Source organism: Conger conger, chromosome 3 (assembly GCF_963514075.1).
Source record: "Conger conger chromosome 3, fConCon1.1, whole genome shotgun sequence".
NCBI lineage: Eukaryota > Metazoa > Chordata > Actinopteri > Anguilliformes > Congridae > Conger > Conger conger.
This window is the reverse complement of record NC_083762.1, coordinates 18,335,490-18,407,578: the sequence shown is the minus strand read 5'-3', so window position 1 is coordinate 18,407,578 and position 72,089 is coordinate 18,335,490. Positions and strand designations below refer to the sequence as shown.

Below are 72,089 nucleotides of genomic sequence, written 5' to 3'. Positions count from 1 at the left end.
AATTATATGATTTAAGCAATGATTTTATTGAAACATTGACTTAATTTTAAAACATTGCGTGTGTTCTCCACTTATTGTCTTTTACTACTCAGAGTAGGACAGCATTTTTAAATATAAAAAAGAAATGGCTTGCAGACATAGGCTATTTCGGGAAGCCAGCTCGCGAGCGATAGTTCCTACAAAATAACTAAATGTCTGTCTGTCAGTGAATAATCGTAGGCTACTTAGATTTCTGGAGGATAGAGAATCAAAATAAATAGGCCTATAGCAATTGCACAAACTATCAGGACTAGGTTGCGACGTCTTCTTATGTTTGCCATTGAAGAAACTAAAAGAACGACAGTATAATATGAAGGCCATTAGTCAACTGTCAACAGGTTTGAAACCTTGCGAACATTATTTCCGGGAAACTGAAACCGACTGAAAGTCACTCAGATCTAGCCTAATTGTTATTTTAAAACTCTCACACAGATTAGGCTATCTATTCTAATATCAGGATTTACATTAAAAAACGAAACTCATTTTTTGAACAGGTGTGTGCCTCTATTTGTGAGGAGAGTTAATTTGTGTGTACATTTATTTACAAAGGTTCTATGTCAACACAGTACAGTACATATCCGTTTGAATAATATTTGAATAGGTTTCAGTTAGAGGAACCATCAACATTGTTACGTTCTCAGGCATCCAGGGGTAGGAGGGAGTACGCAACAAAATTATAATTAAATAAAATGACCGGGAGGATATATTTGAGCGTTATGGGAGTGAAAATGATCGAACAAACCATATTTGAGGTGCAATAAAGTGTATTTACAAAATAATTCCTTACAAAAGAATTTCAAACAAATATTCACAAGACAAAGACACATGGGGTACGAGGCCAAGGGACCTGGGTGTTGCCAAATCAATGAAATTAACAAAACCAAAGAGAGCTAAAAACAAAATACATACTAATAGTTCCCTGAACAAAATAATATCTCTCTACTCTATAATCGAAACTACATAGGTGGCAATCACCCCTTTCCTAAGGTGTCTAAACAATTGTTCACCCTACGTGCAGCAAGTGTATAGAGGCCTCTGTCTTACCTGCCCCAGGGCCTACACACGGACAACCACATTCACACAAGTAAGAGAACACACACACACACACACACACACACACACACACACACACACACACACACACACACACACACACACACACCAGGGTTCTCAATAAAATGAGCAGCCTAGCATAGCCCCCAATAGGGCAGCCAACACACAGTTTATATAAGCAGAGGAGGGACGTGATTGGTGGAGGCGGGACCAGGGCAATGATGATTGACAGCAGGGACAGCGAATGGAAAGGGTTGATGGCTTCATCTGCAGAGTTTAAGGGGGGAAACAGACAGACATACATACGAACGTAACACGCCCACCAACAAGAACACATTTACCCCGTAAATTTGTTCATATAAATACCGAAGAACAATTTTTTATTATTATTATTATTATTATTATTATTATTATTATTATTTATTTATTTTCCTAGGCCTACCCTATGTACGAGATAAGGCATCTGCCAACACATTGTCCTTACCTTTTTTATATTTTATTTCTAGGTTGTAACTTTGTATTATTAGTGACCAACACATTAATCTCTGGTTTTGATTATACATTCTGGACAGAAAAACTAAGAGATTAACACATAACAAACATATCTGCTGAAAGTCAATGCAGAAGTTGGGCCATTTTAACTGAAGTAAATGGCCCATTTTATCTAAGACATGAAGTTAAAATGGGGCAGTAACTAAAACTGCATATAATTTTTTAGAAATTTTTTTTTTTCCTGAAAGAGACACTGATCATAAAACTTTACTTCATTCGTTCCTTATTCATATATCAACCTTATCACTGAAAGCTCAAACTTAGCATGCCATGCCACTTTCTTCACCAGTCTCCGTATTAAACGTTGCTCCGCCATCTTTAGCAACGTGAGACCAATCAAATCAGTTTCTACATGTCAAATACTATTGTGGCTACAGATAGAGATTATTTTCTGTGATTGCCTATTAAATCTTAAAGTGTTATGACGCCCCAACATTATCTGCTCCGTTTTAACTGATGGCTCAATTTACCCGACTTCACCCTATGTATTTAGAATTATGGGATACCGAGTCCAAAATATTCACTATTCAATGGAATAGCTACATGGCAAAATAAAATAACAAATGGTATTGTTTTGAATACAGTTGCCATTTTGGAGGACTTTGCAATCATAGGTCCGGTCCTTTGTCTCTATTGGTCAGTTTGCGTTCGAGTCGTGCCAATATCCACGATATACGCACGGCTAAATGGAATGTTCACACATCTTTTAATATTACTCCGGTTTCGTAGATCACCATTATCTGATTTGCAGGTGCGTCACCAAGGTTTGAATACATTTGGGCCTGAGCCAGTGTACAGGTTAAATTGCTGTTATAAATCAGTAAATGAACAATGAGCCTGATGAACACAGTAGATCTTTTGGAGGTAAACTGGGGTCGACCACTTAACTGCAATGTATTGAATTTGATGTAAGCTATGACAGGCAGACAGTGGAGAGAAGTAAGCAGGTGGGTGACATGAGAGTGTTGGGGAAGGTTGAAGACCAGACAAGCTGCTGCATTCTGGATAAGTTGGGGGGGTCTGATGGCGGATGCTGGGAGGCCAGCCAAGATGGAATTGCAGTAGTCCAGGCAGGACAAAACCATCACTTGGACCAGGAGCTGGGTTGAGTAGGGGGTGACCAAGGGGCGGATTCTCCGGATGTTGTATAGGAGGAACCTGCATGATCGGGTCACCGCCACAGGTGTCATTAATTGTCCTTTATTAAGGAAGAAGGGAAGCAAATGTTTCAAACATTGTTATAAAATATATCCATCCATCCATTATCTGAACCCGCTTATCCTGAACAGGGTCACAGGGGGGCTGGAGCCTATCCCAGCATACATTGGGCGAAAGGCAGGAATACACCCTGGAGAGGTCACCAGTCCATCACAGAGCACACACACCCTTGACTCACACACTCATACCCACGGGCAATTTAGACTCTCCAATCAGCCTAACCTGCATGTCTTTGGACTGTGGGAGGAAACCCACACAAACACGGGGAGAACATGCAAACTCCACACAGAGATGCCCCAGCCGACCGGGATTCGAACCTAGGACCTCCTTGCAGTGAGGCGGCAGTGCTGCCCTCTGCACCATCCGTGTCTTGTTATAAAATATAGCTCCTTCTGAATTGCTAAGTAAAATGGGCCGTTCCAAACGGAGGAACAGCATCATTTGATTATAAAGTTAATTGGAGAGGGGAAAACGTATAAAAAAGTGCGGCAAATTATAGGATGCTCAGCTAAAATTATCTCAAATGCTTTAAAGTGGCAACAAAAACCTGAAACAAGCAGAAGAAAACGAGCAACTACTGTTAAAACAGATCGAGGAATAGTCAGAATGGCAAAGATTCAGCCATTCATCTGCTCCAGAAAGATCAAAGATGATCTATAATTACCTGTAAGTGCTTTTCCAGTCAGAAGACGTTTAATCGAAACTAAGCTATCAGCAAGAAGCCCCCGTAATACACCATTGTTGAAAAAAGGGCATGTGCAGAATCAGTTCCAATTTGCCAAGGAACACATTGATTGGCCCAAAGAGAAATGGTGTAACATTCTGTGGACTGATGAGAGTAAAATTGTTATTTTTGGGTCTAGTCGTCGTCCACAGTATGTCAGACGACCCCCGGGTACTGAATTCAAGCCACAGTACATTGAAGACAGTGAAGCATGGTGGCACAAAAATCATAGTATGTGGATGTTTTTCATACTATGGTGTTGGGATCGTACACCAGGGATCATGGATCAGTTGGAATACACCAAAATACTTGAAGAGACTATGCTGCCGTATGCCGAAGAGGAAGTGCCCCTGAAATGGGGGTTTCAACAAGACAACAACCGCAAACACACGAGTAAGCGAGCAACATCTTGGTTCCAGACAAAAAGGATTGAGGAAGTGGCCAGCTAGGTGCCAGAAGTTGGTTGACTTAAAGTTTGACGTTTGAAGAGAAAAATGTTCACACTGCCATTTTTTAAAACAGATTAATATTCATTTTCTTTGCTTCCTGTAAAAGAATAACACAGACTTGATAAAATTTGCTAATGCTTTGTTTTGGAATTGAATGTGTAATGTTTTCACTACATTTGAAATATTGAACTAAAAGCTATTAAAACATATTTGCACTTTATTCTTTTTTTTTTAACACACTGGTATTTATTCCAACACAACTGTGTATCAATGAACTACCACGCCTGAGCCAACATTTTGGCAAAGCCTTTCTCAAAATGGCTGGAGAAAGGCTTGCCAAAACTTCAGGTCTGGTGTGGTAGGTAATTGATATATCAATAAGATAAAATAAATAACCATTCTATTTTTTAAGAACTCTGTGTGACTCATGTGACATAATGTAAGCATTACCATGGGCTGAAATATAAGATGATGGTCAATAACAAAATAGGGGCCGGTTAGATGAACACAGATTAAACTTAATCCTGGACTAAATGTAGCGTTGTATGAATAATCTCCAATTAAACATAATTCACTGCAAAAAACCTGTGACCATACTGAAAAGTTTTTACATTCCATTAAAGGCATTTGGTAGACGCTCTTATCCAGAGCGACGTACAAAGTGCAAAGTGCAGACCCATAACCAGGGATAAGTGCGCTGAAAGACGAGGGGGACTAGATAAGGACCAGGGCCTATTTGATCATCTTTTTTTTTCTTTTTTCTTTTTTAAAATCGTAATACCGCAACACGCGAATGTATGAATAGTGCATTCAAGGGTTGCACAAGGGAATAGTGCAACCCTTGCTCAGGCTCCAGATCAAAATCTCATTACATGGCCGTTTTACTGAGAACGCAGCTGATTGTGTGAACAACGTTGACAATAAAAATGTACGGGGCTTTTCAAGCCAACCAAAAGAAGTTTGTTCGAACTTTACTGTAACGTTACGTTTGTGGTTCTCCTGCTTTCATAGCTTTTCAAGATCAACCATTTGAAATGCAAGCGAACATCGGTACAACTTGACAGCTAACAGAAAAAAAATGGGCTTCTGGTATGCTGATTAAACGGTGACACCAACATTATACTTCCGTTAACGCAACAGTGAACAGCGGTGGTGTCAGCTCGGGTGCAAATGTCTGTTGAAATTTGACGCGGTTGCTCCGGCATCTTTTATTTTAATTCTCCACATTTTGCTAGTTGCAATCATTTTGTTTCATTTTGCAACCTGAAATATTTAAACTCAAAGGCCACAACATGTGGAAGTGTAATCATAGCGAGCTCAGCTGCGATAAATAGTAGGGTGTTGCCATGGTTGCAAAACGACGTAGGGTGTTAAAAGTTTTTTACAATCGCTTCCACACTTGTCTTAATACCATGTCCACTTTTTCAAAACACTTAACACATTCACCATATCAATAGACCATGTGAACTAAACTGTGGATATTTCTGAATTGCTTTCATAATAAAGGCATTCAATCACCACTTCTTCCAAAATTCATGAATACCTCTTGCAGTCAGTGTTCACTACCAACAAAAGTCTGTACAAATACAGCAAATTTTGCAGACATTTAGATACAAAACAGTTCAAAACAGTTAACTAAGTTCAAAACCCAACAAAATTCTGATCACTGTGGATGGAAATATGTTGCATTTTGACAGACAAATTAAACCATATGCTTGAAATACCTAAGATAGATCATTCTGATTTTAGCAGAAAGTTTATTCAGTTTATTTTTATTTTTTTAGTTTGCAGCCTTGTTACCATCTATTCAAAAGTGGTCATACTTGCATTGAAATGTGCATGTATGTAGGGAAAATATTACATTACATTACATGGCATTTGGCAGATGCTCTTATCGTACAGTTGATTAGACTACGCAGCCAGGAGGTAGTTGCAGTAATCCAGAGAGCAAAAGTGCCAGGACTAAGAGCCTGTGTACACCTCCACAATGTACGCCATGTCGACTGTTGACATTTTCAAGAAAAATCTATTTTCTAGGGGGCCAAAGTGGAAAGGGTTAAGAGGAGAGCACTGGTGCATGTTTGGGATCATTGGGGCTCATTTATCAATATTTTCGGAAATCCGTGTGCAAATGTATTTGTGATCGAAAGCAAACTAACAACTACTATCATATTTATGAAACAGGTTTAGACATTTTTTCATATTCACATCAGAATTTACTCTGTAACTGCTATAAGCATTATCAATGGAGCATTATTAAAAATTATCAATGAAAGTGAGACGGGTGCATGGGGGGTTGGACTTGACAACGGAGATGTAATAAAGTCCCGTCAGGGCTATATTCAGGGAATGTCCAGTGAGCGTAGTCGAAGTTCATATGCGTGAAATCCAGCCAAAACCAAAGTACAGTACCGAGGGAGAAGGCAGTCTCGTAATCGGTACACCAGACAAAAAGTCCAGTAACCAGGAAAGCCGTCAGCATGGCAGTAGTGCAGATGGACGGTAGGCAGGCTCGGGGTCAACGACGACGCAGGAGTCAAGACCGAAGTCTGCTCCACGGGGCAATAGACAACAGGCAAAAGTTTGTGGCACAGGCAGGCAAGTGGTCAACCAAACAGAAGTCAATTATCTTTGGTCAATAAACAGGCTTGGATCTTAACAGGTAGACAATGGCTCGGAAACGCACTGAAAAACAGAAGGCAACAATTTCACAAAGACATAACATGGAACTGAGCTTATATGCAGGTGTAGACAGGTGCAGACAATTAGGTTGAGAGCAGCATGCGAATGGAAATCAGGTGTGGAGGATTGACAGGTTAACAAGATAATTAGTAATCATTAGTAATAAACCTATCCTGCCCTAGCCTTAGTAAATTAGGAAATGACATTCACAAGAAACGTAAGGTAAACATGAACACATGGTTAGAATGTTAGTATTACCCAATTCTGATCTAAAGTTAGTAGATTAGTAAGAAGACCAGGGAAACTGAAACAATTAGGGAAGCGTGAGTGAGAAAGCATGAATGCAAGGTTTGCGGAAAGACACGAAAAAGTGTATGCTAATCAATGAACAGAACAACATAACATGAAACAAACATAAATCGTGACATAAGTGAGACGGGTACGTGGGGGTTGGACCCAAAATGCATGACTCAGAAACAATCGTAAATAAAGTCCTGTCAGGGCTTTATTCGGGACGAATCCCAGGAGCGTAGTCAAAACAAGCAAAGTCCATACACGTAGATCCAGCAAATAAAACAAGAAATAATCAGAAAACACGGTGCCGAGGGAAGAGGCAAACTCGTAGTCGGTCGACGTGCAGGGAGGTCCGGTAGCAGGAGAGCTGTCAGCAGGGCAGAAGTACAGGCGGGCAGCAGGCAGGGTCGTAGTCGAGGGCGATGCGGAAGTCAAAACCATAAAACAAACAGCGAGGCAAAGGTACAAAAACAGTAGGCGAGGACGTGGTCAAAAACAAGCGATCAACAAAACAGAAACCAAGCCTGTTTAACAGTGGTCGAAAAACAGGCTTGGATCTAAACGTGAAATCAATGGTAATAATGCTCACGCGTTGCTTTGACGGACAAGAGGCAGACAATTTCGCAAAGAACAGAAGTGCGACTGGGCTATAAATGCGGGTGTAGACAGGTGTAGACAATTAGTTAGAGAGCAGCAAGGGAATGGAAAACAGGTGCGATGGATGACAAGTTAACAAGGTAATTAGTAATCGTTAGTAATAAACCTATCCTGCCCTAGCATTAGTAAATTAGTAAATGACATGCACGAGAAACGTAAGGTAACATGAACACATGATTAGTCTGTTAGTATTACCCAATCCTGATCTAGCATTAGTAGTTTTAGTAAATAGACAAATAGAAACAATTAGGGCGTGAGTGACAGAAAGGGAGAGAGAGAAAGCCGGAATGCAAGGTTTGCGGAAAGACATGTAAGTGTATGTATAAACAACGACCAGTTTACGTAACAATAAACATAAATCAAAACATAACACTAAACGAACTAAGACGATAACCACTCAACATAACAAGGTAAAAGTCATCGTAACAAAAACATAACTAGACATCACAAGACAATTAATCGTAACAAGAAATAAACTAAACAACATGACGAACCTAGACTAACATAATACATAAGACAATACGTGACTAAGACAAATGATTAACATAAAACAAGGCAAGACAGACCTGAAACGTGACAATAAGTTTGCTAAACTGTGACAGGAATAAACAATATAACGAGACATGACAAGACTAGAAAATACATCGAAACAAGAACTGAACATGAAATGTAACACAACATGAAAATGAAACGTAACAAGAAATAAAACATAAAAACGTGGCGAGACTAGACTAACATAATACGTGACATGACAATAAAATCACTAATGTTTCACAGATGAGGGGGGGCAGGCTCTTGCAGTAACCAAAACAACTCTGAGCAACCTTGTGGTCAAATTTGTGATACTTCCATTTATATTGGCTTAAAATAGCTCATTTTTATATTGACTGGCAAGACCCTTTTCTACTGTATAATGGCATCACTGACACTTCCCAACGTGCAGCTGTAGCACTCCCTGGCTGTGCATGTGTAGCAGCTTCAAGAATTCTTCAGGCATTTGGTGCACCCCTTGTTTGGCTGCAACATTGTCATAGTAGTGATTGGACACTGGCTGCTGAGACAGGTCCATAGGAAAGGGCCAGAAACCATAGATGTCCACCTTCTCACAAAGCTCCAGGGCCACACTCACCAGCATGAACCCAGAGGAGAGGCGCAAACCTGTTTGTCCATTTTTCCGCCAGTAGCGACTCAGCATTAATAAATAGTCTGGGTGTATGTACAATACCCCTTGTTGGGGTCTCATTTCCTTCATGGTGTAGAAGACACGGAAGGAAAGGTCAGTGCTGATTACATAAGAGAATGGAGAAATGGCCAAGTAGGCATTTCCATATGCAGCTGCTTTGTCCACAAAAGGTTTTCGTGAATTACACAGGCCCATGAAGCTGGAGAGAGAGCGAGAGAAAGAAAGAGAGAATATCAGTTATTATTAATACTGGTTATTATTTCACACAGACAAGAATCCTCAATACTTATTAGTGGAAAATCATACACCAAAGATAATACATAAATAAAAATGACGTAATATATCTATATATATATATATATATATATATATATATATATATATATATATGTATTAAAGGAAACATGTACCCTCCGCCTAACCCCACCCCTTCATCATTGTGTAGCTTATTGCAATTTTCTGCCATTATACCTTTTGCCACAAGGCTGCTCAACCCAGATCTAAGGCTGAAGTTGCAGCACAGTGTATGGTGTATTTGATCATTTTGGGGTTTTCCAAAGACATAATTATTCAACTATAAATTACATCTATGTATAAATGACCAATTTATGGGAGCCACAATTGTTGAAATTTGGCACCAGCTACCAGTTGCAGTAGCCAAAGAACGTTCGACCATTAAACTGTACTAAATTAAAATTCAGAGGGGCATGCTGATGCATCTAGGCCTGCAGGTTTCATCATAGAATGGGCTTGAACCCGGGGAGGGATGGGGATTAAGTCTGCAAACTCAGGGCAGAGGGAAGGGGTTGAACTCCCACACAGTTAGTGGTTGCCTAATTTTCTTTGTTGTTCTTGTAAATTCCTAAGCCATGCCCAATCTAGCAACCTCAGTGAAAACACTGCTTTAAGAACTGGAAGTAATGCAAAGTGAAATGCCATCTTGTCTTCCAGGTGAAAACTGAGCTATATCCTGCTGATAAGTACAGCTATGCCAGCTTGACAAACTTGCTCAACAAGTAACTCGAAACTCAAAAAGCCTTTTACAATTACTATCCAAGTCAACAGAAGAGAACCTGACCTATAAATGGTATAACGTTAAACATCCATCCATCCATCCATTATCTGAACCCGCTTATCCTGAACAGGGTCACGGGGGGGCTGGAGCCTATCCCAGCATACATTGGGCGAAAGGCAGGAATACACCCTGGACGGGTCGCCAGTCCATCGCAGGGCACACACACCATTCATTCACACACTCATACCTTTGGGCAATTTAGACTCTCCAATCAGCCTAACGTGCATGTCTTTGGACTGTGGGAGGAAACCGGAGTACCCGGAGGAAACCCACGCAGACACGGGGAGAACATGCAAACTCCGCACAGAGAGGCCCCGGCCGACGGGGATTCGAACCCAGGACCTCGTTGCTGTGAGGCGGCAGTGCTACCCACTGCACCATCCGTGCCGCCACGTTAAACATGACACATTTATTAAAATTTTAAAGCAAGATTCCTTTTTATTTAAAATTTTTCCAGTTTCAAAATACTAAAGGAAAAAGGCCCTGTGCAAAAGTGTGGGAGCCCTGTCAGTTAATATGTGCTTGTTGAAGCCTCATGTACACAGTTGATCAAAAGTGGAGCTCCTGGGAGTTCCTTTTTTCTGCTAAGTAACATGCATACAATTGCCTCTCAAATAATTAAAATCTTGTTACCTCTCAGTAACCTGGGAAGGATTGATTGTAACCAGGCTGGACTTGACACCAACATCAGAGGTGTAGTTCATTGGAGGGAAGTTAAGTCTGAAAAGAAAATGCAAAGTCATTGCCTATTTAGTATGAGAGAATATTGAAGTTGGTGCATTCATCAAAGCTTCTGGGAATATTGCCATTATTTGTTCTCAACAGTACATACTGTGAAAGTACATATAGTAGTTGCACATATAGTACATATAGTGGAGGCGGAGGCAGTTGAATTTCCAATTATTGTGCCAAAGTATACAGAAGCACATTTCCTGCATAGTGGCAGGCTGCAGGAGTCTGACCAATCAATCTTTATTTGCATGGCTCATTTCCAAAAACTGAATGTGTTTTACATTTGGAAAAATCAATAAAAGTCAATAATAAATAAAATCAATAATCTAAATAAATAAAAACAATAAAATAAAATCATCAGAAAAACAATAAAATACAAATAAAATATAATAAAATAACGTCTATAAATATGGATATTCATATGGATTGTGTGGATTTCTTTGGGGACGATCCGTTTTGATACTTTCACAGAGTTTTTATATTACCTACAACTCCTTTATAATACACATAGCCAGGGAATATGGGTTCTTTACAGCAAATTTGTTGCCAATGCCATGCAATCGCATAGTCCACAGACGCTGAGTAGATTTCTACTCAGTTTTGAATGGATCTAGGTCTGGTGTTGATCGCCTTAGGGTTGCCCTCATGTCTGTGCTGGTCCCTTGCCTCTTGTTCCTTAGTTATGTTGCTATAGTGCTATTCTGCTGGGATTTTGCTTATTGCACACAGGCACGCCTGTTCCCCCTCTTCTGCTGTCCTGTTTCTCTTCTCCAATTCTAACACTTTTACTGTCCACTAATCATTGTTTTGTTTCTGCTTTCCTCTGCCTCCCTGGAGCTGTAGCTCAAGCACCACAACCTGACCATCATCATCATCTGCAGAAGGTAAAATCTTTTTCTTTTTACATTTGTGTGAATTATCTGTACAGAAGTATGAGGTAAATCCACTATGAGACATTTCATACCTGATGACAAAATCTGCTGTGTTAATCTTCTCCCCACAGGTGCTATTCTTGAGAATCCCTCCGTTCCCCACCACTGCACAGCGCCCGAACTGACGTGAGGTCCCCCAGGGAGCAGTCTAATGAGGAAAGAGACAAGCCAAAGGGAGTAGTTAGAAGCACTGATAGGTTTAATTTGCATTGGCTTTCTAGTGCAGCTGAGGTCACGGTCACAATAACTACAGCATTATGTGTCAGATTCAGAACAATGGACCCAGTCGCGAACTTGCAGAATTTCCAATAAAAGTCTTTATTGGTAAAACAGATGCATGCCCTTTACAGGCACAGTAAAGGAAATCCAAAATGTAGTGGCACTCAAGGCAAAAGTTTGATAACAAGTAGGCAGTCCAAACAGGCATTCATTCATTCCTTCATTATCCAAACCTGCTGAACAGGGTCGCAGGGGGGCTGGAGCCTATCCCAGCATACATTGGGCGAAAGGCAGGAATACACCCTGGACAGGTTGCCAGTCCATCGCAGGGCACACACCATTCACTCATACACTCATACCTACGGGCAATTTAGACTCTCCAATCAGCCTAACCTGAATGTCTTTGGACTGTGGGAGGAAACCGGATTACCCGGAGGAAACCCACACAAACACGGGGAGAACATGCAAACTCCACACAGAGAGGCTGTGGCCGACGGGGATTTGAACCCAGGACCTCCTTGCTGTGAGGCGGCAGTGCTACCCACTGCATATCATCATAAACCATTCATTTGCGTCATGATCCGTATTTTCTGTTTCCGTTTTCTGTCCCCAGCGTTTCACCTATTAATTCCCTTTGTGACCACCATAGTTCTGTTTTCTGTTCATTAATTTCATTAATTTGTTTCACCTGTCTCCCAATTACTGATTATCGTGCACACCTGATTCTTGTCTCCCTCGTTGTATGTTCTCATTAAACCCGTCTGTTCTGTCTGTTCTTTGTTGGATTGTAATGTGCTCCTGCTATTCTCTCCAGCCTTTTGAATTCTCCTTCTGTTCATGTTTGACCTGCTGTGTTTGGACTTGGTTTGGATTCTCGATTTGTGTCTTTGGATTTAGTTTCTGTCTGCCTAGTTTTAGATCAACTCAGTTGCTATTTTCCCATCCAGTGCCCATGTTGTTTACAGTGCCGTGAAAAAGTGTTTGCCCCCAACCTGATTTCCTCTATTATTGCATAGTTGTCATACTGAATGGTTTCAGATCATTAGACAATATCCACCCTGTGAAAAGGTAATTGCCCTCTTTCATGTAATCACCACAGTAAAACTGCAGCCAAAACTCCACCAAACACCTCCTATAATTTGATAACAATCAGTCACATCTCTGTTGAAGAATTCTAACCCACTCTTGTGTTAATGTAAATGGAAGACAGAACTTTGACTTGACCACTCTAGTCAAAACAAACTATGCATTGTGTAGCAATTAATCGTATTATGAATATGAATATAATATGACATGATGTACCTGTAAAAACATTCACGCTACAGAACAGTGTTGAATACTGAATTCAAATTCATTGCCTGACTGAAGGCTGTCACGTCATCATGACACAGAAATCTAAGGCAACACCACACGCACACATCGGGGTAGAGCAGTGTCGGAGTCATGGGGGGGTATTCACGGGCCATGCCCCCCCAGATCAGTTCCAACATTAGCTGTGGAAAACAACCCATAGATGACTGTGGAATTGAGCAGCCCAACCAAATTATTTTACCACAGTACCCTACCCGCATTTTCAGTGGTAGGAGGCATTAATTTGTCTCCACTTGGTATCGCAACCGAGACTGGCTTGAATACAGTGTCAAGGTCGATGCCGTATTTTGTTATTCCTGTCTGCATTTTACTAACTCCACCCGGACACTGGACATATTTGTGACTGTTGGCTTCCGTAACTGGAAAAATGCTCTGGAGAGAGATCGGGGATTTCATAAAAATTAATCTTCAAAGGAGCATCTCTCTTGCTATACATTGGGGAAGGAGCGAGAGAGGAGTGTCAATACTGGAACAGAGATTACTTGTTAACGCAGACCAAATATGAAAGAACAGGTATTATGTTTCCTCTCTTATAGATGTTCCTGGATTTCTGGTGGAAAACCAGTTGCCTTTTACGAGGGAAGATAGAGGCCTTTGACAGCATGTCGGAGGGGGGGAGTGGGATTTTTCTTTCTCTACTGGACTACACGATTAAAAAGGACCCTGAATTGGCTGCCGTGCTGAAGCCGATTCCTCGAAACCCCACTTACACCTGTCACGACAAACAAAATGAACTCATAAGTACACTCAGCAATGTGTTGACTGAGGCTATAGTGGAGGAAGTAGGCAACTCCTATTACACATTAAAAGCAGATGGAACCCGTCACACCACTGGTTTCGAATAATATATCAATTGTCATTCGATTTGTAAATGAGGCATATGAGGTCACAGAACGCTTGTTAACCATACCGAAAGCTGACAAAGGTGATGCACGGACATTAACAGACAACATTCTGTTCTATTCTATTCATGTACAGCAGTCGAATCAATTCAGTAATTTTTATTTATTTTGTGTGCATGTTTATGTTCTGTATTACAGAGTATAAAAATAAATAAATTACTTGTGCAAGTTAAAAATGTGTGTGCCTCCTTCAGACAAACAAAAATGTGTTTTTTGTTTGCCCACCCAGACCAGCCTGAAGAATTTCCTGTGGGAACCATTACACTTTCATTGCAACTGGCCCAGTGGGATGATGTTCTCGTTTTGGTACTCGCCTTGGGTGAGCAGTGAAGCTTCATTTCCAGCCCTGTGCATTTTATCTATTACTTATTACTTTAAGAGAGAGAGGAGAATGTAACCTTTCTAAGGATACCAAAGTTCTCTCTCTACTCTCTATTGTTCTTTCCCCCCCCTAATTTGGTTTAGGAAACACTACTACAACCCTGCTCCCCAGCAGCCTGAAAGAGATGGAAGCGCCTTCCTCAAGCCATATCATCTCGAGCCCCGGACCGGGATTCTGGGGCAATCAGGGGCGGTGTATGCAGTGGACCTCCCCTCCAAGTCCCCCCCCACCCACCCTTGGAGTGGCAGCCCACTTATGCTGCTCCCTCATGCGCCAGCCATACTCTGATTTGGCAGAACTGGTCCTCGGAGTGCAACTGCATCAAACTAAAGTCCAGTGCCAATGCCACCACAGCGTAATTCATAATTATTTTATTTATTTAATGAATTAAGTTATCAAATACCCATCAGAGAAAGGTGTTTTATTGGGTTAAGATCTGGTGACTGGGGAGACCATTTGAGTACAATGAACTGATTGTCATGTTCATGGAACCAGCTTGAGATGATGTATGCTTTGTCACATGGTGTGTTATCCTGCTGGAAGTAGCGATCAGAAGTTTGGTAGACTGGTCTGCAACAATACACAGGTAAGCTGCATGTGGCATTTAAACAATGCTCAATATGTATTAAGGGGCCTAATGTTCGGCAAGAAAACATTCCCCTCACTATTTCACCACCATTACCAGCCTGAACCATTGACACAAGGCAGGATGGATCCACGGATTCATGTTGCTTACACCACTGTCCAGTTTTGATGAGCCTGTGCCCACTGTAGATTCAGTTTCCTATTCATAGTGGACAGAGTGGAACCCAGTGTTGTCTTCTGCTGCTGTAACCCATCCACTTCAAGGCTTGACATGTTTTGTGTTCAGAGATGCTATTCTGCATTCCAGATACGTGGTGATTTCAGTCACCTCACAGAACGTTTTTTGCCCACTGTGAACCTTCGGTCACTGGTTGTTTTTTGTTTTTAACACCATACTCTGCAAATTAGAGACTGTTGTGTGTGAAAATCCCAGGAAATTTGCAGTTTCTGAGATACTCTAACCACTATGGCACCATCATTCCACAGTCACTTGGATCACAATTATTCCCCATTCGGATGTTTGGTCTGAACAACTGAAGTCTGACATAACCAAGAACAAAACCTTTTCCCATATATGGATTTCCAGATTAAAGCACAATTTATCAAAGGAAAAAATGTAAGGGATTTTCACATAACCATCTGGGTCACAGTCTGTGATTTAAGATAGCTTTTAATACTTAACGTTTTATCCAGACTCATTTCTATTAAGTGGCACTGGATCCACTGAATTCCGATGCCACTTTCCAAACAAAATTGCTTTTTGCTAGGAAAATAATAAACACCACCATATTGTTTCTGTGAGAAGGGTTTCCAGACTAGTCAAAGCTACTTTTTCTTAGCAAGCATAGACATTTAAAGCAACCACTTGAATAATTAAGGAACTAATGAGAACACTAACAATAAAGATATTTACAGTGATACACACAATGTCGGTCACTGAGGAAAAGAAAGGTTCAGTTAATGTTCACATCAACCATCAGAATAAGGAAAAAAATTGATCAAAGTGACTTTGACCATGGAATGATTGTTGTTGCCAGACAGAGTGGTTTCACACACAACAGTCTCTATAGTTTGCAGACAATGCTGCGGGAAAAAGCAGCAGAAACGGGCAGAAACGCCTTAACGAGAGCGGTCCAAGGAGAATGGCCAGACTGGTCAAAGCTGACAGTACAGACAGACAAAGCTGAATGTGACAGTAACGCAAATAACCATACATTACAACAGTGGTATGCAGAAGAGCATCTCTGAACACACAACGCGTCTAACCTCTAAGTGGATAGGCTACAGCAGCAGAAGACTTAAGTCGAAAAAAAGTGCTCACTGGGTGTATATTTCATAGAAAAAACTTCAAGGTCTCACCTCAGGCAGCATGTCGTACAGGATTTTGTCCACCAACTTGGTAGCTTTCCTTTCCACCTCATAGGTTAAACGTTGTCCCAACTTTGTGTTCTCCCGTGTTATGAACAGCATACTAGAATTACAGTGAGTGTGCAGATCCGTCCTAAAAGAGATATAGAGTTCAGATACCACATCTCAGCTTGCCTACAAGACGAGCTTGGATGGAAAACCACCACCTAAAGCTTTACTTTGATGCTGCAGTTCTCCCACCTGTTTGTTCCTTCATTCATCCACTCTTTCATTACAGCACTCACAGTGTCACCCAGGCTCAGCCATGTCACTCCCCTTCTCATCTCCATGCTTATCTACCAGTTATCTACCAGCCCCAATCAAATTTTAAAATATATATATATATATATATATATATATATATATATATATATATATATATATAAATATACCGTATATGTTCAAAAGATCCTATGCTACCTACATTCAGTTGAGGCCAAAAGTTTACAAACACCTAGAAGCCAAGTTTTAACTTTCTGGCTGATGTCTTGAGGTGTTGAATTTCTAGATAATTATAGGTTTCTAGGATAATGCTTCCTCACTCTTTTCTGAAGTGCACCAGCATTGGGTATTCAGTATTGCAACACATATTGGGGGTAGAATACGATGCTGTCACCCCCATGCTTCACAGTTGGGATGGTGTTCTTCAGATTAAAAGCCTCACCATTCTTCCTCCATATATAGTGCTAATGATTATGGCCAAACAGTAACATGTTTAATCTGACCAGAGAACACTCCCTAAGCACCTGCAAATTTCAGTCTGGCTTTTTTAGACTGGTCTTGGTGTAGAGGCTTCTTCCTTGCGTGGCAGCCTTCCAGGCCATGGCGATGAAGGACTAGTAGATGTAGTTACTTTGGTACCTGATCCCTCCACTCCTTCACCAATTCCTTTGTTGTCTTGGGGTTCAGTTTAACCTTTTGGACCAAAGTCTGTTCATTGTTCGAGGTACCTTCAATTGTTTGAAAATTGCTACTGAGGAGAAATCCGACTTGTGGAGGTCCACAATCTTTTTTCAGAAGTCTTGGTTGAGTTGCTTGGATTTCCCCATGGTATCAAGGGCAACAAAGCACTCTAAAGATAGGCCCTTAAATACACCTTCAGGTACACTCACAATAAGCAATTATGACAATTTGCCAAACAGAACCTTCTAAAAGTCCATTTCTGGAATCATCCAGACTGTTTAATGGACCATCAACTTGGTGTACAGTCCCTTCAAAAGGTATGGGAACAGCAAGGCCTTTGTTTTTGCAATACACTGAATACATTTGGGATTGAGATAAAAAGATGAACATGGTAAATGGTTGGCATTTATATAGCGCCTTTATCCAAAGCGCTGTACAATTGATGCTTCTCATTCACCCATTCATACACACACTCACGACGATTGGCTGCCATGCAAGGCGCCGACCAGCTCGACCGACCTTTTGTGGCCCATCTCTGTACTTCTTTGCAAACTGTAATCTCGTATTCTGATTCTTACTACCAATGAGTGGTTTGCATCTTGTGGGATAGCCTCTATATTGCTGATCTCCAAGTCTTCTTTGAACGGTTGATTGAGATACCTTCACCCCTGCTCTGTGGAGACTGTTTGTAAAGTCACTGACACTGATATTTTGGGGCTTTTGTTCACAGCTCTCACAATGTTTCTGTCTTCAACCGCTCTTGTTTTCCTTGACCTGTCCGATGTCTGTTGCTCAGTACACCAGCTTTCTTTTCCAAGTTGTTGTACAAGCTATCCCCAATCGATTTCTCCTCTTTTCTAAGCTTCAAAATGGCTTGCTTTTCTCCCAAAGACAGCTCTCTGGTCTTCATGTTGGTTTATCTTTTCTAACACAAATGCAGTCTTCACAGGCAAAACCCAGGGCTTAAACCAAAAGTAGACATTCTGACCAATGTATTGTTTAACCAAACAATCTAACAGGACATCTGGGCAACAAGAAACACCTGCCAGTCACATATTCCAATACTTTTCTCACCCAAAAAGTGGGTGGTCTGATACAAAAGGTGATGTGTTCTAAGTTGTTCAACAAGTCTCGATAGAAAATACCAAGAAATAAAAGCTGAAATTCGTATACATCATTTACATCTTTTGACTTGAAACTCAATTGTCTTCAGTGTAAAGCAAAAACAAATTGACCTTGCTGTTTGAATACATTTTGAGTGGACTGTAAGTCACCGTTTGACTCACTGGAAATCTGATATATTAAATAAAAGCTGAAATAAATCAGTCTCTTAGCTATTATTTGGAAATGAAGTAGATCCCAACTTAACACGGGATATGTACAGTACTGTGCAAACGTTTTAGGCACATGTGAAAAAATGCTGTAAAATTAGAATGCTTTCAAAAATAGAAATGTTAATAGTTTATTTTTCTCAATTAACAAAATGCATGAACAGAAGTGAATGAACAGAAGAAAAATCTAAATCAAATCAATATTTGGTGTGACCACCCTTTGCCTTCAAAGCAGCAGTAATTCTTCTAGGTATACTTGCACACAGGAATTCAGCAGGTATGTTGTTCCAAACGTCTGGATTTAGGCAGCCTCAAATGCTTCGGTCTCTTCATGTCATCCCAGACAGACTCAATGATGTCGAGATCAGGGCTCTGTGGGGGCTATATCATCACTTCCAGGACTTCTTGTTCTTCTTCACACTGAAGATAGTTCTAATGACATTGGCTGTATGTTTGAGGTCGTTGTCCTGCTGCAGAATACATTTGGGGCCAATCAGATGCCTCCCTGATGGTATTGCATGATGGATAAATATCTGCCTGTACTTCTCAGCATTGAGGAGACCATTAATTCTGACCAAATCCCCAACTCCATTTGCAGAAATGCAGCCCCAAACTTGCAAGGAACCTCCACTATGCTTCACTGTTGCCTGCAGACTCTCCTTCTTGTACCGCTCTTCAGCCCTTCGGCGAAAAAACTGCCTTCTGCTACAGCCAAATATTTCTAATACTCATCAGTCCAGAGAACCTGCTGCCATTTTTCTGCACCCCAGTTCCTGTGTTTTCGTGCATAGTTGAGTCGCTTAGCCTTGTTTCCACGTCAGACGTATGGCTTTTTGTCCGCAATTCTTCCATGAAGACCACTTCATATACCTTGTTCCTGCTGGTTTCTACCAATTCTGAGCAGATGGCACTGCTGGACATCTTCCGATTGCAAAGGGAAGTAAGCATGATGTGTCTTTCATCTGCTGCACTAAGTTTATATTAAAAATATATATATATGCATATATACAGTCAGGTCCATAAATATTGGGACATCGACACAATTCTCATCTTTTTGGCTCTATATATGCTTTAACTGCAGACTTTCAGCTTTAATTTGACTAGACATCACCAGATGCTGGGTTTCATCCCTGGTGATGCTCTGCCAGGCCTCTACTGCAACTGTCTTCAGTTCCTTCTTGTTCTTGGGGCATTTTCCCTTCAGTTTTGTCTTCAGCAAGTGAAATGCATGTTCAATCGGATTCAGGTCAGGTGATTGACATGGCCATTGCATAACATTCCACTTCTTTGCCTTAAAAAACTCTTTGGTTGCTTTCGCAGTATGCATCGGGTCATTGTCCATCTGCACTGTGAAGCACCGTCCAATGAGTTCTGAAGCATTTGGCTGAATATGAGCAGATAATATTGCCCGAAACACTTCAGAATTCATGAGAACTGGGGTCAAAGACGGCGTCTCAAACAAACTTTGCAGCACACCAGGAAGCACTACAAACTAAAAAAAAAAAACCCAATAACACCATTTGACTTATGTAGCATGCCAAAATAAAAGACTGTGAATGCATTCCTATGTTTCTAATGAATGTAATACAATGCATTGGATTACTGAAGTCAAATTATGAATATTGATTTGATGTAGATTTTTCTTTTGTTCACTCACTTTGCATTTTCTTAATTGATAAAAATAAACCATTAACATTTTAATTTTTGAAAGTATTCTTACTTTACAGCATTTTTTAACACCTGTCTAAAATCTTTGACAGTACTGTGTGGTAACATGAAATGTGTGGAGTTGTCAAAAATGTAGTCTGCCAGGGTGTATATAAACTATAATGCATTGGATTACTGAAGTTAAATTATGAAAATGAGTGCCTAAGAAATACAGTATAAATATAATGCTTAAATTAATGTGGCAGTGAGCTGGTAATGAGCATGCATGTGAATTTGTGCTGTGTGTCTCTCCATATAACAAAATAGGAGTGTAATACAGTCTTTCTTACTTGTAAATAATTTGCTGGGTGAGGTTACTGGTCCAGGGGCAGCGCATCATTTCCTTCACCTCCAAGAAGAACTTGGTGAAATTTTGTATTCTGTGCACAAAATCAAATAATTAAGATTAGTCCAAAAAGCAGTATGGTTAAGGTCCTTGCAAATTGGAAAAGTGTCTCACATGGTCTAAGTGTGTCCTAACCCTTTTTCTGGAGATCTACCATCTTGTAGGTTCATATAAACCCAAATTTGGCAAACTTGATTCTAGTAACCAGCAGGTGAAAGTGGCCTCCAGCTGTAGAATGAGGTACGTTAGAGCTACTTTATTGCCGGACGATACATCTCCAAAAACTGGGAAGGTCTATGATTACAAAGGTGGTCTAGCCAACAGTTGGAAGTTCCATAATCATCTTAAGAAGTCCACACAGTGGATCACAAACACAAGATACAACAAGAAAAAACCAGGTTATGCTAGCATTTCTAATGCAGACCCCTAGGACCGAAGACCCTAGGATCTTTTCCAATGGTACAAATAGCAGATAGCAGTGATCCTCATTCTTGGTTTTGGCAGACTTCAGGGTCTGGTTTTTGTTATTACTTGGGATTTATTTGATCAAATAAAGCAGTGGACTTGGTCATTTGAGTCCAAATTGGTTGCTGATATTTTAGTGATTTTGTTAAAAGACAGATGATATCAATGCAAAACCATTCTGATTTATTATTAATTATTATTATTATTATTATTATTATTATTATTATATGAAATTCAGAGAAGGAACTCAGACTGTATGCTCTATTCATACGTTTATGTAAACCTGACCTGGGTCATAAACGCCATTATTTCCAGGGCCAAATCAATATAAATGTATAAATATTGTTGAGAGTACTGTGTGAGGTGCGGCGAAGGCTCGGCGCAGGTTACCACAACAACACTAAGCGGGGAGCAGTTGTTTGTTGTCGCCTTTAGCTGACTGGTAACGCTTGTTCATGTGGAAAATTATTTGGACGACCGAAAGCCGGCGTTTAAATCTCTCATCCGACTAGGGGTGTGCATTCGGTTATTCTTTGGGTGAAAAAAACAATATTCGGTTAATCGGAAATATAATTAGTGGGAAATCGATTAAAAAGAAAAATACCAAATGAGAAAAACTGCATAAAATACCTGTAAGAGGTCGGGGACTGGCGGAGAGCCAAAAGTGACTTCGCCACAAAACCCCGGAAGAACGAGGAAACAGAAAATGCCTAGGAGATAACTCCGGCCAAAATAAAAGGAACAGCCCACAAAACGGCCACAGGAAAATAAAACGACCCTCAAAAACCAGGGCGAACAACCCAACAAAAATGAGTTCTTACTCCTGCTGAGCTAATACTCACACGTCACCCCCCTGCTTACTTCCCTCCACTGGCTGCCTGTCATGGCTCGCATCAAATTCAAAACATTGGTGCTAGCCTTCCAAGCAGTTAAGGGGTCTTCCCCAGCTTATCTACAGAAAATCATCAGACCCTACACCCCTGCCAGACCTCTTCGTTCAGCCTCCACAGGCCGCTTGGCACCTCCCTCTCTCCGAACCTCCACCTCACGCTCCCGACTACTGTCTGTTCTAGCTCCACGGTGGTGGAATAAACTCACCGTTGAGGTCAGAACTGTAGAATCTCTCCCCACCTTCAAGCGCAAGCTGAAGACACACCTCTTCAAGCCCCTCTCCCCATCCCTCCCTGTGAATGTTAATTGTTGTCTCTGTGACTTGCTTTGTGTATCGGTATTTTTAGTTGACTAGGTAAGCAGTGTTTCGATAGTTAACTTTGGTCACTTTTGCTGTTTGTTTGTTTCTTTGTTCAAAATAAATAAATAAATAAATAAATAAAAGAAAAATTTGGCCCTCATCCTTATCTTTGTTGTACAGGTAGCAGTTGAAATTGTACTTCCCTCTAGGGTCTTTCAGCGAACTTATCCCTGGTTATGGGAATGCACTTTGTCGTACGTCGATCTGGAAAAGAGCGTCTGCCAAATGCCAATAATGTAATGTAATGTAAGCCGGCAAGCCCTCTAGAGGTCTAGATTGGTAAATACAGGAATATTCAGCAGTAGACAGTGAGAAACCATGACAAGAGCCATCAGAAAATTAAAGCCAAGGTATCTGGTTGGAAGAAAAGCAAGCATATAGAGTAATCATCCAGGATCTAAACTGGTTTTTACCATAGGGGAGGTGGAATGCTTACCCTTTTAATGACTTCATGGCAACAATCTGGTGACATAGTTTACTGCAGTACGGCGACTGTTCACGAGGAAAATACTCTGTTGGGGTTTCACTGAAACAAAATTAGTCACAGTGTGACTATTACTTTGTATTTATTTAAATGTTAAAGTTAACACTTTATTTTCTGGGATGATTTTTTGTGCATTCAAATTTCGTGCATTCATACAGTCCCAAAACCTCACTGATCCACCACCAAATGTCACCGTGGGTATGACGCGCATCTCCTTTTATCCATCGGCGAAGAAATAAGTCTACATGTGGAATACCAAATCAAATCATGGATACAATTTTCTAAATTGTATTTATCATTTAACACGATATAAAGAAACTGCGTGTTAATTTCCGATTCATTAGTCAGAAAACAAGTTGAGCAATGAGCAATTAATTTATAGGAAGGTTTTGTGCCCCCTCCATTTTTTGCTCACGAGACGCCATGCACAGTCCAACGAATAAAATAACAAAATACAATTGTATGTAGACGGTCTGCACATGCTAACAGTGTTAGAAGTCTCTTGAAAAATAGCTACCAAAAACTTTGTAGACTGATGTTGCGAATTATATATAATTATAGAATCTTTTAAAGAATTATATGATTTAAGCAATGATTTTATTGAAACATTGACTTAATTTTAAAACATTGCGTGTGTTCTCCGCTTATTGTCTTTTACTACTCACAAAGAGTAAGACAGCATTTTTAAATATAAAAAAGAAATGGCTTGCAAACATAGGCTATTTCGGAAAGCCAGCTCGCGAGCGATACTTCCTACAAAATAACTAAATGTCTATCAGTGAATATTCGTAGGCTACTTACATTTCTGGAGGATAGAGAATCAAAATAAATAGGCCTATAGCAATTGCACAAACTATCAGGACTAGTTTGCGACGTCTTCTTATGTTTGCCATTGAAGAAACTAAAAGAACGACAGGATAATATGAAGGCCATTAGTCAACTGTGAACAGGTTTGAAACCTTGCGAACATTATTTCCGGGAAACTGAAACCGACTGAAAGTCACTCAGATCTAGCCTAATTGTTATTTTAAAACTCTAACACAGATTAGGCTATCTATTCTCTAATATCAGGATTTACATTAAAAAACGAAACTAATTTTTTGAACATGTGTGTGCCTCTATTTGTGAGGAGTTAATTTGTGTGTACATTTATTTACAAAGGTTCTATGTCAAAACAGTACATATCCGTGAATAATATTTGAATAGGTTTCAGTTAGAGGAACCATCAACATATATGCTGAAAGTCAATGCAGTCCATTTACTTCAGTTAAAATTGCCCAACTTCTGCATTGACTTTCAGCAGATATGTTGATGGTTCCTCTAACTGAAACCTATTCAAATATTATGATTATGATTATGATTTTATCTAACACATGAAGTTAAAATGGGGCAGTAACTAAAACAGCATATAATGTTTTAGAAACTTTTTTTAGCTAATTTTTTTTTTTTTTCTGAAAGAGACACTGATCATAAAACTTTTCTTCATTCGTTCCTTATTCATATATCACTTATTATCACTGAAAGCTCAAACTTTGCATGCCATGCCACTTTCTTCACAAGTCTCCGTATTAAACGTTGCTCCGCCATCTTTAGCAACGTGAGACCAATCAAATCAGTTTCTACATGTCAAATACTATTGTGGCTACAGATAGAGATTATTTTCTGTGATTGCCTATTACATTTTAAAGCGTTATGACGCCCCAACCTTATCTGCTCCATTTTAACTGATGGCTTAATTTACCCGACTTCACCCTATGTATTTAGAATTATGGGATACCGACTCCAAAATATTCACTATTCAATGAAATAGCTACATGGCAAAATAAAATAACAAATGGTATTGTATTGAATACAGTTGCCATTTTGGAGGACTTTGCAATCATAGGTCCGGTCCTTTGTCTCTATTGGTCAGTTTGCGTTCGAGTCGTGCCAATATCCACGATATACGCACGGCTAAATGGAATGTTCACACATCATTTAATATTACTCCGGGTTCGTAGATCACCATTATCTGATTTGCAGGTGCGTCACCAAGGTTTGAATACATTTGGGCCTGAGCCAAAGCAGAGTGTACAGGTTAAATTGCTGTAATAAATCAGTCTGTATGCAAAAATATAATGAACAATGAGCCTGATGGCCACAGTAGTAGCAGTCAAGAGTCTATAAGAGAGAAAGTGGAAAAGGAAGGGATGGGCCTGGAGAAGGGAGGGGCACAGAGAGGGGTGGTGGCAGAGATAATCACAAGCCATCAAATGCAAGTCTGAGTCAAGTCTCAAGTCTCTGAGCTAGAGTCCAAGTCAAATCTCAAGTCTCTGAGCTAGAATCCAAGTCAAGTCTCAAGTCTCCAGAATGATGCAGCCTAAACAACAGTATGACCATAGAAATTCATCACGATTCTTATGCTAATTGAAGATATAGAAACCAGAAGTGAAGAAAACATATTTTGTATATGACATCAAGTGTGTGACAACTGAAGAGGCAGTATTATCAAGGCCGACAAAAAGATAGTGGTTATTTCATTTCTTTATTCCTACAGTAAATAGCAGTAGAACATCAGTAAAACACTAGTGTGTTGCCCTTTGAGGTATGCCATCTCTGATTCCAGGTTTTTGTTGCTCTGAAGAGCAAGACTAATCTGTCTGGCAAAGTTCAAGACCAGACAACTGAGAATTGGGTCTTTTGACTGGGTGGGGGAGTGACTTTTCTCAAGACGTACTGTCCTCATAGGAGCCGCGATGGTGCTGTGAATGCGTGTACTGGAGAGGTGCGCAAAGCTGGGGCGTTCCCGTCTTAGCCGCGCATAGCTGTCTGGTCCGCTCGATTGCTGGAAGGACGTTCGTTTCCGGGTGGAAAAGTTTGTTGATGTTGTTCCTTGGTGAACTTTGCAGGAATAAACTGATGTAGCATTCCGCGTACACCAATTTCCACTCGCTATAGGCCACAAAGTTACCGCAAGGTAACTAGGTGTGTCCGTAGGTCTGGTAGAGCGCTGTGCAGCATTCAGCCTCTGTCCGAGTCTCGGAGCAGATGAGCTGGAGCAAATGGCCAAAAAGGGTGCGTCGAGGAAGGGTGGAAGAAGAGAAAGAAGAAGAGGAATCCCGAGAACGTCTTGCTCTTATAGGGAAAGTTTATTGCTCCCGCCATTACGGGATTGGCTGAACCAAGCTAGACGTCATGCGGGGTGGACGTCGCGGAATTGTCCTGTGGGATTGTGGGAGTTGTAGTTCCTACATCCCCCCTGTGGTCTCAGGATGCGGCTGAAGCCAGTGTTCCTTGAGAGCACAAAAGTCAGTTCACAGTCCACAGGTCAAGTACATTTGTTCGGTAACACAGTTCACAATTGACTGACAAACATCCAGGCATTTATCAACAATTAACTAAACTGGTCTCAAACACATGACACTAACAATGTGAAACACTAAGGTCGAACAGTGAAAACATTGTCACAAAACATAAGAAACCTTGGTGAAAGGGTTAGTCGTTTTGTTAGTTCAGGTGTTTTGTTAGTTATTGGATGGTATCCAGAAGGTGGAGCACCAACAGGAATGACCCAGCCATGAAAATGTTCAGATGACGTAGGGGTCTAGGATGGAGAGGCTGTAGCCTTTTTGGAAGTCTTGTTCAGACTGACCAATTGTTCTAGTCCCTACAGTCAGGTTGCTGACGAGGGTTGTCATCTGAAATATGAGGGGACATTTTCAAATTAGGACAGCTTCCTGTATCCAAGCTTAACCTTATGGCTGTGTCATCAGAAAGGAAATGGAGAGGTGGTCTCATTTCTAAATGATGAGGTAAGCTCACAAGTGGTCTTGTCTAACTTGGGGAAGAGGTGGAGTAAGACACACTGGGGTGTGGCAATATATTTGTAAAGATTACACTGTAGTTCCTACATGCAATACTTTACCATGGTTCAGTAGCTGTAGAAAGAAGCAATGAACGTTTACGAGTTATAACGGGTGTCGGATTTAACTCTACAGTACCTACTTACGATCTGCGTTTGCTGCTGCTACATGCAAATCTAAGTGACTGCTGTAAACTACCAGTTTATTTTGCCACCCCCCTTTGGTAGGAAAGGTGTGCAAAAGAAAGTGGTCAAAGCTTCAGCTGGGAGTCTGCCTGTGAGGAGACGACGGCTATTGATCAGTCTTACTCAACGTCTTTTGATGGAGGTTGAACAAGACCAGATAGCTCTTTGGAGTGGTTACTCAAGGCATACACACTACTGAACAAAGGTTAGAGGCTTTAGTTGTCCTCAGAAGAACTGAAGAAGCTCTCTTCAGACAAGGTATCTTCCCTATCAGAATCATGCTGGTGACTCTCAGGCTTGGGCCTACCGGGTCGGTCTTCTCTCCAATTCCGGCTGGAATCAGAGTGTGAGAAGCAACCACGGTGGTGTAGGGGTCCTCGCACGGGACTCCAAATTACGCAGGGATTTTACTCTCTACGAAACCGGGGCGCCAGTTAAACGTTGTGTAGCAGTATAACTGCAAAAAGTAATCAGTCTCATAAAATTACTATTATCAGAAATATCTAACCACAAATTTAGTATTTTAATTAATAATTAAAATAACCAATATTAATGATTAAACATACCGATAACATGAAGGTTGGAAGTTCTTCGAAAGACTGCTTTAACTCGGCTCTCATGTCTATGTGATTCCAAAACGGACACCGGGGTTTAATAAAATATATTTATTAAACAAACATACAACACAGAACAGATAAACTAACGGGAAGTTAGTAAGGAAATTTAGTAGGTTAAGTTAGGGCGTGTATGTGTGTGTGGGGGCGCGCGCGAGCGCCCGTGTCGCTTGAACAAAGGAAAGGTGGGAGTAGCTAGCTTGAGTAAGCTAGAGTTCTGGGTATGGTAATGAGTTAGAGTTAGCTGTGAGATGGGACTACTTGAGTAGTTTTACTCTATATATGCGCAAAAGACGGCGAATCAATTCACGTACATATATATGTAGCTAACCAAACACATTACAATAGTAGGATGGTAAATATTGAAACACAGATTCACAAAAACAGTTAAGACTAAACTAAACACTGGCTATGCCTGAATGTTTGTTCTCTTACTGAGTCCATACGCATTGGATCCAAAAGACGTGCTGTCCTAATAGGAGCCGCGATGGTGCTGTGAATGCGTGTCCTGGAGAGATGCGCAGGCTGGGGCGTCTTAGCCGCGCGCTGTCGTCTGGTCCACTCGGTTGCTGGAAGGATGTTCGCTTGTCCTTTTTCCGGGTGGAAAAGTTTGTTGCTGTTGTTCGATGGTGAGCTTTGCAGGAGTAAACTGATGTAGCGTTCCGCGTACACCAGTTTCCACTCGCTATAGGCCACGAAGTTACCGCGAGGTAACTGGGTGTGTCCGTAGGCCTGGTAGTGCGCTGTGCAGCATTCAGCCTCTGTCCGAGTCTCGGAGCAGATGAGCTGAAGCGAATGGCCAAAAGGGGTGCGTTGAAGAGAAGAAGCAGAAGAACAGAAGAAGCAGAAGAGAGATCCCAAGAACGTGTCTTGCTCTTATACGGGACCGTTTATTGCTCCCGCCATTACGGGATTGGCTGAACCAAGTTAGACGTCATTCGTGGTGGACGTCGCAGAATTTTCCTGTGGGAATGTGGAAGTTGTAGTCCCTACAGTGGCACTTAACTGGGAACTTACTCATATGCCTTTGTTTTAAGCCAGGGGTCGGCAACCCTGGTCCTGGAGAGCCACAGGGTGTGCTGGCTTTTGTCGTTACTCAGCACTTAATTGATCGATTAAAGCAGTGGATTACACAGTTAACTCACCTGGTTTCTTGGGTATGAATCAGTTGCTGGTATTAAGGCAAAAACAAAAACCAGCACACCCTGCGGCTCTCCAGGACCAGGGTTGCCGACCCCTGTTTTAAGCTATTAAGACTTTAAAGGGGCAACCTGGAAAGTGCCAGCAGGCTTGGTTGGGACAACGTGCTTAGCTGTTTCCAATCCCTCGTTCCTGGGCACAATCCTTAAAGTGTCCCAGACCATGTAGGGACTACAACTTCCACATTCCCACAGGAAAATTCTGCAACGTCCACCACGAATGACGTCTAACTTGGTTCAGCCAATCCCGTAATGGCGGGAGCAATAAACGGTAACGTATAAGAGCAAGACACGTTCTTGGGATCTCTCTTCTGCTTTTTCTTTCTCTTCTGCTTCTTCTCTTCGACGCACCCTTTTTGGCCATTCGCTTCAGTTCATCTGCTCCGAGACTCGGACAGAGGCTGAATGCTGCACAGCGCACTACCAGGCCTACGGACACACCCAGTTACCTCACGGTAACTTCGTGGCCTATAGCGAGTGGAAACTGGTGCACGCGGAACGCTACATCAGTTTACTCCTGCAAAGCTCACCATCGAACAACAGCAACAAACTTTTCCACCCGGAAAAAGGACAAGCGAACATCCTTCCAGCAACCGAGTGGACCAGACGACAACGCGCGGCTAAGACGCCCCAGCCTGCGCATCTCTCCAGGACACGCATTCACAGCACCATCGCGGCTCCTATAAGGACAGCACGTTTTTTGGATCCAATGCGTATGGACTCAATAAGAGAATAAACATTCAGGCATAGCCAGTGTTTAGTTTAGTCTTAACTGTTTTTGTGAATCTGTGTTTCAATATTTACCATCCTACTATTGTAATGTGTTTGGTTAGCTACATATATATGTACGTGAATTGATTCGCCATCTTTTACGCATATATAGAGTAAAACTACGCAAGTAGTCCCATCTCACAGCTAACTCTAACTCATTACCATACCCAGAACTCTAGCTTACTCAAGCTAGCTACTCCCACCTTTCCTTTGTTCAAGCGACGCGCGCGCCCACACACACACACATACACGCCCTAACTTAACCCACTAATTTACCCAACTAAATTTCCGTTAGTTTATCTGTTATGTGTTTGTATGTTTGTTTAATAAATATATTTTATTAAACCCCGGTGTCCGTTTTAGAATCGCATAGACATGAGAGCCGAGTTAAAGCAGTCTTTCGAAGAACTTCCAACCTTCAGGTTATCGGTATGTTTAATCATTAATATTGGTTATTTTAATTATTAATTAAAATACTAAATTTGTGGTTAGATATTTCTGATAACAGTAATTTTATGAGACTGGTTACTTTTTTTTAGCAGTTATACTGCTACATAACATTAACTGGCGCCCCGGTTTCGTAGAGAGTAAAAACCCTACATAATTTGAAGTCCCGTGCGAGGACCCCTACAACCATTTGGGCTTAATTTCTTAATTCAAGGGCTGAGTGTTGGCCCCTTGAAAACAGTGAAACATGAGTTCGGACACGGGTGCAGGTTGTGCACAAAAAGGGATTTGAAAGCTTGATCTTCATCTAAGCCTGGTCCATTTCTGCCTTGGAAAAACGTTTAAGACGTTGGTAGAAGTTTTTTGGTCGTTCTGTACGGCTATGTTTAACCTCCACAGATTTGATCATGGCTGTGGCTTGATCAAACCGTGGCAGGTACTCAGCTACCAATGCTTCACAAACCTTAGGATAGCTAGAACGAACCTTTGGTGGAAGTTGTTCCCTAAATGTATGGATCTCTCTGGTAGAGGTTTTCCATACAAGTCTTACCTTCTCTCGATCGGTTGCCCTGGGCAGATCCGAGAGACAGTAGTCAACTTCACTCAAGTAACTCTGAATGTTAAATTCGGAGTCCTTGGGGTCAAATGTGTGGACATACTTCGCCATGGCCTCTAGCTCCTCAAAGCGAAGACCATGTGAAGTTGCACTAGTCTGCCTGTTTGGGGAAGGAGAGACTGAAATCACATTTGAATGTGAACGCGTTTCATGCGGAACTCGACGTCCTCGGTTTGGTTTAGGGGGCGGAGCTGCAAAACAGTCATTATTCTCACAATGGTTGGCAGAAGATGAATTGTTGCTGTCAGTGTACTGTACAGAGCTGTCACCTATCCTCTCAGTAATAAAGGGAAAGCTAGCGGGATTAGCGTTGCTTTTTGTGTGCCCAATTAATAACGCAGAATCTCCTCTACCGTGTCCACGGGAGGGTTCCCTGACCTCCTCGCGAGAGGGGTAAGCATGGAAGGTGCAGTCCTGTACTTGCCTGACTGTTTCTCCTTTGTGGAGATGGACCACCATTGGGATGGAGTCCCCCCTTTCCCTCTCTAGGGAAGAGGTAGACAAACCATTGCAAGGGTGGTCAACAACACTGCAATCTGAGGAGACTGAGGAGTTGGGCAAGCCTGAAAAAGCAGGTTTACAGAAGAGAGTGGATGTGGTAGCTTGTGGCATCCACTCTTCAACTGAAATAATTCCTCTCTGTAGGAATTAAGATCTGATTCGGCTGAATGCAGATCACGCAAGTATTGTACTGCTTTCTTGCCAACAGTTTGAAGCTCAAGTAAAACACTAGTGTGTTGTCCTTTGAGGTATGCCATCTCTGATTCCAGGTTTTTGTTGCTCTGAAGAGCAAGACTAATCTGTCTGGCAAAGTTCAAGACCAGACAACTGAGAATTGGGTCTTTTGACTGGGTGGGGGAGTGAACTTTCTCAAGACGTGCTGTCCTTATAGGAGCCGCGTTGGTGCTGTGAATGCATGTACTGGAGAGGTGCGCAAAGCTGGGGCGTTCCCGTCTTAGCCGTGCGTTGCTGTCTGGTCCGCTCGGTTGCTGAAGGATGTTCGCTGTTCCTTTTTCCAGGTGGAAAAGTTTGTTGATGTTGTTCCATGGTGAACTTTGCAGGGGTAAACTGTTTCCACTCGCTATAGGCCATGAAGTTACCGCAAGGTAAGTAGCTGTGTCCGTAGGCCTGGTAGTGCACTGTGCAGCATTCAACCTCTGTCCGAGTCTCGGAGCAGATGAGCTGAAGCGAACGGCCAAAAAGGGTGCGTCGAGGAAGGGTGGAAGAAGAGAAAGAAGAAGAGGAATCCCGAGAACATGTCTTGCTCTTATAGGGAAAGTTTAGTGCTCCCGCCATTACGGGATTGGCTGAACCAAGCTAGACGTCATGCGTTGCGGAATTATCCTGTGGGATTGTGTAGTTCCTACAACACCATTGACTCACACACTCATACCCACGGGCAATTTAGACTCTCCAATCAGCGTAACCTGCATGTCTTTGGACTGTGGGAGGAAACCCACACAAACACGGGGAGAACATGCAAACTCCACACAGAGAGGCCCCGGCCGACCAGGATTCTAACCCAGGACCTCCTTGCTGTGAGGCGGCAGTGCTACCCTCTGCACCATCTGTGTCTTGTAATAAAATATATTTCCTTCTGAATTGCTAAGTAAAATGGGCCGTTCCAAACGGAGGAACAAAATCATTCTGAGAACATTGCGGCGGTGACCCGGTCATGCAGGTTCTTCCTAGACAACATACGGAGAATACACCCCTTTCTCACCCCCTACTCGACCAAGCTCCTGGTCCAAGCGATGGTTCTGTCCCGCCTGGACTACTGCAATTCCCTCTTGGCTGGCCTGGCAGCGTCCGCCATCAGACCCCTCCAACTTATCCAGAATGCAGCAGCTCGTCTGGTCTTCAACCTTCCCAAATACTCACACGTCACCCCCCTGCTTACTTCCCTCCACTGGCTGCCTGTCATGGCTCGCATCAAATTCAAAACATTGGTGCTAGCCTTCCAAGCAGTTAAGGGGTCTTCCCCAGCTTACCTACAAAAAAATCATCAGACCCTACACCCCTGCCAGACCTCTTCGTTCAGCCTCCACAGGCCGCTCTCCGAACCTCCACCTCACGCTCACGACTACTGTCTGTTCTGGCTCCACGGTGGTGGAACGAACTCCCCGTTGAGGTCAGAACTGTACAATCTCTCCCCACTGAAGACGCACCTCTTCAAGCAGCACCTCTCCCCATCCCTCCCTACCTCCCTGTGATCCTTAATTGTTGTCTTTGTGATTTACGTAGTGTTTCAGTATTTTTAGTTGGCTAGGTAAGCAGTATTTGGATAGTTAAGTTTGGTCACTTTTGCTTTGTTGTTTGTTTATTTGTTTGAAAAAAAAAATAAAAGAAATAAAAATTGGCCCTGGTCCTTATCTTTGTTGTACAGGTAGCAATTGAAATTGTGCTTCCCTCTAGGGTCTTTCAGCGCACTTAGCCCTGGTTATGGGTATGCACTTTGTTGTACGTCGCTCTGGATAAGAGCGTCTGCCAAATGCCAATTGTGGGAGAAAAATATAATGTAGTACAATGTAACCTAGGATATATGTATCCAGATATGTACAATGCATATAGTTAGAAAACTGCTTAAAAGAATATTGTGCTTGTGACAGATAACCAGCAAAAATGTAAGGGAGGGGTGAGTGCTCTGCCACAGCTTACGTCATATGGGCATATGTGCAGGGGATAAAGCAGAACACGCTTCCATTGTTGGGTGCGCTCATGTGCTTGTTATGATAAAAAATAATGAGGAGGAATCGCACCCGAGGTCGGTTCCTCCTTACCCAGACTAAGGAGGAACCACGGATGATAAATATAACCTTGAAGATACTGTAGCAGTGGGCTAATTGCAACACAAATGTTATATGACTTAAGGAGCAGATGTGGGCCAAGGAGTACAACGCGTGGGAAAAATACTGAGACACTGTCTGAAGATGATTGGCTTTCACAGTAATGTATTCATGTGATAACTTAGGATGTGTAATGGCATAAGAATAGACACCCTGTCTGCTAAAATCCAGAGTGTTTTCTCACATTGGTGTGAGGCATTCTCCGTGCTTTGTTATAGGGTTAATAAAGCTTGTATTATTGAAACTCTCCTTGCTGTGAAAGAACTGGGTTCTTTTAAACGGGAAAGGTTGCTTGCAAGAAGTCTCTCCTAATTCAAAGGGAATTTTCCCCGACAGTAACTTGGCGTAGTCGGCAGGATCTCTAACTCGTTTCTGTCTCAGAAGGGGCTGAGTCTCACCAGTCCGGGACTGGAAAGGGATTGGCAGGATCTCTAACTGCTGTCTGTTTCAGAAGGGGCTTAGTCTTCCTAGTCTGGGACTAAAAACGAAGACCGCCTCCGGGAAGAGGGAGCGGCCCGAGATCCGGATCCCTAAAACGAAGACCGCCTTCGGGGGGAGAAAGCGATACGAGATCCGAATATTGAGGAAGGAGAAAGACTGAGTGGCAACCCCACAGCAACGAGAACAAGACTTGGGCAGACTACACCGGGTGTAGGGCGTGCCTATGCGTTGACGAACGCACCGGTCCGGGACCGGAGATCTCGTAAGGCCTTAAAGACTCATTTCAGGTTGGTACCTTTCTGTAATTGTTAAAATGGGGAATAGTTGTGGGAAGGAGTTAAATGTGGGCTCTCATCAATTTACAGGGCCCCTAAGAACAATGTGGAACCAACACGGACCATCAGCCGTGGAAGGTTTAAAAATTTGGCAAGAGCATGGGTTTCCTTTAAATGGCACATTTTCAACACAGAGGTTAGAGGATGTTAGAAAAAATATGGAAAGTTGTACTAAGAAAAGACATTTTTGTAAAAAAAAGGAATTAAGGGGATTTGAGTTATGGGAACGAGAGGCACGTGAAAGGCAGGCGAGACAACAAAGAAATAATGATAAAAAAGGGGAAACTCAGCCTCCGTCGTATTTTCCAGCTGGGGCGAGTGGGAAAAGCACACCCTGTTTATATCCCTCACTAACCATGTTAAAACATTCCGAGGTTGACACGGACCTGGACTGCCCGGTGCCCCGTCCACCTCCTCATGCACCTTCACCACACCAGCCAGCCCCGGTCCCCAACACCCCGACGAGACCGCCTGCTCCAGCCCTGACTCTGCCATCGCCACCACGCCTACAGACTCCTGGAAGAGGGACCCCTCAGCCACCAACTTTGACACCCTCCACCAGCCCCATGATCACCCTGTGGGACCAACCAGGCACCAAACCCTCCACAGGCCACACCAGATCGGGATTACAGTATCAGCCACGGAAAAACTACCCGTGTGCAATACCAAACTGTCAGTTCCCTGCCACAGGAACTGCAGCAGACAGAGCCCCTGTCTGTGCCTCACACACCGCAGAGGCACGGGAACGCCAGTATGGATTAAAAGACATTCCAGAAGGAGAATGGAATAAAGAACCATATCAGGGTGATCCCGAAGGGTGGTATGGACCTAAACCTGATGATCCTCCCCGGCCCCAGCTGACAATGGGACAGTTTCCGATGGTAGAATGTCCGGACCCCCATCAACCAGGGCAGGTACAATTGGTGTACCGACCCTATACTAGGGACGAACTAAGGGCAATCTGCTCGGAACTACCGAACCAAAGTCATACCGGGGGAGAAACTTTCTATGACAAATTGATGGAAATAATACAGTGTGCTAAACCAAGCAGTAATGATCTGGAAGGCATCATGCGCATGCATTTGGGCACCAGGTGGGGAAAGGTGAGAGACAGAGCTGGAGCCGGAAGGCAAGTGACTGCCTTCGACCCTACCGTCGTCTATAACCCAGTAGCAGGATCCCCATATGGCTTACAGACTGCGGCTTTGAGGGCAGCTCTCACACATGTTTTTCCCACTCACCTGGATACAGGTAAACTGGCCAGAACTGTGCAGAAACCCGAAGAAACAGTGGAAGAATATGAAGACAGGCTGCAGAGCGTTATGGAACTGCATGGAGGATTGCCGAAGCCCCAACCATTCCCGGGAGTACAAAACACACTATATGAGTCGTATCTCAGTCAACACTTTATGAACGGGCTGAGACCCAGCCTACGGGCAGCGATACAACAGACTCTTGTGGGATGGCAGCATGCCCGCCTGGATGACCTACGACGCCATGCACATCATGCCGAAAATAATGAAAGAGAAAAAAAAGAAAAAAACAACAAAAAACATCAGATGCAAATGGTACAAGTAACTGACCTCCAACTCAAACAGCTGAAGAGTCAGCAGCCAGCTAGAGGAAGAGGCAGAGGACGTGGAAGGGGGAGAGGAAGAGGGGCTGGGAGAAGCAGCGACAGAAACGGCCCTTGTTATGTCTGCGGAGAAGAAGGACATTGGGCACGAGACTGTCCCAGGAAATACAAAGGGCAGGGCGGAGGAGACCAAAGACTGGGCGAAAGAGGCGAGCAAGAATGGCAACACGCTCCACGGGGCCGGGGCACAGTGAATCATCCTGATCAGTTTGACGAACAAGATTGAAGGTGCGAGGGGAAAGGTGGATGGAGCATGCGGCAGACGGGTGAGTCCACATTAATGTTGATAAAATGCAAACCAGGAGATTTACCAAATTGGACATTAAAAGTAAATGGGAAAGACATGACCTTTATGGTCGATTCTGGGGCCGGGGTGTCGGTAATAAGTAAGAATGCATGGAAAGAGGCGCAGCCGGCAATGTCTGGAAGAGGCTTAAATACCGTGAATGCGGGGGGGAGTACTGTTTATGAAAATTTCACTGAGCCGCTGCCTACCGTTAGTGAAAACACCTCTACCCATCATTCTTTCTTATTTTCCGAAACATGTCCAGTAAACCTATTAGGAAGAGATTTAATTCGACTTTTTAATATTTGTATAATTGGTACAAACGGAGAAATGGTTGTTACACAAGGGACAAAGCCCGTTAAAAATAAAAAATGGATTTATGCATGGGGGATCACAGAGCCACCAACAGCTGCATGTCTAAAGAACGAAGCAATACATAGGAGAAGGAGATATTGCAAAGCACCAGGGGATGAAATGTCGTCAGACAAATTGCATGTAACAATGAGGGTAACAGAGCAGGAAGATTGGGGGTTCTTGGGTAAGCTTGGAGATGGCAAAGTGTATATAGGAGATCTCTATATAGGGCCACAAGCTACCGCATTTTCTGTAAATTTGACAGAGGAGCAAAAATCGCTGTTTTGTGTGCCAGGAAGTGTTCCACATATTTCGATTGAAAATAATTCTGATTGGGCATGGGAAGACCTGGGCCCTTGGATGGCTCAGTGTCAGAACACCAAAGATTGGGAAAACAAAGGGTGGGGCCAATATTCACCCTCCCTTCAGGTACGTCGAGTCTCAATAAGAGAATACATACCTGTTTTTCCGCAATTGTTAAAAGGAGGGAAAGGCCCTACAACGGGCACCTCCATTTTTCTCAATGCCTCGGAAAAGGAAACACTCCTGGCACAGGTCCCAGAAAAACTCTGGACCACAAACACAGCATCAGCGGGATTATTGGCAGGTGCCAAACCGCTGGAAGTCTCCCCAAAGTCATCTTACAGGCCATGCAAACGTCAATATCCTCTTCGACCAGAGGCCGAGGAGGGTATTACGCCAGTGTTTGAAGAACTATTAGAAGAAGGAATTATTGTGCCGTGTACAGGTTCCCCATGTAACACGCCTATACTGCCAGTACGAAAGCCTGATGGAACTTGGCGATTTGTACAAGATTTGAGGGCAGTAAATTCGGCTATAATTCCTAGAGCCCCTGTGGTGCCTAACCCCGCTACTATTATGTCCCAGATCCCGGGTGAAGCATGCTGGTTTACTGTGATCGATCTAGCAAATGCATTTTTCAGTATTCCTGTAGCTCAGGAATCGCAACCATGGTTTGCATTTACATTTCGAGGGAAACAATATACGTGGACTCGAATGCCACAGGGCTACGTTGAAAGCCCTGCTGTATACTCTGCCGCACTAAGTGAATGTTTGGAAGGATTCACTTTTCCTCAAGGAAGCACATTGGTGCAATATGTTGATGATTTATTGATCTGTTCAGAAACAGAACAAGATTGCACTGCAGACACTGTTGCGCTTCTCACATTCCTAGCAGAAACTGGGAATAAAGTGAAAAAGGCAAAATTACAATTGATACAAGAAACAGTGCGATATCTAGGTCATGACATTTCTAAAGACGGCCGTTCGTTGGGCTTAGAGAGAATCGAAGCGATTCTCAAAGTACCCAAACCACAGACTAAAACTCAGATGATGTCATTTTTTAGGCATGACAGGATACTGCAGATCCTGGATCATGGATTATGCGCAAAGAACGCAACCTTTGCAGGATATAATACATGGTAAAGGGTTAGGGTCACATGACCCCTTAGAATGGACTGAGGCAGCAGAAGCTGCATTTTTAGATTTAAAAGGGCAATTACAAATAGCCCCTACATTAGGAACACCAAATATGGACAAAGACTTTACTCTGACGGTACAAGAGAAGGGCGGATATATGTCCGCTGTCCTGCTCCAGGAGCATGGAGGTAAACAACGACCTGTCGGGTATTACTCGACGAGACTGGACTCAGTAATCCGGGGACTTCCCGCCTGCATGCGAGCAGTTGCAGCGGCTGCTGCGGCTGTAGAAGCCACCTGTGCTTTAGTGGCTTATCGACAGCTCACTGTCCTGGTTCCGCATGCTGTGGCAGAAATACTGCTGAAACAAAAAACCGCTCACCTTTCAGCTTCGCGCATGCTCCACTACCAACATGTATTAACAACCCTACCTAATGTTGTTGTGAAACGATGCACTGTTTTAAATCCCGCTACTCTTCTTCCCACAGAAGCAGACGGAGAAGCACATGACTGTGTTGCTGTTTTGGAGGAAGTCCTAACCCCCAGACCAGACCTAAAAACAGAACCCATACCAAATACGGATATTTAATTTTTCGTAGACGGATCCGCTTCAAAGGATCCCACAACCGGTGAAAATCATGTGGGCTATGCAATAGTAACCGAACATGCAGTACAAGAGTCCGCCCGGCTACCGGGTCACCTTTCTGCCCAAGCTGCAGAATTGTTCGCCCTTACCCGAGCGTGTCATTTGGCAAAAGGTAAAGTTGTAACAATTTACACAGACAGCAGATATGCATTTGGAGTGGTACATGATTTCGGTGCAATTTGGAAACACAGAGGATTTCTCACCAGTGCGGGAAAACCCATTCAGAATGGACCCCTGGTCAGAAATCTGGCTTATAAGGGAAATCATTCCCAGGTGGGGAATACCGAAACGAATATCCTCAGATCGAGGTTCACATTTCTATAACAATTTGATGAAAGCATTGACCGAATTTTTCTCCATTGACATGCGATTCCACTGCGCTTATCACCCGGCCAGTGCAGGAGCAGTGGAAAGAGCAAATGGAGTGGTCAAAAACAAATTGACAAAAACAATGGCGGAGACAGGGCTGGATTGGATAACAGTTCTGCCCATAGTCATGTTGTCCATGAGGTCAGCGGTAAGTAAGACGACAGGATTGTCACCCCACAAGGTCATCACGGGGAGACCCATGAGAACCCCCGTGGGGCCCCCAATTGCCGGGACAGACCTAGCCCTAGTAGATGATCAAATGGTTCAATATTGTGTGGAATTGAATAAGGCACTGCGATTTGTCTCAAAGCAGGTGAAAGCAGCACAACCGACCGTACGTGACGAACCTGGCCATCAGCTGAAACCAGGAGACTGGGTGGTGGTGAAGGACTTCCAGAGGAAGAGGTGGTGCGAACCCAGGTGGCGTGGACCGTTCCAGATCCTGCTCACCACTCCGACGGCTGTTCGAGTAGCTGAGCGCACTTCCTGGATACACGCCAGTCATTGCAAGCTGTACAAACGGGGGGGATGCCTGTGACGAGCCATAGGCTGTCTTTGATCAGCAACGGGGACAAATGGCGACTGGTATGGCTTGGGGTTATGACAATCACCATAGCCTCATGTGTATCAGACTCTCTCTGGGCCAGGGCCACCCACAACGTATGGTGGAAATGGGCTAATCACACAGCGATGAAAGAAACTGAAGGGAGAGGGGACTGTGTGGTTTGCGCTGAACACACACCAGACCATTGGGTCGTTCCGACACCCTACAACACTTCCACATGTGCAAGATGGCTGATGGAGCACCGAGAGACTTGTGAGGCAATGTGTGGGGTTGTAAACATAAATGATGAATGTGCAGCAGCAAACCAAACTGGTAGAAGAACTATATTGTTGAATATGACTAGAACAAAAAACTGTTTATGTGTACAAAATTGTACTAGAGGGGCAGGGACCTGCCCGTATTTGTGTTTAATGATGCAAGGATCAAGACACTTTAATGCTTCTGCCCACTGTACAAATGTGACCATGTGGCCCCAAACTAAGAGGGAAGAAAATAACAAAAAATGGGGAGTGGGCGAATCTAAAATAGAATGTTACAAACGTACAAATGGGGTAGTAAATGTAGGGGCATTCCCAGCCAGCAATTGTAGTAAAACGTGGAACGTAAATGAATTGGAAAATACACAGTCAACAAACAGGAGTGCTCTACCTCCACAGTGGGCTCTCCAGGGGACGGGGACACCACTGGCCGACTTATGGTGGGCCTGTGGTCTCTCCCGACCCTTAACCCAGACATTGCCCACCAATTGGACTGGAACTTGTGCTCGGGTTATGAAGGTGCTTAGGGTGGATGTAAGTACCTTCCATGACCAGAGCGCTCGAAGTATGCACCCAAGAGCGTATCAAGGCGACAGTAGAGTGTACTTAGATGCTATTGGCCAACCAAGGGGCATCCCATATGAACATAAGGCCATGGATGAGGTAAAAGCAGGTTTCGCATCTATATTTATATGGATACAACCTAATAAAAATGTGGAAAGGATAAATTATATATACTATAATCAACAGCGATTTATTAATTACACCGATGAGGCTTTGACCGCCCTGGGCGAACAATTGGATGCCACAAGCAAAATGGCCTGGCAAAACCGCCAGGCCTTAGACTGGCTATTAGCAGAGAAAGGAGGTGTATGTCAAATGTTTGGAGACCAATGTTGCACGTACATCCCTACGTACAAACCTACGAAAAGAACTTAGTGAGAACTCAGGAGTCAGTCCATGGGGGAATTGGTCATGGCTTCTAGATTCCTGGTACGGTGTTTTCGCTAAAATTGGAATGACTTGTGCGGTAATTTTTGTTATATTGGCATTGGTGTTTTGTTGCTGTGTTCCACTCCTGCGAAAGGTTATAGGAAAATGGATTTCTGAGGGGGTGACCACTCATCTGCTATGTCGGCAAGAATACCAGCCCCTGCAACAAACGGAGGAACAAGAGCTGCGAGAGGTGTTCGAGCAACTGCCCTACACACCCTACGACGACGCAGGAGCCAAGAGCGGATGAGCAAAGCAGACAAATGTTTTTTATTTTTATTTTTTTATTTTTTATTTTTCTCTTTGAATATGTTATCATTTATATGATAAAAGGAGGGATTGTGGGAGAAAAATATAATGTAACCTAGGATATATGTATCCAGATATGTACAATGCATATAGTTAGAAAACTGCTTAAAAGAATATTGTGCTTGTGACCGATAACCAGCAAAAATGTAAGGGAGGGGTGAGTGCTCTGCTACAGCTTACGTCATATGGGCATATGTGCAGGGGATAAAGCAGAACACGCTTCCATTGTTGGGTGCGCTCATGTGCTTGTTAAGATAAAAAATAATGAGGAGGAATCGCACCCGAGGTCGGTTCCTCCTTACCCAGACTAAGGAGGAACCACGGATGATAAATATAACCTTGAAGATACTGTAGCAGTGGGCTAATTGCAACACAAATGTTATATGACTTAAGGAGCAGATGTGGGCCTAGGAGTACAACGCGTGGGAAAAATACTGAGACACTGTCTGAAGATGATTGGCTTTCACAGTAATGTATTCATGTGATAACTTAGGATGTGTAATGGCATAAGAATAGACACCCTGTCTGCTAAAATCCAGAGTGTTTTCTCACATTGGTGTGAGGCATTCTCCGTGCTTTGTTATAGGGTTAATAAAGCTTGTATTATTGAAACTCTCCTTGCTGTGAAAGAACTGGGTTCTTTTAAACGGGAAAGGTTGCTTGCAAGAAGTCTCTCCTAATTCAAAGGGAATTTTCCCCGACACAATAATGTAATGTAATGTAATCATTTGATTATAAAGTTAATTGGAGAGGGGAAAATGTATAAAGAAGTGCGGCAAATTATAGGATGCTCAGCTAAAATTATCTCAAATGCTTTAAAGTGGCAACAAAAACCTGAAACAAGCAGAAGAAAACGAGCAACTACTGTTAAAACAGATCGAGGAATAGTCAGAATGGCAAAGATTCAGCCATTCATCTGCTCCAGAAAGATCAAAGATGATCTACAATTACCTGCAAGCGCTTTTAGTCAGAAGACGTTTGATCGAAACTAAGCTATCCGCAAGAAGCCCCCGTAATACACCATTGTTGAAAAAAGGGCATGTGCAGAATCAGTTCCAATTTGCCAAGGAACACATCGATTGGCCCAAAGAGAAATGGCGTAACATTCTGTGGACTGATGAGAGTAAAATTGTTATTTTTTGGGTCTAGTCGTCGTCCACAGTATGTCAGACGACCCCCGGGTACTGAATTCAAGCCACAGTACACTGTGAAGACAGTGAAGCATGGTGGCACAAAAATCATAGTATGTGGATGTTTTTCATACTATGGTGTTGGGATCGTACACCAGGGATCATGGATCAGTTTGAATACACCAAAAGACTTGAAGAGACTATGTTGCCGTATGCCGAAGAGGAAGTGCCCCTGAAATGGGCGTTTCAACAAGACAACAACCACAAACACACGAGTAAGCAAGCAACATCTTGGTTCCAGACAAAAAGGATTGAGGAAGTGGCCAGCTAGGTGCCAGAATTTGGTTGACTTAAAGTTTGACGTTTGAAGAGAAAAATGTTCACACCACCATTTTTTAAAACAGATTAATATTCATTTTCTTTGCTTCCTGTAAAAGAATAACACAGACTTGATAAAAATTAGCTAATGCTTTGTTTTGGAATTGAATGTGTAATGTTTTCACTACATTTGAAATATTGAACTAAAAGTTATTAAAACATATTTGCACTTCATTAATTTTTTTTAACACACTGGTATTTATTCGAACACAACTGTATAGCAATGAACTACCACGCCTGAGCCAACATTTTGGCAAGGCCTTTCTCAAAATGGCTGGAGAAAGGCTTGCCAAAACTTCAGGTCTGGTGTGGTAGGTAATTGATATATCAATAAGATAAAATAAATAACCATTCTATTTTTTAAGAACTCTGTGTGACTCATGTGACATAATGTAAGCATTACCATGGGCTGAAATATAAGATGATGGTCAGTAACAAAATAGGGGCCGGTTAGATGAACAAAGATTAAACTTAATCCTGGACTAAATGTAGCGTTGTATGAATAATCTCCAATGAAACATAATTCACAGCAAAAAACCTCTGACCATACTGAAAGGTTTTTACATTCAGTTAATGGCATTTGGCAGACGCTCTTATCCAGAGCGACATACAAAGTGCAAAGTGCAGACCCATAACCAGGGATAAGTCCGCTGAAAGACGAAGGGGACTAGATAAGGACCAGGGCCTATTCGATCATCTTTTTCTTCTTTTTTCTTTTTTAAAATCATAATACCGCAACACACAAATGTATGAATAGTGCATTCAAGGGTTGCACAAGGGAATAGTGCCACCCTTGCTCAGGCTGCAGATCAAAACCCCATTACATGGCCGTTTTACTGAGAACGCAGCTGATTGTGTGAACAATGTTGACAATAAAAATGTACGGGGCTTTTCAAGCCAACCTTGAACTTTACTGTAACGTTACGTTCGTGGTTCTCCTGCTTGCATTGCATTTCAAGATCAACCATTTGAAATGCAAGCGAACATCGCTACAACTTCGCAGCTAACAGAAAAAAATATGGGCATCTGTTATGCTGATTAAACGGTGACTATCAGCTCGGGTGCTGGTAAACAATTTGACTTCCTGTACAGAAGTTCCGGTCTCACTTCCTGTGATTTTCCGTCAAAATAAGAGCTGCTGAGTAACGTGAAATAATGAGAACATAGTTACGGCGTTTTCTGCGCTTCCTCACATAATTACCATAAATTCATTGCTGATACAACTTATAAAAGTCAGCAAGCAACTAGCTTGCTATTTGACTAGTTACTATAATGTAGGCCAAGCATAAATTGCTTGACACTGTCGGTTCAATAACAGCTCATTTGCATACCTGCTTACTGTTTGAAAGAAATGTTGCCAAATATGAAGGGGCATACATTAAATCTATGTATAATATCTATAAAATTATACATTTATTATCTAAAATCATGTTCCGAACAATTGTTGCTGTATTTACAGTGTGGTAAGGGCATGCAATGAAAGGGCGTATACATTTGTTAGCTGGACACATATCTTTAATATTAAACAGTTCTTTCTGTGAAATCCTGTTCCCAGCAATTGTTGCTGTGTTTCCAGTGTGGGGTGGCCATACGTTGCTATTGACTGTCAATTCACAAGCAGCTCATTTGCATAGCTGATAACTCAAAAGCTATAAATAGTTTCTAAATGAAAGCGGGTATACATTTGTTGGCTGGACCCATATTTTTAATATTCTATAGTCCTTTCTGTGAAATCCAGTTCCCAATTGACTGTCAATTCACAAGACATTGTCTGTGTCCTGGCTCCTGGCAACAATATCACCTTGAGCCGCACCATCGAGGAAGCTGGGAAGGAAGCCTGCTACGGTGTGCTTTATACCGCTGGCCTGAGGTAGATTTTATGTTATATTCAAATTTGTGTAGCTTCAACATTCTTTGCAATAGCTCCATGAGTTGTTTATAAAATTCTCATTTTGCTATTAAATGTAGGTTTTCGTCTTGGACTTCCCATCTCGGCTGACTGAGGACCTGCAATACCAGGACCTGCTCCGCCAGGAGTACCACCGTGTGGCAGCCCGGATGGGTGTGCGGTATCATTCTCCACCCGAGCACTCCTTTCCTGCATCTAACTCCAATCTGTGGTGCAGGGATGGAGTTCACCTAAGTGATTCTGCAGGTATGTCTGTTTTAGCAGAGCTGATTTGGTGTGCAGCATACACACAGCTGTCCAAACCATATGCCCCCACAGAAGCAAGTGTTGCAGTTATCCTGACCCCCGACCCCCAACCATCCCCAGCTGTGACAGAGGAGGCAGTCCGAGAGGAAGAAGACAGCAGGAGCTTGCCTCTACGAACAAATAATCGCAGTAGGCCGAATTCCTTCTGTGAACTGAGATTTACTATAATATGATTTTTTAAAATGAATTATCAAACCACATTTACATTTGATGTCATGACATTGACATAATTTATTTGCCTTCTAAATACATAATACTAAATACTCCTTTCATTGTAGGGTGTTAATGGTGGCACAGTGTGCAACATCCTCGGCACTGATGTCTTCTGCTACCCAAAAGCATACAGGCAGCAGAGGCAGCCAGGTGAGCAGACTGGAAAAAAGAACGGAGCCGCAAGAGGAAGAACGGATCAAGAAAGAAGCGTGCGGGAGTGGTAATTGGAAATCGTAGGGCAGTCAGCAGAGTTCAAACTCCAGATACAGTTAGTGCATCTGGGGCAGGTAAGAGGCATGGTGAGGGTGAGGTAGGACCACATAAAGAGGAAGTTGTGTGTGGTGTGAAAGTGCTATTTGGCATGGGAGTGCACTTTGATGAGGGTGTCACAGAAAGGACTATAGAATATTAAAGATATGTGTCCAGCTAACAAATGTATACCCCCTTTCATTTTGAAACAATTTATAGTTTTTGAGTTATGAGCTATGCAAATGAGCTGCTTGTGAATTGACAGTCAATAGCAACGTATGGCCACCCCACACTGGAAACACAGCAACAATTGCTGGGAACAGGATTTCACAGAAAGGACTGTTTAATATTAAATATATGTGTCCAGCTAACAAATGTATGCCCCCATTCATTTTGAAACAATTTATAGTTTTTGAGTTATGAGCTATGCAAATGAGCTGCTTGTGAAATGACAGTCTATGGCAATGCATGCCCATACCACACCTGACAGATAGCAACAACAGGTGGCAAACAGTTTTTATTGAAATTTGTGCACAATTTTATATTCTCTGCAAATACATCACAATAATATCCAACTGTATTAATTTAACAATTAAAATGGACAAAATTACAGAACTTTTATTTTGATAAATGCTAACCGGAAGTCTCCAATTGTGGCCAGCAACATTTGCCAACTTCACGGAGCTTTTCAAATGTCTGTTGAAATTTGACGCGGTTGCTCCGGCATCTTTTATTTTAATTCTCCACATTTTGCTAGTTGCAATCATTTTGTTTCATTTTGCAACCTGAAATATTTAAACTCAAAGGCCACAACATGTGGAAGTGTAATCATAGCGAGCTCAGCTGCGATAAATAGTAGGGTGTTGCTATGGTTGCAAAACGACGTTGGGTATTTCAGTTTTTTACAATCGCTTTCACACTTGTCTCAATACCATGTCCACTTTTTCAAAACACTTAACACATTGACCATATCAATAGACCATGTGAACTAAACTAAAAACTAAAATATTTCTGAATTGCTTTCATAATAAAGGCATTCAATCACCACTTCTTCCAAAATTCATGAATACCTCTCGCAGTCAGTGTTCACTTCCAACAAAAGTCTGTACAAATACAGCAAATTTTGCAGACATTTAGATACAAAACTGTTAACTTTTAGTTCAAAACCCAACAAAATTCTGATCACTGTGGATGGAAATATGTTGCATTTTGACAGACAAATTAAACCATATGCTTCAAATACGTAAGACAGATCATTCTGATTTTAGCAGAAAGTTTATTCTGTTTATTTTTTAGTTTTTAGTTTGCAGCCTTGTTACCATCTATTCAAAAGTAGTCATACTTGCATTGAAATGTGCATGTATATAGGGAAAATATTTCATTACACGGCATTTGGCAGATGCTCTTATCGTACAGTTATGTACAATTGATTAGACTAAGCAGCCAGGAGGTAGTTGCAGTAATCCAGAGAGCAAAAGTGCCAGGACTAAGAGCCTGTGTACACCTTCACAATGTACGCCATATGTCAACTGTTGACATTTTCAAGAAAAATCTATTTTTTTTTACATTACATTACATTACATTATTGGCATTTGACAGACGCTCTTATCCAGAGCGACGTACAACAAAGTGCATACCCATAACCAGGGATAAGTTCGCTGAAAGACCCTAGAGGGAAGTACAATTTCAACTGCTACCTGTACAACAAAGATAAGGACAAGGGCCATTTTTTTTTTTTTTTTTTTGAACAAACAAACAAACAGAGCAAAACTATCCAAACACTGCTTACCTAGCCAACTAAAAATACCGATACACAAAGCAAGTCACAGAGACAACAATTAAGGTTCACAGGGAGGTAGGGAGGGATGGAGAGAGGTGCTGCTTGAAGAGGTGTGTCTTCAGTTTGTGCTTGAAAGCGGGGAGAGATTCTACAGTTCTGACCTCAACAGGGAGTTCGTTCCACCACCGTGGAGCCAGAACAGATAGTAGTTGTGAGTGTGAGGTGGAGGTTCTGAGAGGGGGAGGCGCCAAGCGGCCTGTGGAGGCTGAACGAAGAGGTCTGGCAGGGGTGTAGGGTCTGATGATTTTTTGCAGATAAGCAGGGGAAGGCCCTTTAACTGCTTGGAAGGCTAGCACCAATGTTTTGAATTTGATGCGAGCCATGACAGGCAGCCAGTGGAGGGAAGTAAGCAGGGGGGTGACGTGTGAGTATTTGGGAAGGTTGAAGACCAGACGAGCTGCTGCATTCTGGATGAGTTGGAGGGGTCTGATGGCAGACGCTGGGAGGCCAGCCAAGAGGGAATTGCAGTAGTCCAGGCGGGACAGAACCATCGCTTGGACCAGGAGCTGGGTCGAGTAGGGGGTGAGAAAGGGGCGGATTCTCCGTATGTTGTATACCCCGGGACTATACCAAAGCAAATGTCGTTTTGAACTCCTTGCATAAATGCATTGCTAGGTCATTTCAGCACCAAACTAATTTCAAACATGGCAATCCTCTTTTACAGGGTTTCCTACCCTGCAAGGTATAATGTGTCATATTCAGGTGACAGACAGTTGAGGAACATTGCTTGAATTTAAGGACTATAAACACAGGCAGAGGGTGAGTCAACATGTCAGTGAGCCTTTTTCAATGATAGTAAGGGATTTACAATGGTCTTGTAACAATGTTAACACAAACATCTTACCTATTGTACCTTTAAGTCTTCAACCATGCATGTGCTGTAAATCATTTTTGAGATATTGACACTTTTATAGGACCAGTACAAAATAGGTGCAAATTGCCTTGTAGGGGGCCAAAGTGGAAAGGGTTAAGAGGAGAGCACTGGTGCATGTTTGGGATCACTGGGGCTCATTCATCGATATTTTCGGAAATCCATGTGCAAATGTATTGGTGATCGGAAGCAAACTAACAACTACCATCAGATTTATGAAACAGGCATAGACAGTTTTTTTTTCATATTCACATCAGAATTTACTCTGTACCTGCTATAAGCATTATCAATGGAGCATTATCAATAATTATCAATGAAAGTGAGGCGGGTGCAAGGGGGGTTGGATCCAAAATGCACGACTCAGACAATGGAGATGTAATAAAGTCCCGTCAGGGCTATTCAGGGAATGTCCAGTGAGCGTAGTCGAAGTTCATATGCGTGAAATCCAGCCAAAACCAAAGTACAGTACTGAGGGAGAAGGCAGTCTCGTAATCGGTACACCAGACAAAAAGTCCAGTAACCAGGAAAGCCGTCAGCAGGGCAGTAGTGCAGACGGACGGTAGGCAGGCTCGGGGTCAATGATGACGCAGGAGTCAAGACCGAAGTCTGCTCCACGGGGCAAAAGACAACAGGCAAAAGTTTGTGGCACAGGCAGGCAAGTGGTCAACAAAACAGAAGAAAAAACCAGAAAACAGGCTTGGCTCTTAACGGGTAGACAATGGCTCGGAAACGCACTCAAAAGCACACTGAAAAACAGGAGGCAACAATTTCACAAAGACACTGAAGGAACTGATCTTATATGCAGGTGTAGACAGGTGCAGACAATTAGCTTGAGAGCAGCATGCAAATGGAAATCAGGTGTGGAGGATTGACAGGTTAACAAGATAATTAGTGATCATTGTAATAAACTTATCCTGCCCTAGCCTTAATAAATTAGTAAATGACATTCACAAGAAACGTAAGGTAAACATGAACACATGGTTAGAATGTTAGTATTACCAAATTCTGATCTAAAGTTAGTAGATTAGTAAGAAGACCAGGGAAATTGAAACAATTAGGGAAGCGTGAGTGAGAAAGCATGAATGCAAGGTTTGCGGAAAGACACGAAAAAGTGTATGCTAATCAATGAACGGAACCACATAACATGAAACAAACATAAATCGGGACATAAGTTTGCTAAACTGACAAGCATAAAACGTGACAGAAAGCAAGTGACCCAGCACCTATCGCAGCCATACATGTTCAAACACTCCTGCCACCATGTTTCACAGATGAGGGGGGCAGGCTCTTGCAGTAACCAAAACAACTCTGAGCAACCTTGTGGTCAGATTTGTGATACTCCAATTATATTGGCTTAAAATAGTTCATTTTTATATTGACTGGCAGTCCCCAAGACCCTTTTCTACTGCATAATGGCATCACTGACACTTCCCAACGTGCAGCTGTAGCACTCCCTGGCTGTGCATGTGTAGCAGCTTCAAGAATTCTTCAGACATTTGGTGCACCCCTTGTTTGGCTGCAACATTGTCATAGTAGTGATTGGACACTGGCTGCTGAGACAGGTCCATAGGAAAGGGCCAGAAACCATAGATGTCCACCTTCTCACAAAGCTCCAGGGCCACACTCACCAGCATGAACCCAGAGGAGAGGCGCAAGCCTGTTTGTCCATTTTTCCGCCAGTAGCGACTCAGCATTAATAAATAGTCTGGGTGTATGTACAATACCCCTTGTTGGGGTCTCATTTCCTTCATGGTGTAGAAGACACGGAAGGAAAGGTCAGTGCTGATTACATAAGAGAATGGAGAAATGGCCAAGTAGGCATTTCCATATGCAGCTGCTTTGTCCACAAAAGGTTTTCGTGAATTACACAGGCCCATGAAGCTGGAGAGAGAGCGAGAGAAAGAGAGAGAGAATACCAGTTATTATTAATACTGGTTATTATTTCACAAAGACAAGAATCCTCAATACTTATTAGTGCAAAATCATACACCAAAGATAATACATAAATAAAAATTACGTAATATATCTATATATATATATATATATATATATATATATGTATTAAAGGAAACAAGTACCCTCCGCCTAACCCCACCCCTTCATCATTGTGTAGCTTATTGCAATTTTCTGCCATTATATCTTTTGCCACAAGGCTGCTCAACCCAGGTCTAAGGCTGAAGTTGCAGCACAGTGTATGGCGTATTTGATCATTTTGGGGTTTTCCAAAGACATAATTATTAAACTATAAATTATATCTATGTATAAATTACCAATTTATGGGAGCTACAATTGTTGAAATTTGGCACCAGCTACCAGTTTAGAAAGAGAGGGTCTCTCTCCCCCTGATCGGGAGCTGTTCCTGATTGGTCTACATTGCAGTAGCCAAAGAATGTTCGACCATTAAACTATACTAAATTAAAATTCAGAGGGGCATGCTGATGCATCTAGGCCTGCAGGTTTCATCATAGAATGGGCTTGAACCCGAGGAGGGACGGGGATTAAGTCTCCAAACTCAGGGCAGAGGGAAGGGGTTGAAGCCTCATGTACACAGTTGATCAAAAGTGGAGCTCCTGGGAGCTCCTTTTTTCTGCTAAGTAACATGCACACAATTGCCTCTCAAATAATTTAAATCTTGTTACCTCCCAGTAACCTGGGAAGGATTGATTGTGACCAGGCTGGACTTGACACCAACATCAGAGCTGTAGTTCATTGGAGGGAAGTTAAGTCTGAAAAGAAAATGCAAAGTCATTGCCTATTTAGTATGAGAGAATTTTTTTTGTTTTTTTTGTTTTTGTTTCATTTGGCAGACGCTTTTAATCCAAAGCGACTTACAAGTGCATAGGTTCTTCCACAAGTCAAAGCATCACATCCATAACTAGGAAAATACACATGGAATGCTGTTCTATACATATAGTCATCATAAGTGCAAATTTCTTTTTTTGTTTTTTTGTTAGACAAGGAGGATAGGGATATCAGAAAGGGGGGCGGGGGAAATCAGGAGGGAGGACTAAGGTAGAGTTTGAAAAGGTATGTTTTGAGTCATGAGTTTATGTTTTGGCAGACCGGAGTGGTCTCGCTGGGGAGTAGGGAGTGAACAAGGATTGTATGTACGGTGGGGCAGTCCCGTTAGCAGCCTGAAATGCCAACACTAGGGCCTTGAATCGGATGCGTGCGGCAATAGGAAGCCAGTGGAGGCCAATGAGAAGCGGGGTGACATGAGCCGACCTGGGCTGACTGGTGATCAGGCGGGCTGCAGCATTCTGGATCAGCTGGAGGGGCTTGATGGCATACGCTGGGAGACCGGCTAGGAAGGAGTTTCAGTAATCCAGGCGGGAAATGACGAGCGCCTGGACTAGGAGATGGGTGGCTTTCTCCGTCAGGAGATGACGGATACGGCGTATATTATACAGAAAGAACCTGCATGTTCTGGCAGTGGAGGATACTTGTGGAGCCAGGGTGAGGCAATTGTCAAGAGTCACCCCAAGATTCTTTGCCGTACGGGAGGAGGAAACTACAAAGTCCTCAACATTCAGTGAGAGGTCGATTGACGGAGAGGACTTAGCAGGGATGTAGAGAAGCTCAGTTTTGGCAAGGTTGAGCTTCAGGTGGTGGGAAGTCATCCACGCAGAGATATCAGCCAAGCAGGCAGAGATCTGTGTGGTGACTTGGGTGTCGGGGGGGAAGGAAATAAAGAGTTGGGTGTCATCAGCGTAAGAGTGATAAGAAAAGCCATGTGAAGAGATAACAGAACCAAGAGACAAAATTTTTTTATTGAGAACAAAGAAACAAACAAACAGAGCAAAAGTGACCAAAGTTAACTATCCAAACACTGCTTACCTAGCCAACTAAAAATACCGATACACAAAGCAAGTCACAGAGACAACAATTAAGGTTCACAGGGAGGTAGGGAGGGATGGGGAGAGGTGCTGCTTGAAGAGGTGTGTCTTCAGCTTGTGCTTGAAAGCGGGGAGAGATTCTACAGTTCTGACCTCAACGGGGAGTTCGTTCCACCACCGTGGAGCCAGAACAGACAGTAGTCGTGAGCGTGATGTGGAGGTTCGGAGAGGGGGAGGTGCCAAGCGGCCTGTGGAGGCTGAACGAAGAGGTCTGGCAGGGGTGTAGGGTCTGATGATTTTTTGTAGATAAGCTGGGGAAGGCCCTTTAACTGCTTGGAAGGCTAGCACCAATGTTTTGAATTTGATGCGAGCCATGACAGGCAGCCAGTGGAGGGAAGTAAGCAGGGGGGTGACGTGTGAGTATTTGGGAAGGTTGAAGACCAGACGAGCTGCTGCATTCTGGATGAGTTGGAGGGGTCTGATGGCAGACGCTGGGAGGCCAGCCAAGAGGGAATTGCAGTAGTCCAGGCGGGACAGAACCATCGCTTGGACCAGGAGCTGGGTCGAGTAGGGGGTGAGAAAGGGGCGGATTCTCCGTATGTTGTATAGGAAGAACCTGCATGACCGGGTCACTGCCACAATGTTCTCGGAGAGGGACAGTCTGCTGTCCATCACCACGCCGAGGTTCCTTGCACTGGGTGACGGCGTGAGTGTGGTATCCCCGAGGGAAATGGAGAGATCCAGATGGGGAGAGGTTTTAGCAGGGATGAATATCATTTCAGTCTTGCCTGGGTTGGGCTTTAGATGGTGGTTGTCCATCCAGCTCTGGATGTCCCTCAGGCAAGCAGAGATACGGGCTGAAACCTGCGTATCAGACGGCGGGAACGAGACGAAGAGTTGGGTATCGTCCGCGTAGCAGTGGTAGGATAGCCCATGTGCAGTGATCACAGGGCCAAGGGAGCGAGTGTAAAGAGAAAAAAGAAGCGGGCCTAGGACTGAGCCCTGGGGAACTCCTGTGGCGAGGGGCCGAGGTGTCGATACCGAACCAGCCCAGGCAACCTGGAAGGAGCGACCAGAGAGGTAGGACTCAATCCAGTCCAGGGCTGTGCCACAGATGCCCGTTGCTGACAGGGCAGACAGGAGGATGGAGTGATCCACAGTGTCGAAGGCAGCAGAGAGATCTAGAAGAATGAGGACAGAGGAGAGGGAGGCTGCTCGTGCGGCATGGAGTGACTCACTGACGGAGAGGAGCGCAGTCTCTGTCGAGTGGCCCGATCTCAAGCCAGACTGATGGGGGTCTAGCAGGTTGTTGTTAGAAAAGAAAGAAGAAAGTTGAGTAGAAGCGGCTCGTTCTATAGTTTTAGAAAGGAAAGGAAGAAGAGATACCGAGCGGTAGTTCTGGATGATGGAGGGATCCAGAGTAGGCTTTTTTATCAGCGGAGTGATGTGGGCCCTCTTGGAGGATGCCGGAAAACAGCCGGAAGACAGAGAGGAGTTGACAAGGGAGGTGACAAATGGGAGAATATCAGGTGTGATAGTTTGGAGAAGAGAAGAGGGGATAGGGTCAAGGGCACAGGTTGTAGGGCGGTGGCAGTGCAGGAGTTGAGAAACATCAGAGTCTGTAAGGGGGGAGAAAGTGGAAAAGGAAGGGATGGGCCTAGAGGGGGGGAAGGGCACAGTGAGGGGGGCGGTGGTTGTAAAAGATCTACGGATGACTGTGACCTTCTCATCGAAGAAATCAGCAAAGTCATCAGCAGCAAAGGAGGACTGAGGAGGAGGAGGCGGTGCATTGAGGAGAGAGGATAAAATAGAGAAAAGTTTCCGGGGGTTAGAACCGGGTTCTGAATTTGTGTTTGAAAGCATTTCGCTTTGGCGGCAGTGACAGCGGAAGAGAATGCCGCCAGGAGAGACTGGTAAGTCGTGAGGTCTGAAGCGTCTCTGGATTTCCCCCACTTCCTCTCCGCTGCACGGAGGCTGGCCCTGGAGGTACGGAGGGTGTCAGATATCCAAGGACTGGGAGGGGATGTGTGAGGTGGCTTTGAGACAGGCGGACAGAGAGAGTCAAAGGCCGAGGAGAGAGATGAAAGGAGGGTGGCAGATGCAGAGTTAGTGGGGAGTTTGAAGAAGGATTCAAGAGGGGGGAGTGAGGCGATGACGGTGCTGGCGAAGGAAGAGGGTGAGAGGGAGCGGAGGTTACGGCGGGCTGAGGAAGTGTGGGTGGGAGGAGGGGGAGGAGGATGGGGAGGAAGAGGGAGGGAGAATGAGATGAAGTGGTGATCAGATGTGTGCAGAGGGGTAACCGTGAAATCGGAGCATGAGCAGTTCCTCACAAAGACAAGGTCTAGGACATTGCCCGCCTTGTGGGTTGGAGGAGAGTGTTGCAGGGAGAGGCCGAAGGAGTGGATTAGCGGTAGGAAGGCAGCAGCCTGGGAGGCTTCTAGGTGGATGTTGAAGTCTCCAAGGAGAATCAGTGGGGTGCCATCCTCAGGGAAGGAGCTGAGAAGGGTGTCTAGGAAAAGGTTAGTAGGGTAGGATACTGCAACAGAATGGAATTCAAAAGTGGATATGGACAGGTCAGAGAGGGGGAGAACAGAGAATTTCCACGAGGGGGAAATTAAAAGACCAGTACCACCGCCACGGCCAGAAGGCCGGGGAGTGTGCGAGAAGGAGAAGGAGGATGAGAGGGCAGCAGGAGTGGCGGTGTTGTCAGGTGTGATCCAGGTCTCAGTGAGGGCAAGGAATTGTAGGGACTGGAGGGAGGCATACGCAGGGATGAAGTCAGCCTTCCGAGTGGCAGACTGGCAGTTCCATAGTCCCCCTGTGACAGCAAAGTCCTATCAAGGGGTCAGCTGAGGTTCGAGGGGTTCCGACGGGGGGGGGTCTTCGAGGGAGAGAGCAGACTGGGATGGGGTGAAACATAACATCACAAACTGGGAAGGAGCGACGCTAGCGTCACTCTGACACGCCTATTTAAATGGCCTACAATTGCTCACAAGCAATATGAAGTTTGTAGGGGGTGAGGGTCAGAGACTGAGCCCTTCCAAGTCACCTGGTAGGAGCGACCAGAGAGGTAGGAGGAAAACCAAGCGAGTGCAGACCCTGTGACACCCATCCCAGGGTGCTGCCAGTGGTCCAGGGGCACTATTTAAGATCAATGGCATCATGAATTCAGTAGTACCAGGACATTGTTTGTCTCTGCTAGGAAGCTGAGAATTGGTCAAAGGAAGATTGACAATGATTCCAAACACTCATCAAAATCCACACAGAAATGGTTAAGTGAAAATAATATCCATGTTGTGCAATTTCTATCTCAGTCTCTAGATGTAACTCCCATCAAAAACCTGTGTTGGACCAAATCCTGCATGGACAAATGGTCAAAAATCTCTCCAAATGTGTTCTGAAATGTCTTATCACAAATTATATGAAAAAACTCAAGGCAGTCTTTGCGAGGGGTGTTTGCATATTAGTATTAAACCAGGGGTGCAAAACATTGTGAAACCTGTTTTTTGGGGTTGATCCTTTGAAGATGGGTAGATCCATTGAATCATTAATAAAGCACACTACTTTACAAAATAAGGTTTATATCAATACCTACAGTATTTCTTTAACATATTTATCAAGGGTGCCAATAATTCTTGAGCCCACTGTATATTAAATGTGGGCAGTATGCGGCCTGGGCCACATGTTGAGTGCCGCAGGTTTAAAAGGTAAGTATCCACACATCAAACTGCTTAACTGCTTATCCACGTGTACACAATTGATTTAGAAAATTGATGCCAATATAAACAAGCATTTTCCCATGAAACAGAGTACTTCATCATCATCATCATCATCATCATCTGCAGATGGTAAAATCTCTTTTTTTTTTTTACATTTGTGTGAAAGAAGTATGAGGTAAATCCACTGAGACATTTCATACCTGATGACAAAATCAGCTGTGTTAATCTTCTCCCCACAGCTGCTATTCTTGAGAATCCCTCCGTTCCCCACCACTGCACAGCGCCCGAACTGACGTGAGGTCCCCCAGGGAGCAGTCTAATGACGAAAGAGACAACAATCCAAAGACATGCAGATTAGGCCGATTGGAGAGTCTAAATTGCCCGTAGGTATGAGTGTGTGAGTGAATGGTGTGTGTGCCCTGCAATGGACTGGCGACCTGTCCAGGGTGTATTCCTGCCTTTCGCCCAATGTATGCTGGGATACGCTCCAGCCCCCCTGTGATCCTGTTCAGGATAAGCGTGTTAAGATAATGGACGGATGGATGATATGCATTTTTTTAATTATTATTTTTTTTTACAAACTTCAAGCTTTTACAGCTCTCTCTAACACTCGCCACAAAGTAGCGGTGACCAAAACGCAAGTGTCCTTACTAGTTTTAGATCAACTCAGTTGCTATTTTCCCATGTTGTTTACAGTGCCGTGAAAAAGTGTCTGACCCCGACCTGATTTCCTCTATTATTGCATAGTTGTCATACTGAATGGTTTCAGATCATTAGACAATATCCACCCTGTGAAAAGATAGTTGCCCTCTTTCATGTAATCACCACAGTAAAACTGCAGCCACGGTAAAACTACAGCCAAAACTCCACCAAACACCTCCTATAATTTGATAACAATCAGTCACATCTCTGTTGAAGAATTCTAACCCACTCTTGTGTTAATTTAAATGGAAGACAGAACTTTGATGAGACCACTCCAGTCAAAAATGCTATTTTTTAGAAAACAAACTATGCATTGTGTAGCAATTAATCGTATTATGAATATGAATATAATATATGACATGATGTACCTGTAAAAACATTCACGCTACAGAACAGTGTTGAATACTGAATTAAAATTAATTGCCTGACTGAAGGCTGTCACGTCATCATGACACAGAAATCTAAGGCAACACCACAGGCACACATCGGGGTAGAGCAGTGTCGGAGTCATGGGGGGGCATTCACGGGCTAAATGCTTTGTAAAATGAAATACAAAGAAAAAAAGCCGGAAAATAAATAAATAAAATCAAATAAGAACACACCCTTGTCGGTCATATTTACGTTACGTCAAATTTCAGGAATTGTGTGCTCATTGGTGTAGTACTTGACCTATCACATCAAAATAAGTGCGGGCACTGACCAAGTCAGACGGCCTTAATACTGTTGAGAGCAAGCGTACGTTTGTGTGATTATCGCACTACACTTAAAGATAAAGAAAATGGATATAAGAAAATGGCTACACAATGCTCTCTCTTCTCGGTGTCCTCGAGCTCCAGAACTTGAAGAGGGAGCAAATGATGGGCCCACCGGTGCCACATCTGAACAGCAAGAGCCGCCTTCGGTGAGCAGCCATGCCAATACACCAGCCATGCCAGCGGTGATGGGCCTAAAAAGGCCAACATTAGCTGTGGAAAATAACCCATAGATGACCATGGAATTGACCAGCCCAACCAAATTGATTTACCACAGTACCCTGCCCGCATTTTCAGTGGTAGGAGGCGTTCATTTGTCTCCACTTGGTATCACAACCGAGACTGGCTTGAATACTTTGTTGTACGTCTGCTAAATGCCACGTAATGTAATGTAATGTAATACAGTGTCAAGGTCGATGGCGTATTTTGTTATTGCTGTCTGCATTTTACTAACTCCACCCGGACACTGGACATATTTTTGACTGTTGGCTTCCATAACTGGAAAAATGCTGTGGAGGGAGATTGGGGATTTTATAAAAATTAATCTTCAAAGGAGCATCTCTCTTGCTATACATTGTGGAAGGAGCGAGAGAGGAGTGTCAATACTGGAACGGAGATTACAACACTTGTTAACGCAGACCAAATACGAAAGAACAGGTATTATGTTTCCTCTCTGTAGGTGCCAGGTATAGTTTGTTATTTGTGTTATTGTCCGTTATTTATTGTTGGTCACATACGGGGATTTGGGTCACGTGGGTTTGGTGGTTACGTCAGCAGTAGCAAGGGATTTCAGCTGTTCACCTGGCGGGATTTGTAAAAGCATGAATGAATGGAGAGGGGGTGAGCCAGGGGGAAGTCTTACTTTTTGCTGACCGCTTTTAACACCGCTGTACTCGAGTCGCTGTTCTGTGATGCCGTTTTCAATGTTTGTTTTATGTCCAATAAATCAACAAAATGCAGTACGTCGCAGCAGTGAGTCATTGACAGCCAGCGCGTCCGGCAGGTGTACGTTTCCCCACCTTAGCCTCTCGGCGACTAAGTTTTGTTTTTGATAGTCGCCTATACTCTCTTATAGATGTTCTTGGATTTCTGGTGGAAAACCAGTTGCCTTTACGAGGGAAGATAGAGGCCTTTGACAGCATGTCAGAGGGGGGAAGTGGGATTTTTCTCTCTCTACTGGACTACACGATTAAAAAGGACCCTGAATTGGCTGCCGTGGTGAAGCCAATTCCTCGGAACGCCACTTACACCTGTCACGACGAACAAAATAAACTCATAAGTACACTCAGCAGTGTGGTGACTGAGGCTATAGTGGAGGAAGTAGGCAACTCCTATTACACATTAAAAGCAGATGGAACCCGTGACCCCACTGGTATCAAATAATATATCAATTGTCATTTGATTTGTAAATGAGGCATATGAGGTCACAGAACGCTTGTTAACCATACCGAAAGCTGACAAAGGTGATGCACGGACATTAACAGACACCACTCTGGCATAGTTATATGAAGTTGGACTGGACACATCAAAGATTCTAAGCCAGGTATTTGATGGGGCTTCTCTGATGTCTGGGAAGCACAGGGGCGACCAGAAGCTACTGTAAGAGACACTAGGTTGTGAGATACCATACATACACTGCCCACAGTTGCTGTGCACTATAAGGGTGTGCATCTCAAACACCTTCTGGAATAGAGATGGACAGGACATCTTGCCACCGTGTCTGTAATTCTAAAATCCTTCAACGACATAACATCTCTTTTGACTGAGATTGTGGGCCTGTGGAGCTGACTTGTGGATGACCGAGCAGAGTTTCTCATTCATTGCTAAGTTAGTGCACACAATTTCCCTGCTGGACACGTCTCGTAAGATAATTGTTTTCTCATGCACTTGGGAAACCAAGACTTTTGCACGTTGCCTCCTTCAGACAAACAAAAATGTGTTTTTTGTTTCCCTGCCCAGACTAGCCTGAAGAATTTCCTGTGGGAAACAGTCTCTATTGTTTGCTGACAATGCTGCGGGAAAAAGCAGCAGAAACAGGTAGAAACGCCTTAATGAGAGCGGTCCAAGGAGAATGGCCAGACTGGTCAAAGCTGACAGTACAGACAGACAAAGCTGAATGTGACAGTAACGCAAATAACCATACATTACAACAGTGGTATGCAGAAGAGCATCTCTGAACACACAACGCGTCTAACCTCTAAGTGGATAGGCTACAGTAGCAGAAGACTTAAGTCGAAAAAAAGTGCTCACTGGGTGTATATTTCATAGAAAAAACTTCAAGGTCTCACCTCAGGCAGCATGTCGTACAGGATTTTGTCCACCAACTTGGTAGCTTTCCTTTCCACCTCATAGGTTAAACGTTGTCCCAACTTTGTGTTCTCCCGTGTTATGAACAGCATACTAGAATTACAGTGAGTGTGCAGATCCGTCCTAAAAGAGATACAGAGTTCAGATGCCACATCTCAGCTTGCCTACAAGATGAGCTTGGATGGAAAACCACCACCTAAAGCTTTACTTTGATGCTGCAGTTCTCCCACCTGTTTGTTCCTTCATTCATCCACTCTTTCATTACAGCGCTCACAGTGTCACCCAGGCTCAGCCATGTCACTCCCCTTCTCATCTCCATGCTTATCTACCAGTTATCTACCAGCCCCAATCAAATTTTAAATATAAATATATATATACATATAAATATACTGTATATGTTCAAAAGATCCTATGCTACCTACATTCAGTTGAGGCCAAAGGTTTACACACACCTAGAAGCCAAGTTTTAACTTTCTGGCTGATGTCTTGAGGTGTTGAATTTCTAGATAATTATAGGTTTCCTCATGACGCCATCTCTTTTCTGAAGTGCACCAGCATTGGGTATTCAGTATTGCAACACGTATTGGGGGTAGAATACGATGCTGTCACCCCCATGCTTCACAGTTGGGATGGTGTTCTTCAGATTAAAAGCCTCACCATTCTTCCTCCATATATAGTGCTAATGATTATGGCCAAACAGTAACATGTTTAATCTGACCAGAGAACACTCCCTAAGCACCTGCAAATTTCAGTCTGGCTTTTTTAGACTGGTCTTGGTGTAGAGGCTTCTTCCTTGCGTGACAGCCTTCCAGGCCATGGCGATGAAGGACTAGTAGATGTAGTTACTTTGGTACCTGATGCCTCCACTCCTTCACCAGTTCCTTTGTTTTCTTGGGGTTCAGTTGAACCTTTTGGACCAAAGTCTGTTCATTGTTAGAGGTACCTTCAATTGTTTGAAAATTGCTACTGAGGAGAAATCAGACTTGTGGAGGTCCACAATCTTTTTTCTGAGGTCTTGGTTGAGTTGCTTGGATTTCCCCATGGTATCAAGGGCAACAAAGCACTCTAAAGATAGGCCCTTAAATACACCTACAGGTACAGTCACAATAAGCAATTATGACAATTTGCCAATCCAGAATTTCTGGAATCATCCAGACTGTTTAAAGGACCATCAACTTGGTGTACAGTCCCTTCAAAAGGTATGGGAACAGCAAGGCCTTTGTTTTTGCAATACACTGAATACATTTGGGGTTGAGATAAAAAGATGAACATGGTAAATGGTTGGCATTTATATAGCGCCTTTATCCAAAGTGCTGTACAATTGATGCTTCTCATTCACCCATTCATACACACACTCACACAAAACAAGACAATAGCTCAGAATTTCAGCTTTTATTTCCTGATATTTACACCTAGATGTGTTAAACTACTTAGAACATAGCACCTTTGGTATCAGACCACCCAATTTTTAGGTGAGCAAATTGGAAGAGAGTCTGTCAACTTTCTCCATAAGTTGACAGACAGAATGTTTTTGTATTCATTCTGCTGCTACCATCATGAGCAGCCATGCAAGCCCAAGCCATGACACTTCCTCCACCATGCTTCACAGATGAGCTTGTATGTTTTGGATTATGAGCAGATCCCTTCTTTCTCCACATTTTGGCCTTTCCATCACTTTGGTAGAGGTTAATCTTGGTCTCATCAGTCCATAAAACTTTGTTCCAGACCTTTTGTGGCCCATCTCTGTACTTCTTTGCAAACTGTAATCTCGTATTCTGATTCCGAATACCAATGACTGGTTTCCAGCTTGTGGGATAGCCTCTATATTGCTGCTCTCCAAGTCTTCTTTGAACAATTGATTGAGATACTTTCACCCCTGCTCTGTGGAGATCGTGTGTAATGTCACTGACTCATTTTTTGGGGCTTTTGTTCACAGCTCTCACAATGTTTCTGTCTTCAACCGCTCTTGTTTTCCTTGACCTGTCCGATGTCTGTTGCTCAGTACACCAGTGGTTTCTTTCTTTTCCAAGTTGTTGTACAAGCTATCCCCAATCGATTTCCCCTCTTTTCTACGCTTCAAAATGGCTTGCTTTTCTCCCTAAGACAGCTCTCTGGTCTTCATGTTGGTTTATCTTTTCTAACACAAATGCAGGCTTCACAGGCAAAACCCAGGGCTAAAACCAAAAGTAGACATTCTGACCTATGTATTGTTTAACCAAACAATCTAACAGGACATCTAGGCAACAAGAAACACCTGCCAGTCACTGTTTGACCCACTGGAAATCTGATATATTAAATCAAAGCTGAAATAAATCAGTCTCTTAGCAATTATTTGGAAATTACCTCTTATGGAAATAAAGTAGATCCCAACTTGCTTAACACAGGATATGTACAGTACTGTGCAAACGTTTTAGGCACGTGTGAAAAAAAGCTGTAAAATAAGAATGCTTTCAAAAATAGAAATGTTAATAGTTTATTTTTCTCAATTAACAAAATGCATGAACAGAAGAAAAATCTAAATCAAATCAATATTTGGTGTGACCACCCTTTGCCTTCAAATCAGCATTAATTCTTCTAGGTATACTTGCACACAGTTCTTGAAGGAATTCGGCAGGTAGGTTGTTCCAAACGTCTGGATTTAGGCAGCCTCAAATGCTTCGGACTTCATGTAATCCCAGACAGACTTGATGATGTTGAGATCAGGGCTCTGTGGGGGCCATATCATCACTTACAGGACTTCTTGTTCTTCTTTACGCTCAAGATAGTTCTAATGACATTGGCTGTATGTTTGGGGTCATTGTCCTGCTGCAGAATACATTTGGGGCCAATCAGATGCCTCCCTGATGGTATTGCATGGATAAGTATCTGCCTGTACTTCTCAGCATTGAGGAGACCATTAATTCTGACCAAATCCCCAACTCCATTTGCAGAAATGCAGCCCCAAACTTGCAAGGAACCTCCACTATGCTTCACTGTTGCCTGCAGACTCTCCTTCTTGTACCGCTCTTCAGCCCTTCGGCGAAAAAACTGCCTTCTGCAACAGCCAAATATTTCTAATACTCATCAGTCCAGAGAACCTGCTGTCACTTTTCTGCACCCCAGTTCCTGTGTTTTTGTGCATAGTTGAGTCGCTTAGCCTTGTTTCCACGTCAGACGTATGGCCGCAATTCTTCCATGAAGACCACTTCATGTACCTTATTCCTCCTGGTTTCTGCCAATTCTGAGCAGATGGCACTGTTGGACATCTTCCGATTGCAAAGGGAAGTAAGCATGATGAGTATTTCATCTGCTGCAATAAGTTTATATAAATATATATATATTAACGCGGCCGCCAGGCGCTCGTCATTTCCCGCCTGGATTACTGCAACTCCCTCCTAGCCGGTCTCCCAGCGTGCGCCATCAAGCCCCTCCAGCTGGTCCAGAATGCTGCAGCCCGCTTGATCACCAGTCAGCCCAGGTCGGCTCATGTCACCCCGCTTCTCATTGGCCTCCACTGGCTTCCTATTGCCGCACGCATCCGATTCAAGGCCCTAGTGTTGGCATTTCAGGCTGCTAAGGGGACTGCCCCACATTACATACAATCCCTGATCACTCCCTACTCCCCAGCTAGACCACTCCGGTCTGCCAGCTCTGGTCGCCTTACGATTCCCTCTCTACGGGCACCTGGCGGTCGAGCTGCACGTTCACGCCTGTTTTCCGTTCTGGTTCCTCAGTGGTGGAATGACTTGCCTACCACTGTCAGGACAGCAGAATCCCTCCCCCTATTTCGACGCAGACTCAAAACACACCTCTTCAAACTCTACCTTAGTCCCCCTCCTGATTTACCCCGCCCCCCCCTTCTGATACCCCTATCCCTGTCTAACCCCCCCCCCCCCCCCCCCCAAAAAAAAATAAAATAAAATAAAATAAAAAATGGCACTTACGATGACGACTATATGTTTAGAACAGCAGTCCAGGTGTATTTTTCTAGTTCTGGATGTGATGCTTTGACTTGTGGTAGAACCTATGCACTTGTAAGTCGCTTTGGATTAAAAGCGTCTGCCAAATGACTAAAATGTAAATGTAAATATATATATATATATATATATATATATATATATGCATCTACTTTCCTCGACTTTGCCCGTTTATTTGTGCTTCTTCAACAGAGCTTGGGCAGCACATCTGGAAACCCCTGTCTGCCTTGAAATTTCTGCCTGGGAGAGACCTTGCTAATGCAGTATAACTACCTTGTGTCTTGTTTCTGTGCTCAGTCTTGCCATGGTGTATGACTTCTGACATTAAACTGTCTTCAGCAACCTCACCTTGGAAACAGAGTTTGGCTGTTCCTCACCCAGTTTTAACCCTCCTACACAGCTGTTTCTGTTTAAGTTTCAGTTTCAATCTACATATTAAATTGATGGTCATTAGCTCCTATTTGGTATAATTGGTTAATCACACACCTGGCTATATGCCTACAAAATCCCTGACTTTGTGAAAGTATACCTAGAAGAATTGATGCTGGTTTGAAGGCAAAGGGTGGTCACACCAAATATTGATTTGACCTAGATTTTTCTTTTGTTCACTCACTTTGCATTTTCTTAATTGATAAAAATAAACCATTAACATTTCTATTTTTGAAAGTATTCTTACTTTACAGCATTTTTTAACACCTGTCTAAAATTTTTGCACAGTACTGTGTGGTAACATGAAATGTGTGGAGTTGTGAAAAATGTAGTTTGCCAGGGTGTATATAAACTATAATGCATTGGATTACTGAAGTTAAATTATGAAAATGAGTGCCTAAGAAATACAGTATAAATATAATGCTTAAATTAATGTGTCAGTGAGCTGGTAATGTGCATGCATGTGAATTTGTGCTGTGTGTCTCTCCGTATAACAAAATAGGAGTGTAATACAGTCTTTCTTACTTGTAAATAATTTGCTGGGTGAGGTTACTGGTCCAGGGGCAGCGCATTATTTCCTTCACCTCCAAGAAGAACTTGGTGAAATTTTGTATTCTGTGCACAAAATCAAATAATTAAGATTAGTCCAAAAAGCAGTATGGTTAAGGTCCTTGCAAATTGGAAATGTGTCTCACATGGTCTAAGTGTGTCCTAACCCTTTTTCTGGAGATCTACCATCTTGTAGGTTCATATAAACCCAAATTTGGCAAACTTGATTCAAGTAACCAGCAGCTGAAAGTGGCCTCTAGCTGTTGAATGAGGTACGTTAGAGCTACTTTATTGCCGGACGATACATCTCCAAAAACTGGGAAGGTCTATGATTACAAAGGTGGTCTAGCACAAACCTTTAGCAGTAATTGTTGCCAACAGTTGGAAGTTCTATCATCATCTTAAGAAGTCCACACAGTAGATCACAAACACAAGATACAACAAGAAAAAAACAGGTTATGCTAGCATTTCTAATGCAGACCCCTAGGACCTAAGACCCTAGGATCTTCTCCAATGGTTTGGGTTTTGCAAGGGTTCCCAGATTTACAGTACTGCATGCACACACATGCCAACAAATAGCAGATTCTTGGAGCCAGGCAGTGATCCTCATTCTTGGTTTTGGCAGACTTCAGGGTCTGGTTTTTTTATTACTCAGGATTTATTTGATCAAATAAAGCAGTCGATTTGGTAATTTGGGTCCAAATTGGTTGTTGATATTTTAGTGATTTTGTTAAAAGACAGATGATGTCAATGCAAAACCATTCTTATTTATTATTATTATTATTATTATTATTATTATTATTATTATTATTATACAGCTTGAGGGCGCTACAGGACATGGCAGTGTGATGTGCAAATATGTTGGGAGAAAAAAAAAAACGATGAAGCGAAGTCATAGAGTTCCGTGAGTGAAGCACAGTGCACATCTCTTCGGCTAGTACTTCATATTGTTACAAGTGTAGGTTACTTTTGTGTTATAAATACACCATTCATGCGTTGAAAGTAAGATGTCCTTAAATCTGAATGTCCTGCGAGGAAATACGTATAAAACGTTGTCTGACTTAAAATCTTTAACTGTGGCGTACAGGGCCAAATCAATGTCTTTGTCATAAATATTGTTGACAGTACTGTGTGAGGTGCGGCGAAGGCTCGGCGCAGGTTACCACAACAGCACTTTTGTGTGACTTTAGCTGACTGGTAACGCGTTCGTGTGGAAAATTATTTGGACGACCGAGAGCCGGCGTTTAAATCTCTCGTCCGACTAGGGGTGTGCATTCGGTTATTCTTAAGGTGAAAAAACGGATATTCGGTTAAGCGGGAATATAATTAGTGGTTTATATTTAAATTTGTACCTTAACAAAAAACGGCCCCGCCTTAACTAACGTTGGATTGAAAAATTTAAATCGACTAAAAAGAAAAATACCAAATGAGAAAAACTGTATAAAATACCAGCATAACTTCTAATATTCTAATATCTAATCTAATATCTAGTCTAATATTTCGCTAATCATTAACCTAATTGTTTTGTCATGGTATTGCGAAACCATGATTTATTCAGCGAATACGCAGACCCCCTGCTAGTGTAGCCTATACAAAAGAGCTTATTGTGCTCAAGTACAGGAGTGAATCAGCACACTTTATAGAGCCATCAGAAAATTAAAGCCAATGTATCTGGTCGGAAGAAAAGCAAGCATATAGAGTAATCATCCAGGACCGGATTTGCAGACACGGCTTTGAAGAAATACCATGATCTAAACTGGTGGAATGCTTACCCTTTTAATGACTTCATGGCAACAATCTGGTCACATAGTTTACTGCAGTACGGCGACTGTTCACGAGGAAAAGACTCTGTTGGGGTTTCACTGAAACAAAATTAGTCACAGTGTGACTATTACTTTGTTTTTATTTAAATGTTAAAGTTAACACTTTATTTTCTGGGATGATTTTTTTTGTGCATTCAAATTTCGTGCATTCATACAGTCCCAAAACCTCACTGATCCACCACCAAATGTCACCGTGGGTATGACGCGCATCTCCTTTTATCCATCGGCGAAGAAATAAGTCTACATGTGGAGTACAGGGCCAAATCAAATCATGGATACAATTTTCTAAATTGTATTTATCATTTAACACGAAAACAGCATATGAAGAAACAGCGTGTTAATTTCCGATTCATTAGTCAGAAAACAAGTTGAGCAATGAGCAAATAGTTTATAGGAAGGTTTTGAGCCCCATACATTTTTTGCTCACGAGACGCCATGCACAGTCCAACGAATAAAATAACAAAATACAATTGTATGTAGACGGTCTGCACATGCTAACAGTGTTAGAAGTCTCTTGAAAAAACAGATATTTATAGACTACTGTTGCGAATGATCTTTTAACGAATTACATGATTTAAGCAATGATTTTAGTGAAACATTGACTTAATTTTAAAACATTGCGTGTGTTCTCCGCTTATTGTATTTTACTACTCACAAAGAGTAAGACAGCCTTTTTAAATATAAAAAAGAAATGGCTTGCAAACATAGCCTATTTCGGAAAGCCAGCTCGCGAGCGATACTACCTACAAAATAACTAAATGTCTGTCGATCAGTGAATATTCGTAGGCTACTTACATTTCTGGAGGAGAGCGAATCAAAATAAATAGGCCTATAGCAATTGCACAAACTATCAGGACTAGTTTGAGACGTCTTCTTCTGTTTGCCATTGAAGAAACAAAAAGAAAGACAGGATAATATGAACGCGACAAGTCAACTGTCAACAGGTTTGAAACCTTGCGAACATTATTTCCGGGAAACTGAAACCGACTGAAGATCTAGCCTAATGATTATTTTAAAACTCTCACACAGATTAGGCTATCTATTTTCTAATATCAGGATTTCCCACAATATGGTATTTTGGGATTTTTAAACTCTCACTCAGATATAATTAATCCAATATTTCATCTGTAACGCTTCTTCGCTAGGTTTTTGTTATGCCTTTTGTCCTCTTCATCGTTGACAGCAAAAACGTCATTCTGAACAATTCATATTCTTTATCTCATTTTCATTTAGTTTAGTTTCATTTAGTTGAACGAGGCGTCATAGCAAGACATTCATATATTAATTTATACTTGCATGCATCCACACATACCCACATATATATATATATATATATATATATATATATATATATATATATATATATATATATATATATATATATGTATGTATGTGGGTATGTGTGGATGCATGCATGCATGCGGATACCCGTATGTCTGATTTGTGTGCGTGAATGATGTGGAGGTGGGTCTGTGGGTGTTTAACAATAGAACATATTGAAATAACATTAAAACACAAGAGAAATTACATGTCATGTAATACATGAAATTACACGCACAAATTACATTCAAAAACTAAACTCATTTTTTGAACATGTGTGTGCCTCTGTGTGAGGAGAGGAATTTGTGTGTACATTTATTTATAAAGGTTCTATGTCAGTACAGTACATATCCGTTTGAATAATATTTGAATAGGTTTAAATTAGAGGAACCATCAACATATCTGCTGAAAGTCAATGCAGAAGTTGGGCCATTTTAACTGAAGGAACTGGCCCCTTTTATCTAACACATTAAGTGAAAATGGGGGAGTAACTAAAACTGCATAGAATATTTTTTAAACTTTTTTTTAGCAAAATATTTTTTTCCTGAAAGAGACACTGATCATAAAACTTTTCTTCATTCGTTCATTCGATCCATTCATATCTCAACCTTATCACTGAAAGCTCAAACTTTGCATGCCATGCCACTTTCTTCACAAGTCTCCGTATTAAACGTTGCCCCGCCATCTTTAGCAAAGTGAGACCAATCAAATCAGTTTCTACATGTCAAATACTATTGTGGCTACAGATAGAGATTATTTTCTGTGATTGCCTATTACATTTTAAAGCGTTATGACGCCCCAACCTTATCTGCTCCGTTTTAACTGATGACTCAATTTACCCGACTTCACCCTATGTATTTAGAATTATGGGATACCAACTCCAAAATATTCACTATTCAATTAAATAGCTACATGGCAAAATAAAATAACAAATGGTATTGTATTGAATACAGTTGCCATTTTGGAGGACTTTGCAATCATAGGTCCGGTCCTTTGTCTCCAATATCCACTATATATGCACGGCTAAATGGAATGTTCACACATCTTTTAATCTTACTCCGGGTTCGTAGATCACCGTTATCTGATTTGCAGGTGCGTCACCAAGGTTTGAATACATCTGGGCCTGAGCCAAAGCAGAGTGTACAGGTTAAATTGTTGTAATAAATCAGTCTGTACGCATAAATATAATGAACAATTTGATGTAAGCCATGACAGGCAGACAGAGGAGAGAAGTAAGCAGAGTTTTTATATCACCTACAACTCCTTTATAATACACATAGCCAGGGAATATGGGTTCTTTACAGCAAATTTGTTGCCAATGCCATGCAATCACATAGTCCACAGATGCTGAGTGGATTTCTACTCAGTTTTGAATTCTAGGTCTGGTGTTGATCGCCTTAGGGTTGCCCTCATGTCTGTGCTGGTCCCTTGCGTCTTGTTCCATAATGCTATTCTGCTGGTTCTCTTCTCCAATTTCAACACTTTTACTGTCCACTAATCATTGTTTTCTTTCTGCTTTCCTCTCCCTGCACCGGGCTCTGGCCTGGAGCTGTAGCTCAAGCACCACAACCTGACTCTGGTTTCAGCTAACCTGCTACTTCTGCCCTCCCTGCGCCAAGTACCGGTCCTTCCCCGATAATCATCTATATTTGTGACCTGCATAATTAGTATTTGTATAACCAATGATTGAATTTATTAATTTAATTAATTTATATATTATAGAAAATGAGGCGGCACGGATGGTGCAGTGGGTAGCACTGCCGCCTCACAGCAAGGAGGTCCTGGGTTCGAATCCCCGTCGGCCGGGGCCTCTCTGTGTGGAGTTTGCATGTTCTCCCCGTGTCTGCGTGGGTTTCCTCCGGGTACTCCGGTTTCCTCCCACAGTCCAAAGACATGCACGTTAGGCTGATTGGAGAGTCTAAATTGCCCGTAGGTATGAGTGTATGAGTGTGTGAGTGAATGGTGTGTGTACCCTGCGATAGACGAGGCGACCTGTCCAGGGTGTATTCCTGCCTTTCGCCCAATGTATGCTGGGATAGGCTCCAGCCCCCCCGCGACCCTGATCAGGATAAGCGGGTTCAGATAATGGATGGATTGATGGATTATAGAAAATACTGCTGTTAAAAAACTATAGGCCTATTTTTGGCAGAAAAATACATTCAGTTATAAGGGCAGGTTGATTTCCAGCATAGCAGATGAGTCAAGGTCACATGGTTTGTCACATGCATTAAGAACTTAAAATAACACAGGGGGGCTGGTGCCTATCCCAGCATACATTAGGCAAAAGGCAGGAATACACCATGGACAGGTCGCCAGTCCATCACAGGGCATGTCTTTGGAATGTGGGAGGAAACCCACACAAACACAGTGAGAACATGCAAACTCCACACAGAGAGGCCCCGGCCAACCGGAATTCGAACCCAGGACCTCCTTGTTGTGAGGTGGCAGTGCTACCCTCTGCACCATCCGTGTCTTGTTATAAAATATATTTCCTAATCCTGGACTAAATGTAGCGTTGTATGAATAATCTCCAGTTAAACATAATTCACTGCAAAAACCCTCTGACCATACTGAAAGGTTTTTACATTCCATTAATGACATTTGGCAAACGCTCTTATCCAGAGCGACGTACAAAGTGCAAAGTGCAGACCCAGGGATAAGTGCGCTGAAAGACGAGGGGAACTAGATAAGGACCAGGGCCTACTTGATCATCTTTTTTTTTTTTTTTTTTTATCGTAATACCGCAACACGCAAATGTATGAATAGTGCATTCAAGGGTTGCACAAGGGAATAGTGCAACTCTTGCTCAGGCTCCAGATCAAAATCCCATTACATGGCCGTTTTACTGAGAACGCAGCTGATTGTGTGAACAACGTTGACAATAAAAATGTACGGGGCTTTTCAAGCCAACCTAAAGAAGTTTGTTTGAACTTTACTGTAACGTTACGTTCGTGGTTCTCCTGCTTGCATAGCTTTTCAAGATCAACCATTTGAAATGCAAGCGAACATCGCTACAACTTGGCAGCTAACAGAAAAAAAGGGCTTCTGTTATGCTGATTAAACGGTGACACCAACATTATACTTACGTTAACGCAACATTGAACAGCGGTGGTGTCAGCTCGGGTGCTGGTAAACTGATTTACCTTTCCCGTAAGAGTTTTCAAATGTCTGTTGAAATTTGACGTGGTTGCTCCGGCATCTTTTATTTTAATTCTCCACATTTTGCTAGTTGCAATCATTTTGTTTCATTTTGCAACCTGAAATATTTAAACTCAAAGGCCACAACATGTGGAAGTGTAATCATAGCGAGCTCAGCTGCCATAAATAGTAGGGTGTTGCTATGGTTGCAAAACGACGTTGGGTGTTAAACAGTTTTTTACAATCGCTTTCACACGTGTCTCAATACCATGTCCACTTTTTCAAAACACTTAACACATTCACCATATCAATAGACCATGTTAACTAAACTGTGGATATTTTTGCAATGCATTCATACTAAAGGCATTCAATCACCACTTCTTCCAAAATTCATGAATACCTCTCGCAGTCAGTGTTCACTACCAACAAAAGTCTGTACAAATCCAGCAAATTTTGCAGACATTTAGCTACAAAACAGTTCAAAACAGTTAACTTTTAGTTCAAAACCCAACAAAATTCTGATCACTGTGGATGGAAATATGTTGCATTTTGACAGACAAATTAAACCATATGCTTGAAATATGTAACACAGATCATTCTGATTTTAGCATAAAGTTTATTCAATTTTTTCTTTTTTAGTTTGCAGCCTTGTTACCATGTATTCAAAAGTGGTCATACTTGCATTGAAATGTGTTATGCCGGGGGGAACAGAGGAACCAGTAGCAGACAGGGGTGCAGAAAAATGGCAGGTTTTAATATCAAAAGGGGCAGACAGAGCAGAGTCGAAAAACATGCCAGGGTCAAAACCAGGGGGTCCGTCCAAAAGGCTGAGGTACAAAAATCCAAAAAGCAAAGAAAAGTCCAGGGAAGCAGGCAGGGGTCAAAACCAGAAAACCAAAACCAAAAACTAGGGCAAGGACTCAGGGGCAGGGGCAGGGGCAGGGGCAAGGGCAAGGGCAAGGGCAAGGGCAAGGGCAAGGGCAAGGGCAAGGGCAAGGGCAAGGGCAAGGGCAAGGGCAAGGGCAAGGGCAAGGGCAAGGCAACAAGGAGGCTAGAACTGGGGGACGGAATCAAGGGCTCGGCAACAGAAACAGGACAAGACAAACTAGCAGCGTGCAACTGAAAAGGACAGGTATAAATAGGCAGGGCATGGGAGTGAGGGCGGTCTAACAAATAAACATCAGGTGAGACACATGAAAGGGTAATAGGAAAATAACGAGGGGGGAATGAAAACGCGGACTGGATTCACAATGACACACATGTAAAACAAACGGCTCCGGACTAGAGAGTAGACAATTGCAGAGAATCAGGAGATGCAGAGATACAGAGAGACAGGTGCGAATACTTTGCTGAAACTAAGCAAGTCATCAGTGATAGAATAGGGAGGCGGAGTTACAGAACAGAATTGAAACTGGAGATGCGTTAGTAAGTTAGTTAAGTGATTTTAATTACAAATACCCAAAACTAGTGAATGTTATTTTGTTAGTTTGACAAACATATTAGTGTGTTAGTATAATTAGTACTGTACAAATTCTATGTTAGTTGGGATTAGTATATTAGTGCTATG

At 42.7% G+C, this 72,089-nt stretch overlaps 2 protein-coding genes across 2 annotated transcripts; both read right to left on the bottom strand.

Annotated features, from left to right (window-relative positions):
- Positions 1-8,587: 8,587 nt before the first annotated feature.
- Positions 8,588-23,885, bottom strand: LOC133123420 (alpha-2,8-sialyltransferase 8E-like). Its single transcript, XM_061233884.1, has 7 exons — positions 23,746-23,885; positions 22,897-22,986; positions 20,688-20,777; positions 16,409-16,550; positions 11,623-11,738; positions 10,560-10,646; positions 8,588-9,050 (listed from the first exon to the last, which is right to left on the bottom strand). The coding sequence occupies exons 1-7, from the start codon at positions 23,835-23,837 to the stop codon at positions 8,588-8,590; spliced, it is 1,080 nt and encodes a 359-aa protein (XP_061089868.1). The 5' UTR covers positions 23,838-23,885.
- Positions 23,886-49,409: 25,524 nt separating this feature from the next.
- On the bottom strand, positions 49,410-66,994 carry LOC133123418 (alpha-2,8-sialyltransferase 8E-like). Its single transcript, XM_061233883.1, has 7 exons — positions 66,860-66,994; positions 66,014-66,103; positions 64,218-64,307; positions 59,289-59,430; positions 55,747-55,862; positions 50,631-50,717; positions 49,410-49,872 (listed from the first exon to the last, which is right to left on the bottom strand). Exons 1-7 carry the CDS (start codon positions 66,949-66,951, stop codon positions 49,410-49,412), a joined length of 1,080 nt encoding a protein of 359 aa, XP_061089867.1. The 5' UTR covers positions 66,952-66,994.
- Positions 66,995-72,089: the final 5,095 nt, after the last annotated feature.

Bases quoted from the DNA above. Each gene is read 5' to 3' on its own strand.
- LOC133123420 (XM_061233884.1), bottom strand. From the start codon at position 23,837: ATGGCAAACATAAGAAGACGTCGCAAACTAGTCCTGATAGTTTGTGCA. The intron at 22,987-23,745 runs GTAAGTAGCCTA...ATTTTGTTTCAG, and splicing joins ATTCTCTATCCTCCAGAAAT to TGAAACCCCAACAGAGTATT. The intron at 20,778-22,896 runs GTAAGCATTCCA...TTTTGTGCACAG, and splicing joins GCCATGAAGTCATTAAAAGG to AATACAAAATTTCACCAAGT.
- LOC133123418 (XM_061233883.1), bottom strand. From the start codon at position 66,951: ATGGCAAACAGAAGAAGACGTCTCAAACTAGTCCTGATAGTTTGTGCA. The intron at 66,104-66,859 runs GTAAGTAGCCTA...ATTTTGTTTCAG, and splicing joins ATTCGCTCTCCTCCAGAAAT to TGAAACCCCAACAGAGTCTT. The intron at 49,873-50,630 runs GTAACAAGATTT...CTCTCTCTCCAG, and splicing joins CCTTCCCAGGTTACTGGGAG to CTTCATGGGCCTGTGTAATT.